This window comes from Aethalodelphis obliquidens, unplaced genomic scaffold, assembly GCF_003676395.1.
Source record: "Aethalodelphis obliquidens isolate GAN/ISIS:26980383/991018 unplaced genomic scaffold, ASM367639v1 scaffold33, whole genome shotgun sequence".
NCBI lineage: Eukaryota > Metazoa > Chordata > Mammalia > Artiodactyla > Delphinidae > Aethalodelphis > Aethalodelphis obliquidens.
The window spans coordinates 4,677,225-4,749,313 of record NW_020837977.1 but is presented as its reverse complement, the minus strand read 5'-3'; the positions used below and the strand labels follow the sequence as shown (position 1 = coordinate 4,749,313).

At 40.7% G+C, this 72,089-nt stretch overlaps 1 protein-coding gene across 5 annotated transcripts; it reads left to right on the top strand.

The window, feature by feature from the left end:
* Positions 1–32,499: 32,499 nt before the first annotated feature.
* On the top strand, positions 32,500–70,967 carry TERF1 (telomeric repeat binding factor 1). 5 transcript variants are annotated; one of them, XM_027127916.1, is made up of 10 exons: positions 32,500–32,832; positions 37,452–37,547; positions 43,723–43,844; positions 45,354–45,440; positions 49,233–49,382; positions 50,132–50,244; positions 53,315–53,374; positions 55,066–55,157; positions 64,061–64,170; positions 69,222–70,967. In XM_027127916.1, exons 1-10 carry the CDS (start codon positions 32,526–32,528, stop codon positions 69,396–69,398), a joined length of 1,314 nt encoding a protein of 437 aa, XP_026983717.1. In that variant the 5' UTR covers positions 32,500–32,525; the 3' UTR covers positions 69,399–70,967. The 5 variants fall into 5 exon arrangements, with proteins under 5 accessions (XP_026983717.1, XP_026983719.1, XP_026983718.1 ...); XM_027127918.1 differs by lacking the exon at positions 37,452–37,547; XM_027127917.1 differs by lacking the exon at positions 53,315–53,374.
* The last annotated feature ends 1,122 nt before the right edge of the window (positions 70,968–72,089 follow it).

Sequence of the window (72,089 nt, the reverse complement as noted above, 5' to 3'; positions counted from 1 at the left end):
TTTCCTATTTTTTTCAAAGCCAAAGAAACAAAAAAAGGAAAGAAAAACCTGCAACTTACAAAACACTGGATTTGTCATACAATAGCCAAGTTTCAAACTTATGCAATTTTAAAGAGGTATAATATTAAACCATTAAAAATTCAACAGTGAATGTATAAAAAAGGTTTATTAAGCAAATGTAAGGTACCATTAGCACACGAAGCATTTTTAATAACCTTTCATTTAACTGCATAATGACTACGTCTGCTCTTGGCACCTTGCTTTCAATCCGAAAGCTTTTCTGTTTCATATTGTTTCTTGTGTGCCACCTTGCTTGCTTTGTTTTGTTTGAAGAAGTGAGGGTAAGTGGGAGAATGGGCTTAAAGGGGAAAGTTACTGGACAATTCACTAATATTATGTTCTGTGCCCTGGGGTGCAGAGTGGAAACCATTTGTGGAAGTGACTTGATCTTTTCACTCCCTTCCACCTTCTTTTCAAGTTTCATCCTCCTGGTTTGGAAACAGATTCTTTTGATCAAATCTCAGATGGTATCATCCAGATTCTTCATTTCTCTCCTGTCTGCAGTACCCAGTAGCAGTCCTTCCCTAGGATCTGCTTGGATGTACAGGACTTCAGTGTCACGTCAAGGGCAGGATCAAATGAGCCATTAGCAATAGCAACTTGGAGCCCAAAGTCAAGATCAGAAACCTTAGAGAAGCCTGAGGACAAAGGAACTCTCTGCACCATGTCATAATATGATTTGATCAACAAAGCAACGACACGATGTTTTCTCCTACTGTTAACAAAAGAACAATAATTTTTAAAGTCTCTATTAATTTCTTGAACTTCAAAGGTAAATAACTAGGTTGATGAGAAAAGTGGTACCCAACTCACTAAGTTATCACAAGATATTCTAAATGCAAACTTTCACTAAAATTTTGTGTGTAACAAATTAGTGTGTGTTTTCAGGGCAGTATACAAAAAGGAAAATACCAATATTACCCTTTTCATCATTTGCAATGGTAACAAACATTTTGATCAGGGAAAACTGATATTACTGTGTTAGTTTTTATATGGTTCTTGGCCAAAACCGTAATGGTGATTTAAACAAAATTTTAGCAAAAGATTATTAGGGGTGGACCAAAGGCCATAATGAAAAATAGTACTTTACTGTGCATCCAATGAGAAATAAGTCATATTTGGATTAAGATTTTTTTAAGTTTTGTATGTAAAAATATCTTTAGATGGTCATTTGAAATTAGTATTTCTCACCTTACTATAGATGAGCTTTTTAAAGACTATTATAAATTAAATGAGGTAGTATATAGTAAAGCACCTAGCACAGTACCTGCAGACAAATAGGAGGATTTTGATTTAAATATTCCAAAAGAAAGCAACATTCAACTCACATTTCTGTGCTAATTACTTAGTCTTCTAAAATTCTTCTGTGGCTTCCTAAACCGTCAAAATCTTAAATGTGTGTCTGCGTGTAAATGTAGGTTTTTACTCACTGTTACCTTAAAATAGACAGCATTTTATTTGCTAAATTATATATATATATATATATATTATATATATATATATATATATATATATATATATATATATATATATATGCCATGTGGCTTTAAAGACAGATTGACATTATTTGGATAACGTCCAAATTATTTGGATAAATAACATGCTTTGAACACTGATGTAATGCAATTTTTGTTTTTACCTCACAGCCTTAGATTTTTAATGTTTAATAGACAAACGTCAGTTTCTTCTAGAGAAAAATCAGTTTCCTATAATTACTAAGACTTCAGAGATATTATACATTTGAAGAGCCTTTACACCATCCTTATTAGCACAAAATTAAATACTTAGTCGTTACGTCAATATTAACATACTGCTCCATTTTTTTTGCTTTAAATACATGTAGACCTAAGGATATATTTCACAAAGTAATTCATAACTGAATTTTGTTCCAGGTTTACAGTAATTGGCTGTTTGCCAGATTAAACTCTAAAATGAGAGCAAAAGCTTTCAGTATTAAAAGATTCTTCATTAAATTTTGGTTTTGGAATCTGGAGTATGGACCGTCATCATTTGTTTTATTTATTTTCTTATGTTCAAATCTTATTGACCAATAAAGGTAACAGAGGAGGAGCGTCGTTTTCTATTTCAAGTTATTTAAAATGCCAAGTCACAAAAATTTACCTAGAGCCCTTTTTTCCTACGGGTGATGACCAAGGACTATATATAATGCAGCACACCTAGTCCTTACACTGATTAAATGTAACTACTCCAACCAAATCAGGGTGGTCACTGTGTAACCAGGGGATGCAACCAACTCGAACGTTAAAGACAGACTTACTTTGGATAAATCTTCCACTGACTCTGCAAAGGAATTTCCAAGATATGCTAAAATTTCACCTTCAGAGTATCCAGTATTCATCATTGGTAAACTCAAAATAAGACTTTGGTTTTCACAAAGTTTTGTTTGCTTGGTTGGTTGGTTTTTGGTTTTCTTTTTGGTTTTTTGCCTAGTAATTTTATGAAAGCTTTAGTATAACACATTACTTAGTTTGGAGTTTCAGTCAATGTATTATGATGCTTAAAAAAAAAATTCCTGTTCTAAAGCATAATTGCATGACAGTTTAGATCTCATTACTATTTAGTTATAGCTTAATGAATACTGTATTCCTACCTGTTTTCTCAAGAAATAAAGTTCCAAGCTTATTAAATGGTATTCAGATAAAGCATTATGCTGCCCAACCAGCTCACTAAATGTATTTATTACCTGTCTCTACGTAGCTTATGTAAAAACTCAGTGTCGACTGTTCATGTCTGATGCTTTTAAAAGCTACCAGCGTGATTGTCTCATCTTATTATGTCAGCACACTGTGTTACGGTATCACGTATGTAAACCATGGTACAAAAGTAACTGTATACTGCTTGCTCAACAGCTAGCCCAAAAACAGTTCTGAGGCAGTGCAATAACGCCTTTAGTTAAAACAGCTCACTATTTGAATCGTTTCGATCTGTGCATTCTTTACCGTAAATACTGAAGTCGTGTTTTTTAACTGTCTTTCCAGGCTCATAATAAAAATCTCTACATCATATCTACATAGTCTAAATATGTCAAGTAATTTAGTTTTAAAAAGTGTTGTCTGTTAATAAACTAAAGAAAAATAGCTGCTGATTTTTCCAGATAAGTGCTTAAGTTATTTCCCATTGCCAATGTAGACCTGCCTTAAGTGGTTTCTTTCACCACAGTTTTGTGTAAATAAAAGGAGGAGAGTGTGGTGAAGGCTGACCTGTCTGACATTAGCTCTTTTCACTAGTCAAAGGATACCCGTTCCTCAGAAGTGACACATTTAGTGATGTCCGATTGTCAAGTATACATTATTTTCATTTTTGTCTTCAAAGGCTAAAGTTGGATATCTACAAAATGAACATATATAGACTTTCAAAGACTGTTTTTTGGGGGAAGTGGGTCTAAGAGGGAGGAAGAGGTGGTAAGGAGATGGATGAAGGGAGAGAGAAGGGGAAAGAAAAAAAGAAAACCTAATAGAGAAAGGCAAATCTCCAGATGAGTTAAACAGGGGAAGCTGAAGTTTATAACGCACATTGTTTTGAAAAGTTGATTGGCTTTTGGGAAGGCTATAGCGCGCGCGCGTGTGTGTGTGTGTGTGTGTGTGTGTGCGTGTGGACATGAGTGTGTTTGGAATCAGGAGGGAAGCCTAAACTATCTTCTGGTTTTGTGGTTAACTAGAGTCATATATCATTAAAAACTAATGTGTCTAACTCCCCAAACTCATTAATTCAATGTTTAATGTTAGAATTATCTTCTGGTTAAACTCAGGACAACTCTGTGAATATTCACAAAGTAATTTTATGAAAACTTATGGTGAAACTATAAAACTGTCAGTAATTAATGCACATAAAAAGCCTTGCTGGGAGGGCTTCCCTGGTGGCGCAGTGGTTAAGAGTCCACCTGCCGATGCAGGGGAGGCGGGTTCGTACCCCCGTCCGGGAAGATCCCACGTGCCGCGGAGCGGCTGGGCCCCTGAGCCATGGCTGTTGAGCCTGCGTGTCCGGAGCCCGTGCTCCACAACGGGAGAGGCCACAACAGTGAGAGGCCCGCGTACCGCAAAAAAAGCCTTGCTGGGAATAATCGTGGGTGATTTCCCTATAAAACAGGTTGATAAACAACCTGATTCTTTTTTTCTCAAGTTGTAGAGATTTTAATAGTTTCTATTAAGTCCCTAAAATCTCCCAGATTAAAAACACTCAAAACTATTTTTAAAACCTAAGGAATATTGAGTGTCAGAAATTCAAAGCTAAATAATAGTTCTTAAAATTGCTGTATACGTTAAATAATACAATTTCATATTTCTAAGTTACATATGGTATTAGATTTATAGGGACTGTCACATGAAGCATCATTCTCTTTTATTAACTTTAATGTTTTAGAGGGTTTTCATACTATCTATGAATGCTCTGAATGCCACAGGGGAAAAGAAGCACAAACAGTATTTTATTTTTGAAGATTTCTCAGTTGGGTTATCCTGTCCCGTCCACACACATAATAGCATTAGCATTTCATCTTATACTATATTGAAATATTTTTAATATAAACTCTCACTAGAAGCCAGAGCTTATGTATGCATAGGTGGTAAGTCTTGTCTAGTCTCATTCATCTGCCTCAACGTACTTTATTTCATTCTATTTGCAAACAAAATGCTTTGATTTCTGTTTTGTAAAGAGGATACGATGTAGCATACTCGTGTTTGTTCAGCGGTCCGTCGGCACCATTAATACAATGCCTTTCTCTCCCATTTAATGGTGTTTGTATCCGTGTCCCCATGTCTGCTGCATTTTAACTCCATAAAAAGAAAGTGTGATTTTGTATTAGTAGTTTTGCTGATCAATTCAATATTTCTGCATCAGTCTGCATCCTTATATGCATGTAGTAGTCTGTACAATTGTTCCACATCAAAATACTTGTTTACTTTGTGTCAAAATGTCTATAAAATTGCTGGCATTGTTCTCCATTCCAGTCTGGTAGAGTAAGCAAGATAGAAAATAAATGTGTAAATGAATCATCTGTGTCATTTCAGTTCTCTGCATGAAGCCACCCAACAATCTATGGTTTCTTGACATCTCATTACTGACTATTGAGACAAGAAAGTGTAGGATAAAACTGCTAAGGCTGGGAAAAAAAAAAGTTGGATCCATTGCCATTGCGTACTCTCCTTTTTAAATGAATCCTTTAGACAGCCTACAGATACATCACTCGGTTTCTATTTTTTTAAAAATTCAATGTGCACCACCTTACCAAAACTCTGGGGTGAGATCATCAAAGAATTTTGAGATAGTCCCCCGCTGCCATTCCTAAAACCAATTCAGGAGAGTCCTTGTCGAATAAATCAAGTCTTAACTCCTGACCCCAGGGCCAGCTTCATGGATGGCTGTGTGACCTATGCAGTTACACAGAGGTGCAGGTACTTAGAAGAATCCTGCATTTAATCTATTGCCCTGCTGTCACCATCTTGAAATCCTGAATAATTTTTGAATGAAGAATCCAGTATTTTCATTTTTCGTTAGACTCCATAAATTATATAGCCAGTCCTGCCTGACCAGGGAGGCAAACGATAAGACTGCCAGTTGAGTCAGGCTCTCCAAGGCAAGAGGTGAACAGATAATGAGGAGAGAGGCTTATTTATTTAATTATCTCTTACATAGCACTTACCAGGTGCCAAGTCCTATACATATATCTACTCATTTAATCCTCATAATACTAGTACTATTAACATCCCCATTTTACAGAAGAAGAAATTGAGGCACAGAGAAGTTAAGTAGCTTGCCGACCGTCACACAGCTAGTAAAGCCGGGATTTGAACCCAGGCAGCTCGGCTGCAGAGTTTGGATGCCTGACCATTTAGGCCAATACCAGCTCCTGTTTTGCAATGCTGCCTTTCCATCGAAGAAAATTTCCTCATTTTGTTTGTTAATAGAGTGTGGGGGACATGCATTACAGTCTTTACCTGAAAGACCTTTCCTTAATAGTCTAAAAGTTTCAAGGATGATACCTCCTGAGAAATTGCAAGTCTCCACAACAACATTTCCCTGCTCTTAATGCCAAGGACGCTTGCCTGAGTTAAATTATTAAAATGTTGCCAGCATATTTGTGACCCAACACAGCTATGGCTACAGAGTGCCTGGTCTCTGTACGCCTAAATCCTGCCCTGAAGACAGAGGGGAAAGGAATGACAAGGAGAACCGGCTGGACTTGGGCTCGATGGACTTTCCTCCATTTGCTCCCTCCCTAACGCAGATACCACCACCATCTTCCTAAAGCAAGAGGGCCCCATCCTGGTTGTCATTTCATTTAAAAGAGGAAGAAGGGCTTCCCTGGTGGCGCAGTGGTTGAGAGTCCGCCTGCCGATGCAGGGGACGCGGGTTCGTGCCCCGGTCCGGGAAGATCCCACATGCTACGGAGCGGCTGGGCCCGTGAGTCGTGGCCGCGGAGCCTGTGCGGCCGGAGCCTGTGCTCCGCAACGGAAGAGACCACAGCAGTGAGAGACCCGCGTACCGCAAAAAAAAAAAAAAAAAAAAAAAGAGGAAGAAGCACATAAAAGATGCATTTTTATGGACATAAGAGGTTGGGGCTGGTGCTATAGAGAAATTCAATGCTGGATTCTGAGAATTAGACAAGAAGCAACGTGTTCACCAATCAATCTGCAAGAGTCCTTCCCTCTGGGTTCAAGGTCCAAAGCTGTGGATAAGGAAACAGGGCTCCCCCAAAGCCTGCTGTACCCACACTCCTCCAGGCTTACCTGTGCCACCCAGGAGCGGTCCTTCCAATCAAAAGGTCCATAGGCTTCTCTGGTCATCCCAGACGGTCGGCAGCCCCCAGGGTAAGGGCCATCTAGCCAGGGAAGGAAATATAAATCTTCTCCCACATAAGCTTCTCCATCCCATCCACCACACTCCACTTCCCAAACTCTACTTTTCTGAAAGTTCAGGAGACACAAGACTAAGAGAGAAAATAATGAGGAGTAGTCAGGGGAAGAGCCACCCATTCCTAGAATTCCATCTATCTCGCAAGAACCGAAAGAGAAGCAGCCTTCATCTCCTTCCCCTTGTTGACCTCGTTGAATGCTAAATTCTCACCCCTTTGCTATGGTCCCTTCTTTCTGCTCCAGTGCACCCTGTTCAAGCTCCACCCTCAGCCTTAGAAAAATAAATCCTGCAGTGCACGATTTGGGCCACAAAAATGATGGAGGTGGGAGGGGGCGTAATAGCATGGCATCTACTCTGAGCCAACTAAAAAAGATTTTTTTCCCCCTTCTCCATCTTTTCCCGTGTTCAACCTCATGGAAACAGATGGGTTTAACAGTGTGACTCAGGCGGCTGCGGAATAGCAGAGACAGCGCTGGGGCCAAAACTGAGCACGTTCCCTACTCCAGCTCCAGGGTTTTCATTTCTCAACCCTTATGCCTCCTCTGGAAGTTTTCTAAGATTATAAAGCTCCCTGGAAAGAACTTTAGAGCTCGAATTGCAAAGTGGGCAACAACCCTAATCAGGGCCAAATTGTATGTGGAAGCCTCTGATTCCATTGGCTGAAACGCTGTGACACCTCACCTGACTCTGAATTTTGTCATGCCTCACATGCAGATGAAACCAGCGAGACGCCAGGAAGCATCGGCACAAAGTTTGAAATATCAGAACTCATCACAATGCTCAAGGTTGTAACAAGGCACAGGGTTAATTCTGATCCTATAACTCACAGATAACCTTCAGAGCAGAGACACCATGACCACTCCGGCCAAAGTAAAAAAAAAAAAAAAAGGGAGAGATGAAAGAGGGCTAAAAAATACGGGGGAAGAATCTGAAAAAGAATGGATATATGTATAACTGAATCACTTTGCTGTACACCTGAAACTAATACAATGTTGTAAATCAACTATACTCCAATAAAAAATAAAAGTTAAAAAAAAAAAGAAAGAAAGAGGCCTGACCTGAGAAACAGCACTATGTATAAGGAAAAAAAACTTTTTTTAATTATACCACCACACTGGAAGACAGGAATAACACCCACGTGATAACGTAAATATTCTGTTGAGTGATTTTTATCATAGTCAATATTTAAGTGTTCAATACATATGGTGTCTTTCTGTGCTAGGCACTGTGCTAAGTACCAGAGACCCAAGACTAATAAGAGGGGGTCCCTGCCCCCAAAGAGCTTGCAGACATCATCAGGGTGGGTGACAAACAGCTGGCACCAATGTGGCCATTCCTTCCAACCCCCTGCCCTCCCCCATGTCAACAATTAATCATGCATTCCTTTCCAGTGAGCCAGGATAGAACACCCAAGTCAACCACCACCAGGCAGAGCAGATAAGCCCCAAATTACCTCATGCTCCTTTATCACCAGACAGACAAAGACCCTGATGTCTCATTCTACAGTGATGATCATGATAACTGTTATCATGGCAGCAAACATGTTTGGAGAGCCTATTGTGTGCCATGCCCTGTTCTAGAACTTTCTATGCGCTGCCTCCTTCGATTTCATTTCCCTAAAGTGGTTGCTTAACAGAAATTTTATGTGGTCATCACTGAAGACTCATTTAAAAGAAATAGGAATAAACTCCAGTATGAGGAAATTGGATGTCCTTCAGACGAATTTTCCACAAGTGATAGATGTTTCACATTAGCGATAACGAGAGAGCTGGTGAGATCTGCTTCCCAGGATGTCTTCAGAATTAGGATAGATTCTCACACGGCTCTAACGAGAAGTGCAAACCTGTCTGAATGAAGAAAGACAAACCAGATGACCTTTCGGTGCTCTTTTCATTTCCAAGATTCTATCATTTGTGGTACTCCAGAATCAAATTTATTTTTTTGCTAAAGTCTGTGGTAAATTGTATTCATTAAATTGTCTCCACATCCACTTAGCATAGATGACAAATTGGCAAAGGGAGGGGGAGGCAAGCAATTTGCAAAAACATATTTTTAAACTTCTATTAATCACGTATCTACAAATCTTGTTTGGAGAATTACTCTCAAAAATACGTCAAGGCGGGCTTCCCTGGTGGCACAGTGGTTGGGAATCCACCTGCCAATGCAGGGGACATGGGTTCAAGCCCTGGTCCGGGAAGATCTCACATGCCACGGAGAAACTAAGCCTGTGTGCCACAACTACTGAGCCTACGCTCTAGAGCCCACGTGCCACAACTACCAAAGCCCGCGCTCCTAGAGCACGTGCTCCGCAACAAGAGAAACCACCACAACGAGAAGCCCGCGCACCGCAATGAAGAGTAGCAACTAGAGAAAGCCCACGCGCAGCAACGAAGACCCAATGCAGCCAAAAATAAATAAATAAAATAAACAAATTTATTAAAAAAAAAAAAACCTCAAGGCAAGTGCTAGACATGATGCAAAGGTAAACTCCTGGAAACTCACACAAAGGAATCACTGTAACATGTGTGAATAAATTAATTTGTGGCAAAATGCCTTATTTTAGGACAAGTGTAATTTCGTGAATATTTACTAATTGTAGAAACCAGCTAATTTCAAAATTCCAATGTTTTAAAAAAGAAAAACAATGAATAACATTAGTAAAATCAATGAATAACAGTGAATGACAAGAAGCTAGAAAAGCAGTTTACAAATTATCAAGATCATTATCAAATCAAGAAATACAGCAGGAAAAAAGATATAGAGTTTTCTGCCTTTTCACTGATAGAATTTTCAGTCTTTATTTCTTCCTTTTTCCTTTTGCACGGCATTTTGGAAAAATCACCAGGGGGACTTCCTTGGTGGCGCAGTGGTTAAGAATCTGCCTGCTGATTCAGGGGACACAGGTTCGAGCCCTGATCCGGGAAGATCCCACATGCCGCGGAGCAACTAAGCCCGTGCACTGCAACTACCGAGCCTGCGCTCTAGAGCCTGAGAGCAACAACTACTGAGCCCATGCGCCACAACTACTGAAGCCCACACACCTAGAGCCTGTGCTCCACAACAAGAGAAGCCACCGCAATGAGAAGCCCACGCACCACAATGAAGAGTAGCCCCCGCTCACCACAACTAGAGAAAGCCCACACACAGCAACAAAGACCCAACGCAGCCAAAAATAATTAAAAAACAAAAAAAAAAGGTGATTGTAATGCTATGTCTTGGTCAAGGGTACACAGTTGAGGTTTCAAGTCGTGGTATGGTATTTCCAGTTACTGGTTTAATTGTTCCTGTAGATTGTTTTCACCCAAGTCATTATAAATAAATTTAATTTAAAAAAAAAGAAAGAAACTGAGCTTTGGAAGCAAGAATACTATTTTAATAATTTAGATAAGGAATGAGGGTCTGAAATACGACCCAACAAGACTCAAAAGGAATGAAAAGAATAAATGGTACTTTAGAGAATTGCATTTCATATGCATTGTGTGCTGTTGTTTCCATTTGGACACTTTGTATCACAAAAAAGGAAAAAAGTTCACATTAGCTTAAAGAATAAAAGGAATCTATTGGTTGAGAATTTGAAAATTCCAGTGCCAGTAATAACTTCAAGTGTGGCCTGTGCCGTGACTCAGGCCATGTGACCACAGCCCAGAAGCTCTGCATCCTGCTGCTCTGCCATCAGTGGGGACACCTTCATCCCTCATCACCTCACCAAGCTCTAGCAACTCTAGGCTCTCCCCTCATCACTAAATTAGAGCTGCCTCAGTTTCAGGCTTCATGTCCTTGAATAACTTTGTGACTCTCTTTAGGAAAAGTAAGAAAAGCAGGGCTTCCCTGGTGGCGCAGTGGTTGAGAGTCCGCCTGCCAATGCAGGGGACACAGGTTCGTGCCCCGGTCCGGGAGGATCCCACATGCCGCGGAGTGACTGGGCCCGTGAGCCATGGCCGCTGAGCCTGCGTGTCTGGAGCCTGTGCTCTGCAACGGGAGAGGCCACAACAGTGAGAGGCCCGCGTACTGCAAAAAAAAAAAAAAAAGAAAGAAAAGAAAAGAAAAATTACGTGCAAAAGAGAATACTTTTTGATTGCAAAAGGAAATCACAACAAACTACAAATGTTAAAAGCAGACAAATACCAAAATATTACAAAATTAGCAGCATACTTTATTATTGGTTAACTGCCTGATACACGCCTAGTATATCTTCTTTCTACACTTTAGGCTACATAATCTTTGAACATCTCTGCATGTGATGATTTTGTAATATTTTCTTTTCTTTTTTTTTATTTTTGACTGCACCCATGGTCTATGGGATCTTAGTTCCCCAACCAGGGATTGAACCCAGGCCCTCAGCAGTGAGAGTGCAGAGCCCTAACCACTGGACTGCCAGGGAATACCTGTAATATTTTCTATGGAGAATATAGAAATTAATTTAGTCTTTCTCCTATTGGGATCAATTTTTAAAATTTGTTATTATTATTTCCAGCTTATAAAAGACTTTTTTTTCCATACCATTTCACAACTTCTTTCTGGAAATGCCCCTTTTGCAAATTCCTCCATAGTTTCTTGTGTAGGTAGCACTTCCTATCCCACAGAAAGCACAGTCCTTTGACCCTGCTAGTCACGGGCTCCATTGGCCAGTACTGAAGCAGCTTGTCCTCGGCCACCCCAGCTTTGGTTCACACACCCAAGCAGAGAGTAGAGCAACCTCTTGGTCAGCAACTTCTTCTTGGTGTCATAGTTAGGGTCTGCGTGTGCAGCAAGTTCTACCATGACCTGCGTGAATGTGGTTATTACCAGCCCCATGACTACCACCAGCGCTGCAGTAATGTTATGAAACACCCCCAAAATCGTAGCGGCTAAAATTACAAGTATTTATGTTTTTTCACTCATGCGGCCACAGAGGAATTGGGGTGGCTATGACTCAGGCAATGATTCTAAGTTTAGACTGATTCTACATCTATCTCATTCTGGGGCTGAGTGAATAATCAGGGCTCATTATTCTCATGGTGGATGGCAGAAGTGAAAGGGGGCTAGCCAAACCATGCAAGTGCACTTAGAGCCTCAGGTAAGACAAGCCATACATTAAATTTGTTATATCATCGGTGAAGGTAGTCGTATGACCAAGCCAAAAATCATCTGAGAAAGAAGATATATTCTGTCCAAGGAAAAATCATGGCAAACACAAGGAGGCAGAGAAGAATCATGAACCACAAACGCCATCTACCAGACTCTTCCCTCTTGGGCACAAATGACTCATTCTTACCCGGCAGGGAAAATCTCCTCACTCTCTACCAAGACACTCCAAACTCTGATCCAGTCATTGCATCAGGTCCATAATCTCATGATATTCATCAGGTCCAGCTGCAGCTCTACTTGATCTGGAGACTATGAACTAAAAAGCAAGTTACGTGCCCTTGCACATCCATCGTAGAGTAGCAGAATGGGGATAGGATGACTGCAATAAACACTGCCATTCAGAAAACGGAAGAATGATAGGCATAGAGCAAATGCTGGTCCAAAGACATTTTGAAATCCTTTGGGACAATTTTTGCAAGTTCTGTACTGTAGAGATAGGATATACTATTTGATTAGGTTCTGGTCTTCCGCCCTGGGAATACCTCTCTACAGCTCTCCGGTCTCCTCTTTTCCATGAACGTTATTCTACATTTCAAATAAAATCAGTTTTTTTTTAGGGAGAATTTTGGATCTCTCTTTCCTTTGGCCTTCCTCCTCCCTGGGGCAAACTCTCTGAGCCACTGCTCTGGGCACTGGTGAGCTGGTAGCCTCTGGTCTTCTTGGCTTACCTATCCTGGTGTGGAATCTCTGCCCTCCAAGTATCCTGGGGTGAGGGCTGCCTCACTTGCCGTAGAGCCTCCATCCCATGGGTAGGGGCTTGGTGAAGGAACCCCAGACTTCTCAGCCATACTCACCAAGAATTTAGCCTCTTCGACTCAAGTTGAAGATGAGAAATGCTGGTATCATGCCCCTCCTAGTGAGATATGGTTTCCCTTGACTGGGAGCTCAGGAGAGAGGGAGTCCTACATTCTTTGCTGGAGTGGAGCTTCAAGCTGAACTGGCAGGGGAGGGAGGGAGGAAACATGTAATGGTTGACACATCAGAGACTGCCCTTATTCTTAGCAAGTTTCAGTACATTTTCCTGAATAAGTGTTTCTTCATTGACTGTATGGACAATTTCCAGAAACTTTAAGTGGTTATTTTAAAATAGTTTCCACCAGCTTTCCTTGAATGGGTCTGTGGAACTGCTTATACTGTCATCCCAGAAACAGTCCCCAAGAATCATTATACATCTTGAACAATCACAGACTCCTTTAGGCTAATGATACGTATAGCAGCAGAGCTCTCTCTAAATTTTGTCGTGTGTGTGTGTGTGTTTTTATGTATTCAATTCCAGTCAACTCTAAGAATATTCTTTGAAAGATGCATCTCTCCATAATTTCAGGTACTTTGGGCATATCTAGCTTTCACAGGACCATGCCCTTGGTCTTATTTCTAGAACCATTTTTTGTCCCGCCAAAAAGACTTTTCAAAAATCTTAACAGAGGGTATGGTGGCCACACTTTAATGTGGTTATTGCACTGACATGGAGTCTTGTAAGCCTTTCTAATTCAAAGAATTTTTCCATTTTATCTTTTATTCCTTGGAGATTAAAAGAATTTCCATTTTTCAACTTTGCATATTTCAGAATTTCTGGGTTCTCTATATGTCTATCAATTCTGCTTGCAAACTAGCTAGCTCTTTTCTGAGCTCATCTCTTTCTTGTGGCACCTTCTCAAATGTGGCTGTTATAAGCAGTTCTTGACAGCAATGTTCTATCTTGACACCTTACCCAGTGCCATGAGTTCATTTGATACATTTTTCTTTCCCGTTATCAAATGCAACAGTTTTATCAAATGTTTCTCCGCTATATAATATGCGTTACCATTTTTCCAACCTCCTATCTTTGCTGTTCACAGCATGGCCTCATAGCCAGTGCCACATAGAGTGTTAAGGCAGCACCCTAATACTGATACCAACCAATGTACCACTCTTGGTTTGGTTAAGAAAATTATGCTACTGGAAAGTATCACAGGAATCAAACAATTTAATAGAGGTATTAGAGCACACACACTGTGGGAAGAGCAAGAGAAGTGAAAGGCAAGAAGATTGCAACCTGACAGCAAAGCAAACAGTTCTCACATTTCACCAGGAAACTGTGACAACCCCTGGGTTTCTCTGAGGAAGCTTCCACCAACTCTCTCAGTCTGCAGCAGTGAAATTTATATCCCTGAGAAGAGTGAGAAGCAGCAGTGCTCATCCACAAAGACCTCACAAGAAGGATGACCTCAGGGCTTCCCTGGTGGCTCAGTGGTTGAGAGTCCGCCTTCCGATGCAGGGGACGCGGGTTCGTGCCCCGGTCCGCGAAGATCCCACCTGCCGCAGAGCGGCTGGGCCCGTGAGCCATGGCCGCTGAGCCTGCGCATCCGGAGCCTGTGCTCCACAACGGGAGAGGCCACAACAGTGAGAGGCCCACGTACAACTGCTAAAAAAAAAAAAAAAAAAGGATGAGGATGACCTCTCCTCCCGCCACCTGCTAAATCTCATACAAGTTCCTCTCACTGGCAAGTTCAAACCCAGGACCACACAGGGAAGAAGATTCTGGGAAGTGCAGTTCTTGGTAGAGTAGACCTTGGAAGAGGTGGTTGAAAACAGCCCGTCCAGCACGGAAAGTGAGCCCCAGTCTGGAGCAGCAAGCCATGCCTTTTGTATGTAGCTGGGTCTGCTACTTCCTACCCAAGTCCCTGGAGGAGAACATGAGCCTTGGAAGAAGGAACTGATACCAACTGTGAGGGACCCTGAGGTTTTAGTTTCATGAACTTTGTGATAAAAGAGCCTCTGGGATTCTTGGCCCTTGCCAATAATGAGCTCATAAGCCAAACATTTTAGTGTGTACTCTTAGCATAGCTTAAGCATATCTAATGATGCCACCTACACATACACACACACACACACGCGCGCGCGCGCGCGCGAATAAAGGTTAATAAAAGCCAAAACATAATTAAATACTGAAAATGATATAGAATGATACTTGGAGAGCTAGAAGAAAACTTAGGGGTCCCCAAACAACTCTCTCATTATGTAGGAATTGAAAATAGAAGAAAATCTTGAAATGAAATAGATATAACAGTATCTAATTGATGAGGCATGGTGGGGTCATGTACAAAACAGTGATTTCACTTCTGAGGTGTAAGTGTTGAGCAGTAGATATGACTTGGCCAGGGTCCTTTTTTTTCTTTTTTTTTGGCTACGCGGGCCTCTCACTGTTGTGGTGTCTCCCGTCGCGGTGCACAGGCTCCGGACGCGCAGGCTCGGCGGCCATGGCTCATGGGCCCAGCCGCTCCGCGGCATGTGGGATCCTCCCGGACCGGGGCACGAACCCACGTTCCCCTGCATCAGCAGGCGGACTCTCAACCACTGCGCCACCAGGGAAACCCGTGGCCAGGGTCATTTTAATAGACACTGGAGGAGGGAAGGGGAAGCGGGTTTTGTGATGCAATGTGAAAATGGAAATTAGCTATTGTGTTCACTTTTTCCCCTCCAAATTATTCCACCCACTAGATTAAATGGAGAGGAAGCAGACATTCTTTAAAGTTCTTAAATGCTCTGGATACCAAAGCAGGAAAGAAGAGCAAGGTTCACGTGAATGAGAGATAATAATCTGGTTGTTGGGAATTCCCTGGCAGTCCAGTGGTTAGGACTCCCCCCGCTTCCACTGCCGAGGGCCAGGGTTCAATCCCTCGTCTGGGAAGCAAGATCCCACAAGCCGCGCAGCACGGCCAAAAATAATAATAATAATCTGGTTGTTTATAAAAGAGGGAAATAAGGGTTTGCACGTCAGCAGACATGGACCCACAGTAGGCTAATGCCCTAGGTTAATTTTGAACACATGAGAGGCTCCAAACGAAGGGAGCATTTCTGCCCAACACGTTGAGGAAAAAGAAGCAAATCACAATGTACTGAATTCAGAAATAAGCATCTTTCACTTCTGTTCTAGGTTTGGGAACCATTCAGCCCTATTTTTCTCTATGTGAACAAGGGTTTCTCAACCTGTTTACATTCTCGGCCACTGACATGTTTGCTGTGGAGATGCTTCCTGTGATTATAGAACGTTTAATAGCATCCCCAGGTTCAGCCACTAGATGCCAGTAGCGCTCCCCAGTGGTAACAATCAAAAATGTTGCCAGATGGCGCATCTGGGCAATGCCTCTTGGCTTATCTAACCGCGCCTCTAACTGTTCTAGAAAGGACCTACCAAGAGGCAATCATGATTCAGAAATCCTTTCCTTTGGCAGGGCCGCATTTCCCTGGTCAGGAGTAATTACAAATGAGCATATAATCAGAAGCCTCTCCTTAACGCTTGGAGACATTGTAGATTGTGTTGCATTAGCTGCCCAGCAAGATCCTTAAACTCTCTGGCCAAAGTTTTGTTTGTTTGATTGTTTGTTTGTCTGTTTGTTTGTCTGTTTTGGTCACTAGGCTTGTAGGATCTTAGTTCCCTGACTGGGGATTGAACCCAGGCCACAGGCAGTGAAAGCACCGAGTCCTAACCACTGGACTGCCAGGGAATTCCCCAAAGTTGTTCTTGATAACAGGATAGCCCTGGATAATCTTTTAGCCGCGCAAGGAGGTGTCTGTGCTGTAGCCACACCACCTACTGTACGTGGACTGACACTTCTGGAGAAGCTGGAACTCAGTTACATAAGATCACTGAGCAAACCATTTGGCTTAGAAAGGTGACTGCCTCAACAAGGTCTTCCTCTGACTTATCTAACTTTGGTTTGGGTCTTGTGGCCTGTGGCTCTGAAGTATACTTCAAACCTTGGGAGTTATCTTGCTTATAGTCATGATAATAATCTCCCTGATGTGTTGTATTCTCTCAAAAGCTTTAAATGCTTCTTCAAAGCCACTGACCACCAAATGATCACCCTGCAACTAGAACATCAAGAAGGGAACAAAGAGAATGACTGACTTAAAGACTGTGAACCTAGAACCATAAACTGTGACTGTCACAAGGATTAAGCAAAAATGCCAGGACCGATGGACCCCACACTGAAGACCACTAGAGCTGAGAAGACTACAGAGCCTACAGAGCAGTAGCTGAGGGTGGCACTAATGCCTCACATTTGCATCACATCTCTCAGATTGAAAGTTTGATCAACAGGGGAGAATTGTTAAAAAAGAAACACACGGACCCAAAATGGAGTCACCAGGTGGGTAAGGCCCACCTAGACTTAATGCTTAACCAAACTGCAGTTTCATCCTCTCTCAGGAGTGCAATTTTAATCCAGTCAGTCTGGAATTTCCTGATTCCAGTACAATGAAACTCCTGCCATTCTCTCTCCCCCAAAAGAAGACGAGCTGTCCTGAAACAATCCTTTCTTTTCTTTTGCTAATAGCCTTCCTGTCCATCAGAATTCCTACCTATAAATGCCTACCGTTTTGTACAATGCCTCTGAATGTCGTTCTACTTGCTAGATGGGATGCTGCCTGATTCATGAATCAATTAATAAAGCCAATTCTCCCTTCAGAAAAAAGGAAAGAAAAATGTTGCCAGATAGTTGAGAACAACTTATCTAGAGTAACAACCCATAAGATGTATGATTCAGAACTATGAGGGAGGAAAATTTTTCCTTCTACCCTTCTTTGGCTGGTCTAATAATTAAACTGACATAAGACAGATTAACAGGAGGAAAAAAAATTGATTTTGTACATATGGGAGGCCCATAAGAATATGAGACTTCAAAGACAGTCAGGCAACTGAGGCTTATATGCCATCCTGAGCTAAGGAGTGGGATGGGACCTGGGGCTTCAAGTGGGAGAAGGGCAACTGACAGGCCAATAAAAAAAACACGTTTGGTAATTAGATGTCTGCCCTGCCCTTCAGGTAAGTATTCCAGATAAGAAGTTATCTCTGGTAACAGCTCTCTTTCTGGGCCAGGACCCCTGTCTAAATTCTTTTAGGCAGTTAAGAGAGACATAAAAGTGTTTCTTGAGTTTGCTGGGTCTTGACTACCTTCAGCTTAAAGTAGTCCATGTACCAAAGTGGCATGTTTTGGGGTGGCCTTTTCTGCTCCCCTTCTGAATGATGACACTGCATCTCTGTTATACCTCGAATTGCTTTCTTTGGTAAAGTTTAAATAATGTTCCTCTTGTGAAAAGATAAAAAGACATGTTAAAAATTTTATGAGTTTATCTGAGCAAACGTCATTCGAATCTGACAGCATTCAATCTAGCAGAAAGGAGCTCCGAGGAGCTGTACAAAATGAAAGATTTTTTTTTTTTTTTTTTTGCGGTACACGGGCCTCTCACTGTTGGGGCCCCTCCCGTTGCGGAGCACAGGCTCCGGACGCGCAGGCCCAGCGGCCATGGCTCACGGGCCCAGCTGCTCCGCGGCATGTGGGATCCTCCCGGACCGGGGCACGAACCCGCGTCCCCTGCATCAGCAGGCGGACTCTCAACCACTGCGCCACCAGGGAAGCCCCAAAATGAAAGATTTTTATATGCAGAAGGGAGTGGGAACAAGGAAGGTATACTAGGTTAAAAAAAAAAAAAGTGAGTTGGTGATTACCAAGTTACTTTCCTTTGGCAGACAGCAGAGGTCTATCAGGCAGATGACCTCACTAGTGCTAATCAGGTGATTCCTGATTGACTGGTTGAAGATTCCATTTCTGGGAGAGCCGAGAGTCTCAGTCTGGTAATGGGGGTTTAGCATAAGCAGCTCCATTTTGGTCCTGTTCTCTTAATTTTAACACTCTGTATGAAGAATCTTAACCAAGATTCTTAACCAAGGAAATTAACATATTTCAGAAAGATTTTCAACAGGCAGGGATTACAACTAAATGCTTTCTTCTTGACATTCCATCAACCATCAGTTAAATCAACTACTGAAGGGCAGACAGTAAGGCCACCCCAAAATAAGCCTCTTTAGCATAAAGATCATTTTGAGCTGATTATTTTTAAGAAAGAGCAAACATAGGAGAAGCTCTGAAAATCGACTAGAAGTTACCTTCTTTAAGGGAGGTTTATATTTATAAGGAAAATCTCCATTTGTAAGGGTGTCTCCCTCTCTGTACCAGGGATACAGAAGATGAAGCTGTTAGAAACCGAAAAATAACAACCTTACCCTTGTTTGCTGTGCTTTTTTGTAGATAACCTCCCATAACTGGCCTCCCCATCCCCCAGCGTCTTTCTTTGTCTTTAGCTGAAGATGGTATTTTAAAGTGGTGACGGGCTTCCCTGGTGCGCAGTGGTTAAGAATCCGCCTGCCAATGCAGGGGATATGGGTTCGAGCCCTGGTCCGGGAATATCCCACATGCCACGGAGCAGCTAAGCCCGTGTGTCACAACTACTGAGCCTGCGCTCTAGAGTCCGCGAGCCACAACTACTGAAGCCTGCATGCCACAACTACTGAAGCCCGCATGCCACAACTACTGAAGCCCGCGCACCTAGAGCCCGTGCTCCGCAACAAGAGAAGCCACCGCAATAAGAAGCCCGCGCACCGCAACAAAGAGTAACCCCTGCTCGACCCAACTAGAGAAAGCCCGCGCGCAGCAACGAAGACCCAACGTAGCCAAAAATTAATTAATTAATTAATTTTAAAAATAAGTAAATAAAGTGGTGGCTTGGGGAAATTCCCTGGCAATCCAGTGGTTAGGACTCTGAGCCGCTGCAGGGGGCACGGGTTCGATCCCTGGCCATGGAAGGAACTAAGATCCCGCATGCCATGTGGTGCAGCCATAACTAAATAAATTAATTAATTAAAAATAAAAAACAAAATTGTGGCGTGGGCTGCTTTGGGGAATTTTGCTTAGCTTTCCTTGTATCTGCTATGAATACAGGACGTACATACGTTATTAAACTTCCATTTGTTTTTATCTTGTGAATCTGTCTTTATTATGGGGTAAGGGTGGGGAATGGAATCTCGGCTAAGAATCTAAAAGAATAAAGGGAAAATTATTTTTCTTCCCCAACACTACATCACTCATAAAGATTACGTTCCTGGTTAATTAATATTTAACTATCCCGTTATTCTTGGGTATTTCTGTTTCATTTTACTAAGCAACGTTTGTATGTAATTGTCCTCTTGCCTGAAATCTTTTCTGGAACCAGGTAGGGTTTAAATAAATCGATAAACTAAATAACTAATAAATATGGGAATCCCGGGCTTCCCTGGTGGCGCAGTGGTTGAGAGTCCGCCTGCCGATGCAGGGGAGGCGGGTTCGTGCCCCGGTCTGGGAAGATCCCACATGCCGCGGAGCAGCTGGGCCCGTGAGCCATGGCCGCTGAGCCTGCGTGTCCGGAGCCTGTGCTCCGCAACGGGAGAGGCCACAACAGTGAGAGGCCCGCGTACCGCAAAAAAAAAAAAAAAAAAAAAAAGAAAGAAAGAAATCCCAGTCAATCATGCCCTGTTTCCACCTGCCTCTTCTAACATTTATAAAGTTCTTGCCCAAAATCCCTCAAGAAGAATGCTCCACTGCTTGTGAGGCACTGTGTCCCCCAATCCATGGATTGTTTTCCCCTAGATAAAGGACATCAAACCTATTACTAAACTGTTTTAGCCTTGTCATTGGACAATGGTAAAGTTGAGATTAACAAATTCTATTTCCCATTTCTAACATCTCTGCACTTTTGCTTAAATGTCCAGGATCAGATCCAGCTGCTCGTGGGGATTTCCAACAAAGAGAGCAGCTGAGAACACTCAATTAGAAGAAAAGAGCAGAAAGATGCAGAAAAGAAGTTGCAATTAGTAAAAGAATTAGAAAGAGACCCAGGAAGAAGGAGGGACTTGCAAGAGGAGAGATGGTGAACTCTGTCAAATGCTCTATAGGGACTGAGGAGTGCTCATTGGATTTGTGGATTAACAGAGGTTCCTGACCACAAAATCTAGAATCTATAAGAAAACGGCTGATGAATCTGGCAACAAAAATGTTTAAATGGCAGAGACCATGAACGAAAACAAAGAACTGGAAAAATATATTTGCACGTAACCATGAAAGAGCTAATTAACTTCTAAAGAGCTCTTCCCAATCAGTAAGAAAAAGAACAGTGCAATAGAAGAATGGGCAAAGGACCCCAAAGAAGCAGTTAACAACAACAAAAAGAACTCCAAAGGGTTTTTGGATGCCTAAAAAGTACTCAACCTCATTCAAAAGGAATGAAAATTAAAACAAAAATTAGATATCATTTTTTTCTCCTATCAGAATAGGAGAGACCTGTTTTAAATAACAATACAAAGTATTTGGCCATTATGTAGGTGTTAAAAAATTAATAAACAGAAACCTCAAGCACAGTTGGGAGACCAGCAGAGGGAGCTCTCATGCCCTGTGGAGGTAGCAGAGGCCAACAGGAGGAACAAAGACTCCCCTCCTTTCCCGGCAAGGACTCAGCCAATGAAAAGCCAGGGACTTTTAGTTTTCCTAGCCCTCCCAAGTTCCTTGTTCTCCCTATAAAAACTTTCCCCTTCCCTTGTCCTGTGAGGACTTGCCCGTGGTTCACCATGGTTGCAGACCCCAAACTGCAATTCTCCGCTGATCCCAAATAAACCCATCTTTGCTGGAGAAATATCTGGCAGTCTTGTTTCAGGTCAACATAGGAAACTGGCATTCTTATACACTGTGGGAGTGTTAATTGGTATAAATTCTTTAGAAGAAAATTTAGCAATATCTATTAAAAGATGAACATCTTATTTGCCCTAGCAATGCATCCTTTTAGGAATTTATCTTAAAGAAATGTTCCCATATGAGCAAAAACACATGTGTACAAAGAAGTTCACTGCAGCCTAGTTTAAAAGAGCAACACTGAAGAGACCTAAATGTCCTTTGAAGGAGCTCAGGACTTGCCACCCCAAATATGCTGTTTTGGTGTATTCATTTATTTCTAGCTGAAGGCACTTAAAGAATTGCAAATGCAGGGTAAGCCTTTCTCTGAACTCCCCTTATCTGCCTAAAGACAGATTCTCCAAAAGGAACTCAACTGTCGTAAGACCCCTCCTCCCCCCACTTCCCTCTACTCTGCTCCCCCCTTCATCAATCAAGGGAGATTGACTCTTATCACAGGGGAGGAGACTAGAAATTGACACCACACCCAGACAAACTTTGTCACAAACTGTCATACCTCCCATCTATCCTTCTTAGGGCCCATTCATCCATTGTTCCTAAGAATCATTTATTCTCCCCTAAAAGACCTATATCTCTCTTCCCCTTCCCCTATTAAAATGATATATAAGCACTCAAATCCCGTGGCTTTTTTGGATATTCACTTTTTCTTTGTTCCTGTGGTGCCCAGTGCATGTAATATTAAAAATTAATAAACGTGTAGACATTTTCTCCTATGCCTGTTGTCAGTTTATTTCATACACCCAGCTATCAAATCTAGGAGGGTAGAGAGAAAGCCTTTCCTCCCCTGCACCATTAATACCCAGGTGGTTACACTAATCCCAGCACAGAGAATGAATTCCATAAAGCTGTTAAAAAAAAGAAAGAAAATTTAAGACAAGTTCCTAACTGAATAAAGAAAATGGTAACCATAGTTGCCTCTGGGAAAGAGGCTGGGTGATTGAGAGCTGGATTGGAGAGGAGATGTAGTACTTTTTGCTGTAAATTTTTTGTGCTATTTGGATTTTTTTCACGTGCTTGTAACTTTTTTTTTCAAATTAAAAAATGTTGAAAAGGTTTCAGTAAAGCGGGAAAGCCTGCAGCTGTAGTGCAAGGGAGTAAAAGAAAATCTAAACTAAGAAATGCATGGAATGGAGGTAGGAGTGCAGCATCTGGGCTCATCTTCCCTCCCTTTTCTTTAATCCTGATCACAGCCCACCGTGCTCCTTATCACTGTCTCAGGGTTGGAGAATAAGGCTCAGGGCATAAGCCTTCTTTACAAAGTAAGAAGGTGTTACCGGAGACGAGGTGTTTAGGCAAGGAAGATGACTTTATTCGGAAAGCCTGTGACCGAGAAGATGGCAGAATAACGTCTCAAAATAACCATCTTTTTTTTTGCTTTTGGCTGTACGCGGGCCTTTCACTGTTGTGGCCTCTTCCGTTGCGGAGCACAGGCTCCGGATGCGCAGGCTCAGCGACCATGGCTCACGGGCCCAGCTGCTCCGCGGCATGTGGGATCTTCCCAGATCGGGGCACGAACCCATGTCCCCCGCATCGGCAGGCGGACTCTCAACCACTGCGCCACCAGGGAAGCCCTGTGTTGCTTTTATATTTCGCAAAAATGACGGCTGAATTTTAACTCTTTGTATCCTGGTTCATCTGAAAAAAGAGTGCTTTGATCTTATTAAAGCAATCTTTTCCCTCACAAATTTAAATCAGCCTGATTTTTCTGTTGATGATTAAATGATTAATAATATTTTGAGTTTTGGAATTGCTTGGCCCATTTAAAAATATTGCAGCCTAAAAGGCAGCGTAGAAAACTTCTCAGAGTTAAAGGAATTCCCTCTACTTCCAGTCCCTTATTTCCCGGGTTGCTGCTTCCATCTTTAACGGTGGAGCGGTCCTTCTGATGGTGGCTGGTTTGTAAAACATTTACATTTATGAAGTCTCTGAAATGGGCTTCTGTTCTCACGAAGAGGAAATGGCTCTTTGGAGAATATGGCTGATTACTTGTTCAGCAAGAGCAAAGTTTTCCATTTGCACAAAGAATTTTTAGCCTGTTTTTATGAAATTGCTTTGAGTGCTTCAGTATCTAGGAAATTCCCAGGGCAATTTCAAGTAAGTTTAAGAGAAAATTCCAAGGTCCCAGAAAATGTTCACAGGAGGTGCTTTTAGAGGCACATCTGGGACAGAGCGGGAGGGAGGGTGTGTTTCCCTGAGAAAAATCAGGATATCATTCCAAAGGGAAGAGTGAATGGAAACTGGACAAAGAAAACAACAAATGACCACCCATCCCAGGTTAATTGCCTTTATTTTAGGTGATTAACCTGTCATTAGGGATAAACCTATTATTAGGGAAATTGAAGAGATTCCATAATTTTTTTCTTTTATCCATTCAATGCTTTTTTTCTTTTCTTTTTTTTTTTTGACCATGCCTCAGTGGTGTGAAGGATTTTAGTTCCCAGACCAGGGATTGAACCCGGACCTCTGCAGTGAAAGCACTGAGTCTTAATTACTGGACCGCCAGAGAATTCCCCATTCAATGCTTAACAGCTCTGAACATGAAGAAATTTCTTCTTTTGTTTAACTTTGAGTCTTTAAGAGAAATTAAAACTCATTTTCTCTGAGAGTCAAGAGTCATTTCCAAAAAGAAAACTTGTTCTTACCACATTTGACTCTGGAGTGTTTGGTTTTCTGGCTCTCAATTCCTTTGTCTGTAAAAATGAAAGGGTTGGCTTGGGTGATCTCTAAAGTATCTTCTAAACATCTGTGATTTTGAAGAACAATAGCAATGATTACACAGAAAATTTGGTTGTTACCATCAATTCTATGAACCCTGGGAAAGTCTTCCTTTAATCTGGGCTGGTTCTTCAGAGTTCATCTCTAAGCAACAGATACTGGAGTGCATTGATTTAGTGGGCAGAGACTGGATCCAGAGTGCCTAGTTCAAACCCTGTTTCTGGTCATTACAGCTGCGTGACTTTGAGCAAATTACATAACCTCTCTGTTGCCTTTTTTCATAGATTTAATAACAGACCCTGCCTCATAGAGCTGTGTGAGCATTACAGAATTTATACATGAAAATGTCTGACACTGTTATGTTAGTAAAGATGTTGCCCATTACTAAGCAAGCATCACCTCTCAGAATAAAATCACCTTACCTATAGAGGAACAAGGATAAAAATTAGAGTGGACTTCTCATCATAAATCACACGTGCAAGAAGAAAATGAAGTGAAATATTTAAAATGTTGAAAAGAAAAAGTCAATTATTGGTTACATAGACATACATTTTTATCAAAAATCCATGGACCTGTACCTTAAAATGATTGCATCTTATTTTATGTAAATGATAGTTCCTCCATACAGTTTTTTGCGGGCCTCTCACTGCCGTGGCCTCCCCCGTTGCAGAGCACAGGGTCCGGACACGCAGGCTCAGCGGCCATGGCTCACGGGCCCAGCCGCTCCGCGGCATGTGGGATCTTCCCGGACCGGGGCACGAACCCCCGTCCCCTGCATCGGAAGGCGGACTCTCGACCACTGCACCACCAGGGAAGCCCCATAAAGTTGTTTAAAGTCTACCATAAGCCGGTTAGCAAGTGAGGGCCTGAGGGATTTAAAAAAAAAAGAGAAGGAAGGTTGGTGGGAGGGCTTAAAGCATAGTCCTTATCCCTCATGACATTAAAGGCTAAAAGAGCTAGTCATGGGGTAGGGAAGAATAAGTAGTGCAGTGTTTTGAGTAGCCTCAGAAAAATATGAACCAGGGAGTTCAGAGGATATGCACTCAGCAGTTCCTGGGAAGGTCAGGGAAGGTCTCTGAAGGATGTGACGTTTGAACTTGTTGCCATTCATACCGTTGTCTCCAGCTACCATCTTTAACCCATGCAGCATGGCGGCCTGAGGAGTCACTGCTTTCCTGAATAGCAAACACACTCTCTTCCACGAGGCCTCCTGTGGACAGGCTTGTGAAATTTCCCTGCTGGATTCAGGCTGAGAAAAGACAACGAGGCTGAGTGCTGCTTTGTATTTTTTACTCTGCCTCATCTAGAGTTTGCCATTTCTTTCGCTTTAAATTTAGACAAAAAATGTCCAGAATAGAGTCAAATTTCAGTTGATACTATTTCACTGTGATTTCGGTTTCTTTTTCAAAAAGAACAACATTATATGCAGAAAATATTCATGTACCAGAAAGACCCAGAGACTTCCCTGGTAGTCCAGAAGTTAAGACTCCATGCTCCCAAAGCAGGGGCCCAGGTTCGGTCCCTGGTCAGGGAATTAGATCCCACGTGCCGCCACTAAGACCCAGCGCAGCCAAATAAATAAATATGTATAAATAAATAAATAAATAAATAGAATCCTGGTGCGTTGCTTTATTTTTTTTTTATTTATTCTTTAATATTTATTTATTTACTTGGTTGCGCTGGGTCTTAGTTGAGACAGGAGGGCTCCTTAGTTGTGGCTCATGGGCTCCTTAGTGGCAGCACGTGGGCTTCTTAGTTGCGGCATGCAGACTCTTAGTTGCGGCATGCATGTGGCATCTAGTTCCCTGACCAGGGATTGAATACAGTCCACCTGCATTGGGAGCGCGGAGTCTTAACCACTGTGCCACCAGGGAAGTCCCTGTGCTGCTTTTTAAAAAAAAAAGAGAGAGAGAGAGAGAGAGAGAGAAAGACCCAGAGGTCATTGTTCACTTTGTTCTAGTTTTGTGTCCAGGCTTGAAATGTGTCCTACGATCGTTGCCTACATTGCTGTTTTCTAAATGTCTGACGTGTGCTATGACTAAAAATTGGAAAATTAAACACAAAGTATTCATCTTTGTTTTGGAAAACAATCTTCCTGGAAGATTGGCTCCCATCTGTCCTCTCTAATCTTTCTTCCTATTCACCTCTCTTTGCTCATCGGAGCCCAATCCTCACAGCTCTTCCAGCCCTAGCAGGATCCACCACTTCTTATGAAAATGTACGGTGCTACCTTCAGAGCATCTCATTACAAGGCCCTTTCCAAGTCCTTGAAGGAGCAGTAGCCTCAGGCCCTACACCATCTGGCTCTGCCCCAAGACTATTTCATGGGACAGGAACATTCCTTAATCTGGGGATAGCTGGGGGGTCTTTTCAGCCACACCCCACAGCAGCTCCCAGGCCTATGGGGGAGGGGTAGTTAGGAATGGGCAAACCCATCCTTTTTCCTCTTCCCTCTAAGTCAACCTACTGCTGAGCACTGTACTCATTAGTTCTGAACAAACCTTAATATCTGAACACAAACTTTAAATGTTAAGCCTAATTAAACTGATAACACTGCTACTTTTCATTTTGTGTGTTAATGAAGACACATACAGGAACTACTAAAATAATGACTCTCATTAGAGGAAGAACAAAATTAGCATTTATAGGTTCTAATTAAATTTTGCCTTCCAAATATGATGCTTTTTTGCGTTTCACTAAAAATAGTGAACTTACAAACTGGAGAAGGAAATACTAAAATGCCCAAATAATTAAAAGGAAATGGATGCAAAAGGGGCACCCTTTTCTGTTTCATGGTTTCTGATGCTTACAGACTATCTAGAGTGCCATGAGCCATGGGAAACCCAGACCCACTAGGGAGATAAAACAAGATAATAAATGTGAACATCCTTTAAAAAAAGGTGAAACATCTCTCTTACATATCAGTTGCTTATTATTATCATTGCTGCTGCCACAATAACACTAGCCCTTGGGGTTGGAGAGAGAGTCTGTATGGACCACAGAACATTAAATGCATAAAACTGAAATGGTTATCACTTTCAGTTCTTCCAGGGTTCGGAATACCAGAAGTTGTTCAAAGCCTTTAAAAATCAAAACCAAAAATACTCCCTTGTGGAATTTAAAAAAAAAAAAAAAAAAAAAGAGCACTTGGAGCCGTGGAATTTCACCTGGACCTTGTATAGCACACTCCGACAAAAATAAGCCTTTATTTTCCTCCAAAACGCTCTGCAAAATGCCTACAACTGCTTAGTTACTCCCAGAGGAAAATGTGTCCTATTTTGGTGGCCCTGCAGCTTTTCTCTCCCTAATTAGACCCTCCATATTGTCTGGCCATCTGCTTCTGGGTTCTGCCCAAGTTGTGGTCATGGAAGGGGTATTTTATGATCTCATCCTTTTAGTGGGAGGATAAATTCTACATTAGTCTGTTCACGGCAAAGGCCTTTGGGGGAGACACATAGGCTCCCCATGGCGCTTTCCGTTTAGCAGCTAAACATTCCCCCTGGCTGCTAAGGTCATGGGGGTTCCTGTCTGACCATCTCACAGCCAGCTAACAGGAAAATGCCATATGCAGAGCGTTCTACGTACTCTCAGCCACCGTCCTTATGTTGTCTCTTTCTACTTGATGTGCTACTTGCCAGAAACCTTTGTATTCTCCCCACGTAGAGCTGCCCTCTCTTACTGGGGCAGGAGAAAGATGGGCTCCAGGCTACACATTTCCAGCTGGCCTCCTGGTCACACTTCCTGGGGTAAGAAGATGGGCTCCAGGCCAGACGTTCATTACCAGCCCCCTGTTTACATTTCCTGAGGCAAGAGAGAAATGGGCTCCAGACTACATATTTATGACGGGACTCCTGTCTGTATTTCGAGATCTGCACTTTGATATGAGAAACAACAACAGGAATAGGGTAGATAACCGGACATGGGACACTTTTACGACAGGGACAGAGAGGGGCTAAACCCTGTTAAAAGATCAAGAGGTCATACATTTCCCATCCTTGGGGCAAGGGAAACATTGCACATGCGCAGAAAGGCTCCTTGGGGGTCAAAAGGAGAGGGCACCACCCCATAATATGTGATGCTAAGGCCGCCCCATAGGCCTCTGGGCTGGAATCCATCTTGGAAAAAGGGTTGCGTACGCATATTGAGGAGGGTCCTAGGGCAGGTCAGGTGTAGAAGAAGAAGCCAGATAACTGTGCAAAGGTAAACAAAGACCCAGAAGAACTGCCCTGTATGAATGACTTCACCATCTCTTTATTGATCTCCACCCTCATTAGGGAGGACGCCCACACCCTTTCTCTCCGGGTGCATCTCTGCCTTGCCTCTGTCTTAACTAAATAAACTGTTTCTCTGTGTGCTCTCCCACTTGTGCTGTGTCTCTAATAATAAACTTTGTACCTGTTTTTACAGTTTTTGCCTCCTTGAGAAATGGATTTTTCACTGGAGGTGAGAGCCAGGGGTTTTGTGGTGGCTAGGATTCCTGGTTTTCATCCAGGCTACCCAGGTTCAGTTCCTGGGCGGGGAATTAAGATCTCGCTTCATGCCACCACTTACTGCTGCCTCTCTGAGATCATTACATTGAGTCATTTTGGCTATTAGATACAACCCTGTTTGGGCAACCACCAGCCTGGACTAACCCTTTGACCCCAGTGTCTCATTTATCCACGTGCAGTCAAACACTCTGGTACATAGTTCATAAGGATAGCCTTCAACTGTGAGTTCCTCTCATCCCTGTACATGCATTTTCCTCCTCCAATCAAGAGGTGAAGTCTACTTGTCTGCCACTGAATCTGGGATGGCCTTGTGGCTTGCTTTGACCGAACGAGCATGGAAGAAGTAACACTGTGCTAGTCTGGGCTTGGGCCTTCAGAGACCTAAAAGCGTTTGCTTTTGCTCTTTCATTTTTATTTATTTATTTTTTTGGTCGCACAGCTTGCGGGATCTTAGTTCCCCGACCAGGGATTGAACCCAGGTCCACAACAGTGTAAGCGCCGAGTCCTAACCACTGGACCACCAGGGAATTCCCATGATTTTGCCCTTTTAAAGCACAGCTGTCATTGAAAGCAGTCCAGTCTCTCCTACTCAAAAGAGGCCACGAAGATAGGCTCTGGAGGAGACGCCGTCCTCTGACTGAGCAGCACGGGGCTCCTCGGTTTCCTGGTTCTTATGGATTTAGTCCCAGCAAGTACCACACCAGTGCTCTGTGTAGAGCAGAGAGAAGAATCTTAGATTTGAAATCAGAAGAAATTCCTGAAGCCAAAAGAGCAAACGCACTAAGCCACATTCATGCATGTTACTTGTATTTGTACAGTAGCTTTCAAACCAGCTTACTGTATCTGTATTTCAAACCAGCTTACTGTATTTGTACAGTAGCTTTCAAATCAGCTTCTTAGATCTCTGGCCCTCATCCCGTCTTGTGCTTGGCTTTTTTGCATATTGGGCTTACAAGCGAGCTAGTGAGAAAGAATTTCATAATTTCTTTTTTTTAATTGAATGAGGGGAATTATACTATGTACTCTATTGTTTAAGCAAAGATTTCATTCCATAGTGACCTTTACTGGGAAGAGTAAATGTATCACCAGGGCTGACAAAAAAAAGTAGCCAGTTCAGTCTGTTTGGTCAAAGAATTGGTTAATTTGGAAAGGCAGTGCTGGTCAAATCTGTTATTTAGAATTAAGGCCCAATTGTACTCTGAATATTTTTATTTTTAAAAAGATTTTGTGAAATATTTCAAACTTATGAAATATAGAAAATAATATAATAAATACCTGCCACTCAATCTTGTCAAATCTTAACATTTGACCATACTTACCTGTTAAAAAGAAAATCACAGGCCTCAAATGATGGCACTTGTGCTAAAGCCCAGGATGCCAAATCCAGGCTTAATACCTGACTTGCAGTTTTGACCTTCCCCGGAAATGTAATCTTCATCAACCAGTCTACAGTTTTCTGGCCCACCCCAGTGACTAATCTGTCCTGTGGGCCCTCTCTAATCTCCCTGAGGAAGAAGAGGCATATCTGCATGATAAAACCCTTGCTTTTCTCTTCCCTCCCAAAAAGAAGGTGCTAACCTTCTCTTAAACAAGGTAATATATCATCCTTTTCCACTTGAAATAATCTCGCTGTGAGGGAGAATAACTGAATGTGCTGTGATAACCTCAGTCATTAAATGGGAGGACCCACAGCACTGCCTTCCTACAGCTGGCTATGCGCTTATTTGTAAAAGTTGATATGCATATTGGGCGTTAATTCTTTAGCAGAAGAGAGGGGAGGGGGACCTTCTGTGGATCCAGGAACCACTACAGAGAAAATGAACTCTGGCTGGTGTCTGCTCCCCTGGGGAGGCCTTCTAGGGAGAAGAGGGAATAGTATAGAGTCAGAGTGCCTGCTTTCAGGTCCTGGGTCCCTAATTTACTAACTAGCTAACTCACTTACCGGTCTTGGGTGAGTTAACAGTCCTCTCTGTGCTGCAGGTTCATCCTCTATAGGATCATAATAGTATCTACTTAATAGAATAGCCGTGAAGATTAAATGAAATAATTCATATAATGCACGCAGAAAAGTTCTTGACATCCATTAAACAAGCAATAAATTTTAAGTGTGGTTGATACGATCATGATCATTATCATAATTAGTTTCCGGCTAAAGGGACTTGGTCTGACCTACAGAGAAAGAGGGCAAAGACAGAAATGGAGGTATCTGGTTTATGTGAATCAACACAGCAAATCTTAAACCATTAAAAAAAATAAATTTATGTATTATTTTTGGCTGTGTTAGGTCTTCGTTGATGCTCACCGGCTTTCTCTAGTTGCGAGGAGCAGGGGCTACTCTTCGTTGCGGTGCGCGGGCTTCTCATGTTGCAGAGCATGGGCTGTAGGCGCGTGGGCTTCAGTAGTTGTGGCACACAGGCTCAGTATTTGTGGCGCACGGACTTAGTTGCTCCGCGGCATGTGGGATCTTCCCGGACCAGGGCTCGAACCCATATCCCCTGCGTTGGCAGGCGGCTTCTTAACCACTGCACCACCAGGGAAGTCCCAACACAGCAAATCTTTTTTTTTTTTTTTTTGTGGTACGCGGGCCCCTCACTGCTGTGGCCTCTCCCGTTGCGGAGCACAGGCTCCGGACGCGCAGGCTCAGCGGTCATGGCTCACGGGGCCAGCCGCTCCGCAGCATGTGGGATCTTCCCCGACCGGGGCACGAACACGCGTCCCCTGCATCGGCAGGCGGACTCTCAACCACTGCGCCACCAGGGAAGCCCACAGAAAGGTTTTTAAAAGAAACTTTTTATTCAGTTATAACCCATATACTGAAAAGTGTTCAATGAATTTTCATAAAGGACCACACTGATGTAACTATCACCCACATAGAGAAATAGAACATAACCAGACCCCCTTCCCCCAACGCCCTCTTGTGCTCAAAGGTAAGTTTGAAAGTTCAAAATAAGTATTCACTTATTGTTGTAAAGCTGAATGCTATAGTCAATTTCAGGCCCTGAATAAAATTCATTCCCATAATAATATACTCTTCCTAGAGCGATAATTCGGAAAATTTGGTCCCCAGACAAGCAGCCTCAGTATCACTGACCTGAGAACTTATCACTTGCAAATTCAAGGATCCCAGTCCAGATCTACAGAACAAAAACTCTGGGGGTGGAGGCCGGCAATTCGTGTTTTTAGCAAGCCTAGGGGCTTATTCTGATGCCCCTTAAGGTTGGAGAAGCACGGATCTAAGTCTGTTGAAAGAGTTTTGGTTCGTGATCGCACAGTAACTGTTAAGTGAATACCAGGATCTAAAGTGTTACGCTCGAAAAATAGTGACAAGTTTTAATCACCTATCTCATTTTTGAAGCACACTGAAGGTAAAATGTTTTTCCATTTTAACTAACCGTGTTGTTGTTCTAGTCAGTGTTGCATTTTAGCACGAGAATAAAGCAGTCCCCCGCTCCCTGACCTCCTATTCTCTCTCCGCATCCAGCCAGAACTTGTCTAGTTTACCAACAAAACTGCACCCCTGGGTGGCGGGGAATTCAACATCCAGAGGCGGGAGCAGATTTCGGCCAATCAGAAGCCAGGTTCGAGCCGCTCGCCCATCCCGGTGGTGTGTGATTGGTGGTTTCCCACGGGCGGAAGAGACCCTCCGAGGCTCCGCCCCGCGCGGCGCGAGCCAATCGTCGCTCCGCGCAGGAAAAGACAGAAGCGGTGCGAGAGATGTAATATGGCGGAGAGCACCGCCTCAGCGGCTCCGAGCCCGCGAGGGCTTGCGGATGGGGAGGATGCAGGTCCCCTGGAGGAGCGGATGGCGGAAACGGCGAGAGATGATCAGGGGCAGTTTGAGTGCCAGGAACCGCTCGAGTGCCAGATGCACTTGGGGGCCCCTGAGGAGGAGGAGGACGCGGGCCTGGTGGCTGAGGCCGAGGCGGTAGCTGCCGGCTGGATGCTCGATTTCCTCTGCCTGTCTCTTTGCCGGGCCTTCCGTGACGGCCGGTCGGACGACTTCCACCGCACCCGCGACAGCGCCGAGGGTGAGTGCGGGGCGCGCCCGGGCCGGGGGCGGGGACCGCGGCGGGCTGCCGAGGCCAGGTTTGCGGCGCTGTCCCCCAGGGGGTCGGGGATCGGGCTGCTGCGGCGCCCGAGCGGAGGGCCCCCAGCTCAGAGTTGATCGTTGGTTCCAATCCCGCATCCGCCTCCTCTCAGCTCCTCAGTTTTGCTCAGATTCATTAGAGTTGAAAGAGGGTTAAGTGGGTTAAAATGAACAAAACTGCACTGAATCCAGTGTCCAGTTCCCTTTGTCGCCTGTGGCGCTTGTGTTTCTTGCTTTTTTCGGCAGAGATACTCCTGTAAAGGCATTTATTTAACAAGTCACTGTGACCTAGGCATTAGTGTTTTCTGTTACTTCGGGAGCTATCTAAACCTGGTTTAGCCCGCTGGCTCCGTATAGGCTTCAGAATAAAAGTAACTGACAATGAAATCTACCGCCTACACAAGACAGCCTGTAAGCGATGGACAGAGACCTTGACGCCTAGAGAAGGCTAGCTGGCTTTTTGAATGATAACCGAAAGATGCTCTGGTATTTATATGAGTTGGCCGTCAACTTATTGCAGCCGAACGCAACCCCAAGATACTATTTAGTAGGAAATCAAATACCTCAGAAAACCGTATTGGTACATTTCAGCTTCACGGTTATCCCGTGAGTTAGGCAAGTAATCTCAGTTTATAGAGGAGTGTACTAGTTAAAACAACCTAAAGCATTGATAGGTTAAAGGGTTGTTCCAGACGCATGTCTTATCTTCCAATTCAAGAAACTTTCCTCCGTGTCACAGATAACACTAGAGCCATGGTTAATTAACACTAATTAGGAAGTTAAATCCTGGAATGAAGCCAGTTCATTTAATAATTCGAATTATTATAAAGGCCTCTTTGGGGAGGAGGCTAAAATTATCTATGTGTTAATGAATTTGAATTGGAAATATCAGTATGAGCTCCTGTTTATAACATATAGAAATATCAATGCATATTATACATATATAGACACAGGTTAGGATATACTCATATATTTCCTTGTTCTGTCAGATGAAAGGGTGTAGAAGCAATGTAACCCTAGCAGCAAGGGGTACACTTAGCACTCAAGTCTTGGTTTCCAATACCATTCTCCAGAGAAATGGCCTGATTCTGGGACTGGGACAGGAAATATACAAGTTGAGCCTGGAGCATCTTGTAACAGAAAGTAAGAAAGTGCTAAAAACAAAGCAAAACAAAACCCCCAAAGAAACAAAAAAAAAAAATCCCACAATTATGGGAGTAGTACAAAAGGACACGGGAGCCAACCGCAAGGGCTCCCAATGGCCAAAGCTGAAATAACTCGAGCAAGAAAATACAGTTGACCCTTAAACAACACAGGTGTGAACTGCACCTGTCCACTTACAAGCCAATTTTTTTCTCAGTAGTAAATAAGACAGTGCTACGCAATCTGTGGTTGGTTAAACTGGGAATACAGAGAGCTGACACTGGGATTTTCAACTGCTCAGAGGGTCAGCACCCCCTAACCCTGGCATTGTTCAAAGGTCAACTGTAGTGTTGGATTATAACCCAACATACAAAATAAATATCCATAAAGTTCATACTGATGTAAATAAATGGTGGAATAAATATACAAATGGAAGAAGAGACAAATCTCTGACGCAGAAGAATTCCAGGTAATTCGTGTAGCTACTCTGTCCTCAAGGAGGTGGAGCGTAACTCCCCACTCCTTAAGTGTGGGCTGCGAAGAGCACAGGATACAAAGGGGGAGAAAGTAGAGAAAGCTGACGGACACTGGCCCACCTAGGTGTAATCAAGGTCAGCATCAGCAGTGATAGCTAGTAGCATGTACGCTTGATACAGTGTGATGAAAATGGAACTTTACCTCTGTGACCCTCCTCCCCAAACCCCATAACTCTAGTCTAATCATGAGAAGAATATCAGACAAATCCCAATAGAGAGGTACATTGTACAAAATACCTCAAAATTGTCAAGGTCATCAAAACCAGGGAACGTCTGAGAAACTGTTATAGCCAAGAGATGCCCAAAGAGACATGATGACTAAATGTTATGTGGTGCCCTGGTTGGGATCTTGCAGCAGAAAAAGGACATTAAGTAAACACTAAGGAAATCTGAATAAAGCATGGACTTTAGTTACTAATGTATCACTATTGGTTAATTAATGTAACATGGAATACTAATTAATGCAAGATGCTAATAACAGGGTAAACTGGGTGGAGGGTATATGGGACCTCTTTACTATCTTTCTTCACTACATTATGTATATTTAAAACCATTGTAAAAAATAAAGTTTATTTAAAAAAAAAAGGACCTTGTAAGGTTCTAGCCCAAGACCCAAGGAATAATCTAGGTCATCTCCATTATTTGAAGGTTAAAGGCACAGAAACCCAGAAAGAGTAAACTTTTTCAGGTTGTATTGCTAAAACAGATATGCAAACTGTGAACATAATATTGTCTCGGTATTCCATTTTTGACTAAAATGACTCCCTTTTATCTCTTATAGAATTTCATTTACTACGCTTTTCAAGATTGTAAACATATACAACTCTGATGCTTCCTAGAAAATTCTTAGTTCTTTCATTCCAACTCAGAATTATTCTCCCACCTCACTTATCTCAGATAATGCCTTTTCCAGACTGATATTCCTAACCTATCTCCACCGTGGGAAGCAGTGTAGAATTGTAATTAAGAGCATGGGCTCCATAGTAAATTGTCTGAGTTTGATTCCGGGCTCTGCTGGTTTATAGCCATAAGACTTGAAGCAACGACTTGGTACCACCAGTTCCCGTGGTACTACAATTTCCTCATCTGTAAAATGGTAGTAATAACGGCATCTACCTCAAAGGGCTGTTGAGAGAAGCAGATGAACTGATATGTATAAAGCAAGGTTTCCCAGCCTCAGCCTGTTGACATTTTGCACCACATGATTCTTTATTCTGTGTATGCTTGAGGGTAGAGGGGGAATGAGGTGGAGGTTCTCCCGTGCATTGTAGGATCCTTGACCTCAGCCACTAGGTGCCAGTAGCACCCCTCCCACTCGTGACAATCAAAAATAGCTCCAGGGGCTTCTCTGGTGGCACAGTGGTTGGGAGTCCGCCTGCCGATGCAGGGGACACGGGTTCGTGCCCCGGTCCGGGAAGATCCCACATGCCGCGGAGCGGCTGGGCCCGTGAGCCATGGCTGCTGAGCCTGCGCGTCCGGAGCCTGTGCTCTGCAACGGGAGAGGCCACAACGGTGAGAGGCCTGCGTACCGCCAAAAAAAGAAAAACGTCTCCAGACATTGCCAAATGCCTCCTAGGGGACAAAATCACCCCTAGTTGAGAACCACTGCTCAGTGCTTAGAGTAGTGCCTGGTATTATAGTTAAGTGCTTAAATATAGTTGTTACTGTTGCTGGTCATTAGATCCTCCCTAATGTAGTGTTTGGTTACAGGTGTGGAAAAAGCAGATAGCCAGGTTCAACCAGGGTAGGTTTTCATTGTTTTTGTTTTGTTTTATGCCTAACAGGTACAAAGAGCAGAAGGGCAGTGGTGTGTAGGGTATCTGTAGTTATTGCGTACGTAGACTAAATATGGAGGGAAGTGAAGACAGAAAGGATATGACTTTCTTCCCTAAAATAGATTAGGTCTTCCTTCTGTTTTGCTCCTATACCATACTTACCCTTTATGACACATTAAAATTTTAATTAATCTCTTGCATAATTTTTTGTTTAATTCCTGCCTTCTCAGACTAAAACCTTCTGAGGAGCAGGGACTGGCTATCTTATTATTCAGACATCAGTCCCTACCACTGGCCAGCAGTAGATGTTCAGCCCATGTTGAATAAGTTGTGTTTAAATTTTATATAAATTTTGTGCTCTTTTTGAATCCTATTTAATTATATTATGACTATATTTGGTCCAGATAATCTCTGGTGTAGCATAAGGTTATGGCATATTAAAATTGAGGAAATAAATACAAATAAATGTATTTATTTGTTTCATCTGCTTAGCAGCTGCAGGACTGTTTTTTGGTTTGCTGGTTCATTTAATCTTTGTCTTTTATTGCTACATGGTAAATTCAGTGAAAACCAGGATTATGGTTTACTCAGTGTTGTATATACTTACTACCTAGCATAACATCTGGGTGGGTGTTCAAATATTGGGGAGATTAACATTAATAAATGTTTTTAAAATAAAGCTTCGTAAACTGAACAGACTCTTGCTTAACTGAAACCTTGACAGAAATAATATATTTCCTATAATATTAGGCATTTTAAGGTATAAAGGAAGATTCCAGGTAATGATTTGACACATTTTACAGTTTGGATCTAAATCTCCCTTTTCATTTAGTTTAGACTGCTCCTGTGAAAGTACGTAGTTTTCAAGATTTATTATTCTACCTGTGAAACATCAGTTTTATTTTGAAGGCAGAGTCTTCATTGTTATTCTTTTTTGTTCTGATTTCCTAAAAATTGTCTATAAATAAAGCATACACTCGAAATTTATGGTAATCTTTGGGTGATATTTGTAACTTATTTCTCCGCAAACCACGCAGAGGCACTGATGGGTCAAGTTTGGAGTTTTGTTTTAATGTTTTAATAAGATTCACTTTCTTCACTTTCAGCTATTATTCATGGATTGTCCAGTCTAACAGCTTATCAACTGAGAACTATATACATATGTCAATTTTTGACAAGAATTGCAGCTGGAAAAACCCTTGGTAAATATGTTTTTATCTTATATTGGACATATTTCAATCTATGTCTAAAGGGGAGACAATGAGAAGAAACAGATGGGAGTAGTCCTTTGTTTTTGAGAGTTTGCTCACGTGTATTTGGCATGTACATCTATACACAGACATATTTAAAGCTAGTAAAGGAAATATAATCCCTATCTTCTTAGAGTGATGGTTCTCAAATTTTAGCTTGCTTCCGAATTATTAGAGAACTTGTTAAGGAACAGAATGGTGAGTCCCCTTCTCCATCGTGAGTTTCTGATTCAGTAGGGTGAGTGAGGGGCCCTGGAGTTTACATTTCTATTAAGTTCCCAGGTGATTCTGATGTTGCTTTTGGGGGACCATGCTCCGTGTACTCTGTCTTTTTTTTTTTGTGGTACGCGGGCCTCTCACTGTTGTGGCCTCTCCAGTTGCGGAGCACAGGCTCCGGACGTGCAGGCTCAGCGGGCATGGCTCACGCGCCCAGCCACTCCGCGGCATGTGGGATCCTCCTGGACCGGGGCACGAACCCGTGTCCCCTGCATTGGCAGGTGGACTCTCAACCACTGCACCACCAGGGAAGCCCGTGTGTACTCTGTCTTAAAGACGTCACTAAATGGAGCTATGGTAACTTTGTGGTGACTCCTGTTACTATCATGCATACTCTTTTTCTAACTGGCAACAATGATATTTGAACCCTCTTATTTGAGCTTGATTTTAGCACTTAATAAGGGAATATGATTTTATAGCTATAATTCTCTCTCTCCCTTGTCCTCATAGTTTATTTATTTTTATTTTTTAAAGCATGGATCATTCTTTTTTTTTTTTTTTTTATTTTATTTTTTTTTTTATTTATGTCTGTGTTGGGTCTTCATTTCTGTGCGTGGGCTTTCTCTAGTTGCGGCAAGTGGGGGCCACTCTTCATCACGGTACGCGGGCCTCTCACTATCGTGGCCTCTCTTGTTGTGGAGCACAGGCTCCAGACGCACAGGCTCGGTAATTGTGGCTCACGGGCCTAGTTGCTCCGCGGCATGTGGGATCTTCCCAGACGGGGGCTCGAACCCGTGTCCCCTGCATTGGCAGGCAGATTCTCAACCACTGCGCCACCAGGGAAGCCCCTCATAGTTTATTTTAGGTTGTAATGGCCAGGCCGGTTTCAGTTTATCAGTAATGGCTAATATTTACAGCATGGTTTTTTAAGGACCTTTTTTTTTTTTTTTTTACATCTTTATTGGAGTATAATTGCTTTACAATGGTGTGTTAGTTTCTGCTTTATAACAAAGTGAATCAGTTGTACATATACCTATGTTCCCATATCTCTTCCCTCTTGCGTCTCCCTCCCTCCCACCCTCCCTATCCCACCCCTCTAGGTGGTCACAAAGCACCGAGCTGATCTCCCTGTGCTATACGGCTACTTCCCAATAGCTAGCTGTTTTACATTTGGTAGTGTATATATGTCCATGCCACTCTCTCACTCTGTCACAGCTTACCCTTCCCCCTCCACATATCCTCAAGTCCATTCTCTAGTAGGTCTGTGTCTTTATTCCTGTCTTACCCCTAGGTTCTTCATGACATTTTTTTTTCTTAAATTCCATATATATGTGTTAGCATATGGTATTTGTCTTTCTCTTTCTGACTTACTTCACTCTGTATGACAGACTCTAGGTCCATCCACCTCATTACAAATAGCTCAATTTCGTTTCTTTTTATGGCTGAGTAATATTCCACTGTATATATGTGCTACATCTTCTTTATCCATTCATCCGATGATGGACACTTAGGTTGTTTCCATCTCCTGGCTATTGTAAATAGAGCTGCAATGAACATTTTGGTACATGACTCTTTTTGAATTATGGTTTTCTCAGGGTATATGCCCAGTAGTGGGATTGCCGGCTCATATGGTAGTTCTATTTGTAGTTTTTAAGGAACCTCCATACTGTTCTCCATAGTGGCTGTATCAATTCACATTCCCACCAGCAGTGCAAGAGTGTTCCCTTTTCTCCACACCCTCTCCAGCATTTATTGTTTCTAGATTTTTTGCTGATGGCCATTCTAACTAGTGTGAGATGATATCTCATTGTAGTTTGGATTTGCATTTCTCTAATGATTAATGATGTTGAGCATTCTTTCATGTGTTTGTTGGCAGTCTGTATATCTTCTTTGGAGAAATGTCTGTTTAGGTCTTCTGCCCATTTTTGGATTGGGTTGTTTGTTTTTTTGTTATTGAGCTGCATGAGTTGCTTATAAATTTTGGAGATTAATCGTTTGTCAGTTGTTTCATTTGCAAATATTTTCTCCCATTCTTAGGGTTGTCTTTTGGTCTTGTTTATGGTTTCCTTTGCTGTGTAAAAGCTTTGAAGTTTCATTAGGTCCCATTTGTTTATTTTTGTTTTTATTTCCATTTCTCTAGGAGGTGGGTCAAAAAGGATCTTGCTGTGATTTATGTCAGAGAGTGTTCTGCCTATGTTTTCCTCTAAGAGTTTGATAGTTTCTGACCTTACATTTAGGTCTTTAATCCATTTTGAGCTTATTTTTGTGTATGGTGTTAGGGAGTGATCTAATCTCATACTTTTACATGTACCTGTCCAGTTTTCCCAGCACCACTTATTGAAGAGGCTGTCCTTTCTCCACTGTACATTCCTGCCTCCTTTATCAAAGATAAGGTGACCATATGTGTGTGGGTTTATCTCTGGTCTTTCTATCCTGTTCCATTGATCTGTCTTTCTATTTTTGTGCCAGTACAATACTGTCTTGATTACTGTAGCTTTGTAGTATAGTCTGAAGTCAGGGAGCCTGATTCCTCCAGCTCCGTTTTTCGTTCTCAAGATTGCTTTGGCTATTCGGGGTCTTTTGTGTTTCCATACAAATTGTGAAATTTTTTGTTCTAGTTCTGTGAAAAATGCCAGTGGTAGTTTGATAGGGATTGCATTGAATCTGTAGATTGCTTTGGGTAGTAGAGTCATTTTCACAATATTGATTCTTCCAATCCAAGAACATGGTATATCTCTCCATCTATTTGTATCATCTTTAATTTCTTTCATAGGTGTCTTATAATTTTCTGCATACAGGTCTTTTGTCTCCTTAGGTAGGTTTATTCCTAGATATTTTATTCTTTTTGCTGCAGTGGTAAATGGGAGTGTTTTCTTGATTTCACTTTCAGATTTTTCATCATTAGTGTATAGGAATGCCAGAGATTTCTGTGCATTAATTTTGTATCCTGCTACTTTACCAAATTCATTGATTAGCTCTAGTAGTTTTCTGGTAGCACCTTTAGGATTCTCTATGTATAGTATCATGTCATCTGCAAACAGTGACAGCTTTACTTCTTCTTTTCCAATTTGGATTCCTTTTATTTCCTTTTCTTCTCTGATTGCTGTGGCTAAAACTTCCAAAACTATGTTGAATAAGAGTGGTGAGAGTGGGCAACCTTGTCTTGTTCCTGATCTTAGTGGAAATGCTTTCAGTTTTTCACCATTGAGGACGATGTTGGCTGTGGGTTTGTCATATATGGTCTTTATTATGTTGAGGAAAGTTCCCTCTATGCCTGCTTTCTGCAGGGTTTTTATCATAAATGGTGTTGAATTTTGTCTAAAGCTTTCTCTGCATCTGTTGAGATGATCGTATGGTTTTTCTCCTTCAATTTGTTAATATGGTGTATCATGTTGATTGATTTGCGTATATTGAAGAATCCTTGCATTCCTGGAATAAACCCCACTTGATCATGGTGTGTGATGATCCTTTTAATGTGCTGTTGGATTCTGTTTGCTAGTATTTTGTTGAGGATTTTTGCATCTATGTTCATCAGTGATATTGGCCTGTAGTTTTCTTTCTTTGTGATGTCCTTGTCTGGTTTTGGTATCAGGGTGATGGTGGCCTCGTAGAATGAGTTTGGGAGTGTTCCTCCCCCTGCTATATTTTGGAAGTGTTTGAGAAGGATAGGTGTTAGCTCTTCTCTAAATGTTTGATAGAATTCGCCTGTGAAGCCATCTGGTCTTGGGCTTTTGTTTGTTGGAAGATTTTTAATCACAGTTTCAATTTCAGTGCTTGTGATTGGTCTGTTCATATTTTCTATTTCTTCCTGATTCAGTATTGGCAGGTTGTGCATTTCTAAGAATTTGTCCATTTCTTCCAGGTTGTAAAGGACCTTTTGATGCAAATAATTCCATATTTATATTGGGTTTTACAATTTACAAAATGCTTTCCTGGCAGTCTCCAGTGGTGGGCCGTAATCGCACGGAACTGTTCACTTATAAACAGACTGGGTGGCAGGAAATCCCACCCTATTAGGACCGCTCTGGGAGCCCACACTCATCCAGCTCTGGCTCATGTGGTGTGCTGTGTTGTGGGGGTGAGTTGGACCCGGACAGTCAGTGGATTAGGGCTAGAGACAAAGCAGACGTGCGGAAGACGGTAGGTAGGTAGGCTGGCTGGGCTGGTGGCAGAGGAAGAAAACGGGCCGATGTAGACCATAAGCTAACATGGTTCACAGAGCCGTCTGGTAAATTAAATGTGACAGAATGTTCTAGAAGTGCCTGGCTGGGCTTCACGTATAGCAGTTGTTCATTATATTCTTATTTTCCCTTCCAACAACTTTTTCTCTTAAAACAAGGGTACAAAAAAAATCCCTGTTTTGTGTGTGACCCCATGGTTTAATCTTGAAATTCACCAGGGTGCATCTTAGATATAATAGGCTGGGGTCAGTGATCAAGAATCACTATATTTCAAGAGAGGCAGCATTTAAAACTTAGTTTTAGTTTATGTATTGGATTTTCAACTACCCTTGACCCTGAATTTCAAATGGAGATGTTTGTGTGTAATTTGCTAAGTAGTTACCAGCCACTGTGAGTCTTTGATAAGAATAAGCTGATAAATTCTGTTTTAAGAAAGTTTAACAGTAGTACAAATATTATCTCATTAAATATTCACATAGTATTTATTTACAGCATTTTTTTGTTTGTTTTGTTTTGTTTGCGGTATGCGGGCCTCTCACTGTTGTGGCCTCTCCCGTTGCGGAGCACAGGCTCCCGACGACGCGCAGGCTCAGTGGCGATGGCTCACGGGCCCAGCCGCTCTGCGGCACGTGGGATCTTCCCGGACTGGGGCACGAACCCGTGTCCCCTGCATCAGCAGGCGGACTCTCAACCACTGCGCCACCAGGGAAGCCCATATTTACAGCATTTTATAGGTGAGAAAACTGAGGCTTAGAAAGGCAAAATAACTTTTTCAACACCACACAGGTAGTACATGATAGAGTCTGGAATAAACTCCAAAGTTTTAAAAACCACTGTACAGCATCGCAACAGATGGTATATGGTGATGAGAAAGAGGAAGGAGTAAAACGGTGACTCCTTACGTTTTTTTTTAATAAATTTATTTATTTATTTTGGCTGCGTTGGGTCTTCGTTGCCGTGCGTGGGCTTTCTCTAGTTGCGGCAAGCGGGGGCTACTCTTCGTTGTGGTGTGTAGGCTTCTCATTGCGGGGCTCGGGCTCTAGGCGCATGGGCTTCAGTAGTGTGGCACGCAGGCTCAGTAGTTGTGGCGCGTGGGCTCAGTAGTTGTGGCTTGCAGGCTCTAGAGCACAGGCTCAGTAGTTGTGGTGCACAGGCTTAGTTGCTCCACGGCATGTGGGATCTTCCCAGACCAGGGCTCGAACCCGTGTCCCCTGTGTTGGCAGGCGGATTCTTAACCACTGCGCCACCAGGGAAGTCACTCCTTAGGTTTTTAAGCTTTGGTGATTGGAATAATGTTGGTAGAGAGATAAGTTCTTGATTGATCCTGTTTCAAATATCTACAAAATATATAACAAGGATTTAAAGTAGTATATGCGAAAATCAAATTTCACAATAAACTAATTTCGTGCTCTATCTCAATGAAGTTTGTTATACTGCAGTTAGACTTACAAACCATTTAAGAATTCTGTTATTGTGACACCTTATAAAATATAATTTATTTCAGGTTTTAAAATCAGTATTTTAGTAGAGAAAATCTTCGTATATAGCCTTTTCTGTTTTTTATTTTTTTTTAAGTTGATTTTAATGAGGAAATTAACTTGAAAAATCTTCCCTAAACTGGCATAGTATACACTCAGTCAATGTTTGAAGAAATGAGTTTATAAAAAAATTAACAAAGTAAAGTTCTTCATGGCTTTCTAAGTTACTTATTTTTATTTTGGTTTTAAAAGATGCACAGTTTGAAAGTGATGAACAAATTACACCCTTGGAATCAGCCCTGATGATTTGGGCGTCAATTGAAAAGGAACATGACAAGCTTCATGAAGAAATACAGAATTTAATTAAAATTCAGGTATGAGTGTTACTTTGTGTTTATTATTTTGCTAGAAAATGAAAACAACATCTAAAGAAACTAAGAGCCACCTAATAGAAGTTGGATGGTAAACCTGTAGTAAAATGTAATATAATCATTCTCTTTAGAAATTTGACCTATGATTTATTATCTTGACATGAGGACTAAGAGTTGGGACTTAATGTTTTCTACCTAAGTGCATATTGCCCCCACGTTGGAAAATATGCCAAATCTATTTAAAGATTACTAAACAACTTTCAAAAACCAGTGGTTTATGCTCTCCCATTTAAAGATTACCTTTTATTTTTATTTTTTTTAAATATTTTTTTTGCCCACACCACATGGCATGCGGGATCTTAGTTCCCTGACCAGGGATTGAACCCACTCCCCCTGCAGTGGACACACAGAGTCTTAACCACTGGACCACTAGAGAAGTCCCTAAAGATTATCAAATAATAAGAAATGAATGGGTTTTTGCGATTAAGAGAATGTAAAATTTTAACTATGTAGAGAAAATTTTAGTAGGAGTAGCCTATTAAAGAGTGAAAAACCAAAGAAAGTCATTCAAAGATATATGGCAGGGAAAATGTTTTGTTTACAGGCAAAGTATGTACTCAGGAATTTCATAGTTAAATAAACTTTTTCTAGTTTTTAAAAAAATTTTCATGGTTGGGTAGGAGAAAATCCAGGTGGTTTCCCACCTTCTCAGGAATTAATTATTGACGGTGTGGTGACTGTCAATTAGAATTAAGACCTGAAGAGAATCGGCAGAAAAATGACTGCTGCTTTTAAGAATTTCAACCCAGGGCAAAGGGATTTGTCATGTTGTCCCAATCTTTTGGAGTTCTAGGGGAAGCAGGCCTTTGCTAAATATACCAGTAAAGTTGAACGGGTTACATAAAATACATAGCAAACGTGTAATAATATACTGTTTACTGTTTGCCAGATACTGTTCTAAGCACTTGTATATATAACTCTTTAATCCTCACAACTGCCCTGTGAAATAGGTACTATTATTTTCACCATTTTACATTGGTGTAAAGAAACGGAGGCGCCAAGAGGTTAAATAGCTTTCCCAAGTTTACAAACCTACCCAGATGGTAATGGTGGTCCTATATCTTACCACATATGGTATCAAAAAAGGCCAGTTTATAAAATGATTATTCAAAAGCATCTGGCTTCCTGAGTTTCTATTAGAGATTTTCCTGGGGTCCTAAGTAGCAACTTTTATATATCCTAATCATCACAAACACCATCCATCTACCCCTTCTCTCTCTTCCCTTTTGCTCAAAATGACTATTTCGGTGGGTCCTCAATATATAAAATGTAGCTCCTGATTTATTTATTAATTCCTGCCTTTAATATCATTTATCAAATCAAAATTATTAAGCTACATAAGAATATTTTAAATGAAGTAGTTTAGACTTACCTGAGTTATTTCAATATTAAACAACAATTAGATATTTTAAAAAGCAATCTAAGGTTTGTATTTGTCATCCTGTCTTTTAGGCTATAGCTGTTTGCATGGAAAATGGAAATTTTAAGGAAGCAGAAGAAGTCTTTGAAAGAATATTTGGTGACCCAAATTCTTACACGGTAATTATTTACATTAGAATCAGAAGTTTGGAGCCGTTTATATGGAATAAGGAAAATTGAAAGAACATTGGAGGAGAAAAGAAACGTTTTCTCTTTTAAACAGTAGAGTCCAACAGAAATATAATGCCAGTCCCGTATGTGATTTTAAATTTTCTAGTAGCCTGGCTTCCCTGGTGGCACAGTGGTTGAGAGTCCTCCTGCCGATGCAGGGGACACGGGTTCGTGCCCCGTTCCGGGAAGATCCCACATGCTGCGGAGCAGCTGGGTCCGTGAGCCATGGCTGCTGAGCCTGTGCGTCCGGAGCCTGTGCTCCACAACGGGAGAGGCCACAGCAGTGAGAGGCCCGCGTACCGCAAAAAAAAAAAAAAAAAATTTCTAGTAGCCACATTAAAAAAGTAAAAAGAAACAAATAAAACTAATTTTAGTAACACTTTATTTAACCCAGTATATCCAAAAACATTATTCTTTTTAACAATCAATGTAAAAAGTATTGGTGAGATATTTTGCACTCCCTTTTTTGTACAGTCAGCCCTCTATATCCTGGGTTCCATATCTGGGGATTCAACCAACTGCAGATTGAAAATATTTAGGGGGAAAAAATTCCAGAAAGTTTCAAAAAGCAAAACTTGAATTTGTCACACACTGGCAACTATTTACATAGCACTTACATTGTATTAGGTATTATAAGTTATCTAGATACGATTTAAAGTATATGTGAGGAAATGTGTAGGTTATATGCAAATACTACACCATTTTATATAAGGGACTTGAGCATCCTTGGATTTTGGTACCCGAGGGGAGTCCTGGAGCCAATCCCATGTGGATACCGAGGTACAACTGTAGTAAGTCTTTGAAATCTAGGGTGTATTTTATACTTAAGGCTAAATTCAGGCTTACGCCTTGCAAGGGCTGAGTAGCCTTGTGTGGCTAGTGGCTACCATACTGAGCAGTGCAGGTGTAGGGAAATGCATTATAACTTGCTTATTTTTCTGGAGGTTTCTTATGTTATCACTAGTTTTTGTGTGTATGTGTAATGTTAAGGTCAATAGAAGTTAATTTTTCAGTATTAAAAACAAAGTTATGAGAGCAAATTAAGCTTATTCAAAGAAGTGTAGTTTTATACAGTTTTTAGTGAACTCTTTATTGAACAATAGCATACCTTTAGTAGAGTACATGTATCATAAGTGTATAAGTAGGTGTATTTTCACAAAAGGAACACACTTGTGTGGTGACCTCCTAGATCAAGAAACAGAACATCACCAGCACCCTCCAGGCACTATCCCAACCACCTTCTCAAGGGTAACCGCTATCCTGACTTGTAACATCCAAGATTAGTCTTTCTTATTTCTGAACTTTAGATAACAGAATCATGTAGCAAGTTTATATTTGTAAGAGAGATACATGGTGTTGCTTGTAACAATCGTTTGTTCATTCTCATTGCTCCACTGTAGGAATATATTACAATTTATCCATTCTACTGTGGATGGACATTTGAGTTATTTCCGTATTTTGTCCATTACATTCCTTTACATGTCTTTTGTAGAAAAAATATATGTGTTTCTATTGGGTATATACTTAGGAATAGAATTGGTGAGTTGTAGGATATGCACATACTCAGTTTTAGTAGATACTGCCAGAATTTTCCAAAGTAATTATCAATTCCTGCAGTAGTGTGGGAGAGTTCCAGTTGCTTCACAGACCTTATATGTGGTTTTCATTATAGTCATTCAGGCAAATATGTAGTGCTATCGCATTGGGTTTTAATTTCTGTTTCTTTGATGATTAATGAAGTTGAGTACCTTTTCACATGGTGGTTTGGGGGAGAGGGAATCACCTTAATTCACTGAAGGACTGAGCCTTTAGTAAGGCTTATTCTATCTCTAATTTGCCCCTGTTCCTACGGTGTAACCCTCCTGAGATTTCAGCTGGAAGCCTGGTATGTTTATTGGGTTCCCTGCCCTTACTTTTTTGCCTTAGTGCTGTGAGACTACTGAAAATTCCACTCTACTTGTACGTCACAGAAGAGGAAACTTTATGGCCAGTAAGCCTAAGAGAGAAAGTGTTAACCTCAATAATATTCGTGATCAGGTTAATACCAAGTAATATACTGAAATAGCATTTCCTATACTTCTGATTGGCAATGATTAAAAATGTCTTAGCACACCAACAGTTGGCTCAAAATGTGGAGAAATGATAAAAGTGCCATACCTTCCTCTCAGAAGGGTAAATTGGTACTTAAGCTTTGGAGAGCATTTTAACAAAATCAGTAAGCATGCATTCCAGCAATTCCACTTCTAGATAAATACCCTAGAGTAACTGTTTTTACTTTCACTGCATACTTTTAAAACCATGAAGCTTTATTAAAAAAATAAACACTGAAAAAAGAAAACTAGGCTGTACTGTGACAATTGTTCTGGGATAGAGCTTGAGAAGTGGAATTTTTTTAAAGCTTTATAGCTTTATTGTGCAACCAGCATTGAAAGAACTGTTGTCTAAGAAAAACTTGTACTGTGCCCAAGAAGACATGTAGGAAAATGTTTAATAGCATTGTGATAATAGAAAATAGCCTACATGCTTTCAACAGGTTGGAGGGAAAGGTGAATAAATGGTATATATTTTTTAAAATTTACTTTTATTTATTTATTTTTGACTGCGTTGGGTCTTCATTGCTGTGCGCAGGCTCTCTCCAGTTGCGGCGATGGGGGGGGCCCCTCTTTGTCACGGTGCGCGGGCTTCTCATTGCGGTGGCTTCTCCTGTTGCGGATCACGGGCTCTAGGCGTGTGGGCTTCAGTAGTTGTGGCACACGGGCTCAGTTGTTGTGGCTCGCGGGCTCTGGAGCGCAGGCTCAGTAGTTGTGGCGCACGGGCCTAGTTACTCCACGGCACGTGGGATCTTCCCGGACCAGGGTTTGAACCCGTGTCCCCTGGACTGGCAGGCGGATTCTTAACCACTGTGCCACCAGGGAAGCCCCTAAATGTTTTTTTTTTTGTTTGTTTTTGTTTTTTTTTGCGGTACGGGGACCTCTCACCGTTGTGGCCTCTCCCGTTGCGGAACACAGGCTCCGGTGGCGCAGGCTCAGTGGCCATGGCTCACGGGCCCAGCCACTCCGCGGCATGTGGGATCTTCCCGGACCGGGGCACGAACCCGTGTCCCCTGCATCGACAGGCGAACTCTCAACCACTGCGCCACAAGGGAAGCCTGAAACTTTCTATATTTTGCTCAACTCTCTGACATCCATGTTGATTTGATATTTATAGAATTACTAGTTACTTTCACTGTTGTACAGTATTCCATTGATCAAAAATACCATTTAGGGCTTTTATCAAAAATACCATTTAGGGCTTTACACCATTGGTATAAAGTTAAAACCATGCTAAACAATGCTATATATATTGTTTATGGATGCATACATATGTAGTGCAAAGGAATGCGTGGATGTGCTAAAGTTCTAAATTCAGGATAATGGTTACCTTGAGAAGAGGAAGACCAGGGTGGGGGAGGGCGCCATCAGATTATGGTAGTAAATAAGGTTTCTATTATACAGATAATTATTTCTTAAACTTGGTATGGATATTTAGGTTCATAAGGTTTTTTAATCCTTTTGCATATGTGTAAAATATTAAATTTTTTTAAGTCAAAAAATATATTGGTGGGCATTTAAAACGGGAGCATTTTTAAAACCTCTTGAGTTTTTGTTTATAAAGTGATTTTTTTCAATTAAATAATATGACAAAATTTCTAGTATTTTATTTGTGCTTTATGTGCTAGTAAGTTTCTTCTGTTTTCTTTAGCCTTTAAAAAGGAAATTGCTTATGATAATCTCTCAGAAAGATACATTCCATTCCATTTTTCAACACTTCAGCTACAACCGCATGATGGAGAAAATTAAGAGTTATGTGAATTATGTGCTAAATGAAAAATCGTCAACCTTTCTAATGAAGGTATGCATATTTCAGAGAGATTCTAAACAGACTTAAGAGTAATTGTTACAATAAAGGAGAATACTTGAAATAGAAATTCTTCAAAACTAATCAGAATTTTATTTAGTGATTTTGTAGAAGAATGTGGTGAAATGTTATAATTAGTGGATCTAAGGGGTTTATTGGTGATCTTTGTAGTATTTTTACAACTTTTCAAAGTAAAAGTTGGGGAAATTTTTCAAAATAGAAAGTTGAGGGGAAAGTTATCAAAACGAATTAAGAAATAAGTGAAAAGAAATAGTTTAATTAAATTTAAATGAAATTTTTAGCATATTTTTGGGAAAAGTCAAATTGGACTGAAGAAGGATCATTAAAATTTTTCTTTTTACACTTTATCCTGTGTTAGCCTCAAAAAGTTTTAACTTAATATGTTATACGAGAGCATTAATTTGAGATAGTTTTATTTTAAAATAGATAGAATCTTTAAAAAAATTTTTTTAAAGTAAACTTTTATCTTAATACTGACTAGAGAGCATTGTCTGTATCAAGTACCTTTGCAAGGAAAGCCCTTCTCCATAATTCTTATAAACCAAGCAGGTTGCTGATGGTGATATCATAGTTACTGAGGAAAATAACAACGCACTGCCCTTTATTGACCTGTGACAAGACACTTGGGTTATGACTGTCAAAGAACAAGAAGGCTTAATTAAATGTTACTTGTTTTAAATGTCTTAATGCATCCCTTCGTCTCCTGCAACCCCCTTTTTAAGGCAGCAGCAAAAGTAGTGGAAAGTAAAAGAGCAAGAACAGCAGCTTCTCAAGATAAACCTAATAGTAATGATATTGAATTGGAAACGGAAGCTAATTTGGATATAGGAGAAAGGTTTGTAAATTCATTAGTATATTTTTTGTCTTATGAATGTAATATCTATGTAAAAGTGATGCTAGCGAACCATTGTTAATAAAAATGATTATCAAGTAGTAGGTATATTGCGTTACTGATGGCTAACATTTGGATGTTTGGGAGTGCTGTAGAGTTAGGGCTTACGCATGTTCTGTTACATATGCTAAGCAAAAGTAGAGAGAAAATAGCACTGTGTAGCTAGTGTGAGTGACATCATTTATCATTCTCAGGGAACATGAACTCTAGAACAGTGTTGAGGTTGAAAGCCTGAGTCATCTGTGCCCCTTAGTTCTCAAATCCTACATGCCCTCATGTGATTGTTGTACTGAGGGTTATTCTAATATGTTAAAATATTGTTCATCTTCTCTAAGGGTAGGCTTACTGCTTCATCTGGTGCACAAGTGCAGAAACAGTGATTTGCTCCAGTGCGGGAGGGAAACAAGCCTGTGTCAGTCCTACGAGTTGAGAGACAAGAGTTCAGTTTCTAAAATTATTTCTTCTTTAGGGATTTTCAAGGGTAATTTTTACAGAATTGGCTTTTACCTTTTGCTTTAGAAACTAACCCTACTGAAGAAGATAAACTCTACCATTATAATGATCTTTTCTACTGAACCTATGGTCCATTCCTCCTCTTCATCCACCCTTAAACCAAGGCCAAATAGTCAAATCCTTCTGGTCTCTGGATGGATGTATTTGGCAGTGGATGTAATATTACTCTTCTCTTGGGACCATGACGTAAGCGCTGTAAGTCCCCATCTTAACTACTTATTGAGAGGTGGGGATTGGAGTCTGAGTTGGATGGACATGGCATTGGTCACACTTCAGGACTGAGCTCAGTCTTACAGTTCTCTTTGTCCCTGCCTATCAAAGCATGATCTGTTCCTCACTGCTTCATCTCCCCAAGGGCTCTATTGCAGTCTTATTGCTCATTGGGTTTTTCCTAAGACCCATTTTGAGAAGTAGGGATTTCATTTTTATTGCTCAGTTATTTCATTTTGTTTAGGAAATCAAAGTTTAGTAGTACCAAGACCCAATGCATTCTGTGGCCCAGCCTTCCTGCCTACTGTAATACTGCCTTAAAGTAAAGTAAGATTAGAACTTACTGTGATTCTTGCATATAATGAACATGCTTCCTATGTATTCTCCTAATGTAGTACTACCCACTTATTTCAAATGCCCTCCTAGACACAAACACAGTTCAGTGTGTAAAACAGAGCTCTAGATGTTCTCATCTGTCTCTCTACCCTAACTCTCCTTTACCTCACACATCCAGTTGGTTGTCTCCCCAAGTGTTACGAATTCCATATCAGAAATGCCTCTCTAATTCATTCTTACCATTTATAGCCTAGATTATTACTTAGCTTTGTGCCACACAAATCCATTCTTGATGTGACTTCCAGGGCTACCTTCCCATAAAAATAAATCTGTTTAACTCACTTCCCAGCTTAATAACCTCTGTTGGCTTTCTGTTTCCTACTTGATGAATTAGATTTTTGTTTTTTTTTTTGTTTTTTTTTTTGCGATACGCGGGCCTCTCCCGTTGCGGAGCACAGGCTCCGGACGCGCAGTCTCAGCGGCCATGGCTCACGGGCCCAGCCGCTCCGCGGTATGTGGGATCTTCCCGGACCGGGGCACGAACCCGTGTCCCCTGCATCGGCAGGCGGACTCTCAACCACTGCACCACCAGGGAAGCCTGATGAATTAGATTTTATTACACGGCTTTCAAAGCCGTATATAGCCCCTTTCTGGGTGGTTTTTTTTTTTTTCCCTCATATACACCTTGTCCCTAAGCATTAGCCCCTCCCTGCCCACATCCGTGGCACTTTCTAGCTATACAACTTGATCTTCAAATATTACAAGTTCTTTCATGCCTTGACTCTTGCTTCAATTTTGGATTTCCTTCTTTCTCTTCAAGGTAAGCTCTTATTTGCCATTCACGTTCTAGCTCAAAGTTCACCTATAAGAAGTCTTGTTGAGCTCTGAGCAGAGTTGTCACTTGTGTGCTCCCACAGCACCAAGTCATACCTCTATAGGAGGACTTATCTTCGAGAATAACGTATCTGTTTACCTGTCTATCTCACTAGATGGAGAGTTTTTTGGAGGTTCTTAAATAGCTTTGAATCCTTGGTGCCTAGTTCATTACCAGGCATGCATTACATCTTGTAGTGCACTAGACACAGGGAGAAAAACCAAAAACTAGAGACATGGTAAAGATAAGAATCAAGCAAATATCAACACCATCCTGGGAGTCAAATTCACCAGTTTCAAGGCAAGAATGAATAAGACGTAAGTAAAGCAAGGATAGAAACAGAAGTGTGATTTCAAGGTCTGACAAATGCTGGGGAAGATGAAACCCTCGTGCTGTCAATACTAGATGAAATATTTTGTTCTGGTAAAGCTTATAAACTATTTGAGGCAATAAGAATTACAGACTTGAAACAGAAACAGTAGCAGACATTACATAATTTGTTGTTAAAGTTTAAAGATAGACTTAAATGCTGAAGGAGTTTGAGGGACAGCTTCAAGAAAGTGTGAACATGGAGCCGGACTTTGAAGGATGGTTAAGGTTTTTACAGGTGGTTGTAAGAAGAAATGTCATTTCAAGAGAGAGGAAGAGTTCCAGTGAAGGCATCGAGCTGTAGATGGTCCTGCTGTGTTTGTCGGAGCTAATTTTAACTGTAGCAGAGGGGAGGAATTTTATTAAAAAGGCTGGTTGGAGACTGCTGGGGAGGATAAGAAATTAAACTTGAATTCATAGAAATAAAGATCCATGAGAGAGTTTTTGAAAGAGTGACATTGTGAATGCTCAGTTACAGCTCAATTCTGCTGAACTTATGTTTGGGGAAGACATTGATTTAATGTCTCTGGTAAGCACATCTGGGCAAAAATTATCCATGTTGTAATAGACTGTAAAGGTCTTAATTTTACCAGAGTTTCTTTCCAGAGATACGTTTTATAAGTTGAAAAATGGCTTGATTATGTGGAAAGTACAATCCTGATGAAAAGTTTCTCTTGTTTACATTCTTACAAATGTTTTCTTCTTTTAAAGTGTTAGTGACAAACAGTCTGCGGTAACTGAATCCTCAGGGGATACAGTATCCTTATTGAGGTGAAGTAAATTGACATTTTTCTTCTCTGTGTTTAAAATCTTTGAAACAATTCATGCAAACCTAGGTAGGTTATAATAGCTGCCACGCAAATGGTATGGTTTTAAGAATTATTGCAGGGTCCTACTTAACCTCCACAGATATTTAAGACCCTGATGGGTCTTGAAAAGCCAAACTATGGAGACCTGCGTCTTGGGATCCTGGGTTGTTTCACATTATTTCTACAAGGAGTGCACGTGGAGGGAGTACCTGAACTTAAAGCAAATAATTAGTAAACTCTTATTCTGTCAGAAACAAGGGTGTGATGCTGGGACAGGAAGGGGATGGAGCTTACATTTCTGATGAATGCCCCAAATTGCGATTTTATGAAATTACTTAAAAAGCTGTCTAATCTATTAGAAATGCTGTAACAGACAATGTCACATGTTCAGAGAGCAGAACGTCTGCATGAGTGATTTCATAGTGTAGAGCAGTTGGGATGCTAAATGGAACCGTGGGGTGGGGGTGGCTGACTTGGTGTGGAGGAAGTCACTGGAGATGAGTTGTTGAGGGGCCAGTTTGTTATCTGGGTTACCCATGGAAACACGGAAATAATTCATGGTGATGGCGGCACTCGGGGATAGAGAAAGATCTGCGAATCATGGGAGGTGCTTGGAAGGATAGTGAAAGATTATGGAGCATGGTAGATAGCGATACACCTCAGTGGCATGAATCCTCAAAGGCTAAGATTTCTGTGGAAGCAGGATCCTGAAGGTGGCATCCATTAGGAAATGGAAAGTATAAAGACCCACCTCTCGGAGCCTGTGGTTTGTGGAAGATGAAGCTAATCTCTACTTAAGGAGGCCACAAAGGAGAGAAATATTGTTCCCGGGGAGAGCTAGACTTTAGACAGACGACGAAGTTGAGACTGGCATTCCAGAGAGCACAATAGAAAGTTTGGGGACGGCGGGAAAGCATTAGTAGGTTGCATAGAGCACTTACAGGGGTCAAAGTGTAGATTTTAGGTGGTGATAAAATAGCTGCCTAAGCTCAGTTGAACTTTTTTTTTTCCAGTTTAGTCTGTTCCTTTGTAAGTTTGAATAATACGAACATTGCAGGTTGTCAAAAAATTCTGTCACATCCTGTATTTCCAAACAGACTTACCTTTCCGGAAAGCCCTTTCTGGAATCTATGAAGATAAGTGATAACTACCATCATGTATAATGGAATTTTGGAATTTCTCTAACTGGAATGCCAAAAGAATCTTGATTTCTGAGTAGATGAGATGGAGAAAATAAATGGGAGAGAGGGAAATCTGAAGAAGAAAAATCTTAAGAGGCTAAAGATTAAGATGGGGCATTAGGGCTTCCCTGGTGGCGCAGTGGTTGAGTCCGTCTGCCGATGCAGGGAACGCGGGTTCGTGCCCCGGTCCGGGAGGATCCCATGTGCAGTGGAGCGGCTGGGCCATGGCCGCTGGGCCTGCGCGTCCGGAGCCTGTGCTCCGCGACGGTAGAGGCCATGGCAGTGAGAGGCCCGTGTACCGCAAAAAAAAAAAAAAAAAAAAAGATGGGGCATTAGTGCAAGGAGAGCACCAAAGGGAAACAGACCAAAGTAGAAGCAGGTCCTGGCTAGAGATTGAGACAAATCATCTACCTTTTTCTATAGCTTTTCTAGTCTTTGCAGAACAAGTTACAAGCTTTTGTGTTTCATTTAGGTCTCACAAAAATCTCTTCTTATCTAAGTTGAAACATGGAAACCGACAACAAGATGTTGATAAGAAAGAGGAAAGAGCGGAAACTCTTCAAAGTAAGTACATTTATTACAGTTTTCAGAGTGGAGAATCGATACTTGAAAGCGATCCAGCCCTTGACCACACCCCACAACACACAAACACACATCAGAAAACTAAAGCGCGAAGGGATTAAATGTCATGACTTCAAAGAGATAATTAGAGGTGGTGCTTAATTTAGAAAGTTACAGTTGGTTCTTGTTATTTACGGTAATGTTCTATAAGGTCATTGTGAACACTTAGTGAATACTGAATGATTACAGGGGAATACAGGGTTAGGTTCTTTTGAGCCTATGGTTACAACATTTTGGTCAACTATTCAATACATAACCTTGTTTTATGTGTTTCTGTTTATTTATTTAGGCCGCACCATGTGGCATGCGGGATCTTAGTTCCCCGACCAGGAATGGAACCCGTGCCCCCCACAGTGGAAGCACGGAGTCTTAACCACTGGACCGCCACGGAAGTCCCTGTTTCTGTTTAAAGAAACCTTATTTAATATACATTGTTGATTCATTAACATTGAACCCAGGCCAACAACACTGTAACTCACGCCTGAGTGAAGCTTACCTAACCACATACTTTTCTCTGTAAGGAACATCATACATAGCCTTCTTGCACTCAAGAACACTAGACAGCACTTCCACAATACACTTGGGGAAAATTTTAAACAGCAGAATTACCCCCAAAACAGCACAAAAATATGGCACTAAATAGACCGTAAAAAGAACAGTTATTTCTAGCCTGGAAGCTAAAATAAGAAAGCAGAGCTTCACCTTGTTTAACCTCAGCTGGGAACATGAACTCAAATATTTTGGCACTCTGTGCATGTCCACCGGTGTCCACAAAAGCACTGCAAGTTTTGATTTTTGTTACAACTTTCAGCAGGTAGGTGAATTTTCAAATACCAGAATCCATGAATATAATGAGGATTGACTATGTATAGACTCTGGCATTGCAGATTGCATTTAGAATTTATTCCTCATTGCATTTAGAATTTATTATCCTTATAAAAGGCATTGCTAGATTTAAAAAACAAGCAACAATAACCAAAAAAAAAAATTCTTAAAAGCAGTCTGTAATTATTTTCGATTGTAATATAATTGTAAGTTCCTCCTTGGTATATATTCATTCAAAAAATGTTTATTGAACCTGTACTATGTTCTAATGCAAGGATTTTTAAACTTTATTGATCCAAATCTAAATACTTACTGATCAGTATAAAAATAATAGATGTACCAACTTGATTCCAGGTACATAGTATGCCTGAAGTAAATATTAATTGAATAAATTTATTCTTAGCTGATGGCTGATGATAGGGCCACTGTTAGCTAGTATTTGTAAATTACAGCTCTAAAACATTTACATCTGTAGATATTATCATCGTCCTCACTTTAAAGATGGTAAAGTTAAACTCAAAGAAATATTTGCTTCATGTTGGTGGAGTTCCTAACTGCAAAATGACTAGGAATCATAATTCTAGAGTAAAATAATTTGGGGATTTTCCTGGACTTTTAATTTCATAATAAAAAGTTCAAAGAAATGGAAGCATACACTTTGTTACACTCTAGCTGATCAGTAATTGAACCAATGAAGACCATAATCACATTGTAGAGTGGCTTGACAGTGACTATGGATACTGAACCTAGAAGATCCTGTGAGTTTTAGTACATTTCTTGACTTTCTGTTAGATGTTAGTAATATATACATATACCTTCCAAAAAAGTCCAAGTTGCTTAAATGTTACCTAGGTATCCTCTTTTTCCTAATAGAGGATATTTATTTCGTTCATGCTAAACATTTAAAAAAAATTTTTTTAGACATCTTTTAAAAACAATTTTTTTTCAGTTTTGTAAAATTGCTATGTACTTTTAAAAAATCAAGTAATTCAGAAAAATTGAAAAAAAAATCACTTAAATGCTTTCTATGCAGAAAAGTCTAACCAGCATTCAGTGAAATGATTAATATTTGAGTTAAAAGCTTTTTATCTATAAACTCAATCCTCAAAACAATCTGTATCAGTACTTTTTTTTTTTTTAATCACTCCCATTTTACAGATGAGGAAGCTGAGACAAAAAGAGGTTAAGTGTAAAAAGCCCTTGGTCACACAGGTCATGAACAGAACCAGAGCCAGAATTTGAAATCAGACATTTCTGACTTCAGAGCCCATGTCCTTAAATACTGAGATAGATAGACTGCCTCAATGGAAGAATAGATAGAATCAAAGCAAATAAAAATTTATAAAAATGTGATGAGGTTACATATGTACTTTAAAATATATTTACATTTAACTTTTTGAAGGTGAAACTGAAGGATTCAATGAACTTCACATAAATGCTGTTTCATAAGAAATATATCAGTAAGCCATATGATTCCTCCAAAATGAAGAATAAATAATATGAATTGCTTTGATAGGTTGGGTCAGTTTGCCTCTATAACTAAATTTCAACTTTAGACTACTGATTGATTTCAGCTGTAATGGGTGAAATTAGCACAAAAATTTTGGCTAAATGTAGTATTCTTTGGAAATACTTTTCCTTACAACTTTGCAGATTTTGCTCCATTATTTTCTGACTTTATGAGCGCTGCTGTGGACAATCTGACATCAACCTGACTTTTTCCCCCTTTGTATATGAGTTGCTTTTTCTTCATAGTTGCCCAAGTTTTTCTAATATGTGCATTTAATGCTATAAGTTTTCCTTTAATTACTGCCTTAGTTGCATCCCACAAATTTTTATATGTTATATTTTCATTTTCATCAAAATATATTTTTTTATTTCCCTTGAGACTTTTTTCTTTGATCTTCTGGGCTATTAAGAAGTTCTTCATTTGGGCTTCCCTGGTGGCACAGTGGTTAAGAATCCACCTGCCAATGCAGGGGACACAGGTTCGAGCCCTGGTCTGGGGAGATGCCACATGCCGTGGAGTAACTAAGCCCGTGCGCCACAACTACTGAGCCTAGTGCCTCAACCACTGAAGCCCGTGCTCCTAGAGCCCGTGCTCTGCAACAAGAGAAGCCACCTAATGAGAAGCCCGTGCACTGCGACGAAGAGTAGCCCCCTCTCGCCGCAGCTAGAGAAAAGCCCACGTGCAGCAACAAAGATGCAACGCAGCCAAAAATAAAAATAAATAAATAAATTTATTTTTTAAAAAAAGAAGAAGCAGCTCTTTGTTTAATTTCCAAAAATTTTAGGATATTCTAGATACCTGTCTATTAATGATTTCCAATTAATTCGGTTCCGACCTGAGAATATGCTTTGAGGATTTCTTTCTTTTTCTTTTTTAATTTAAGATTTGCTTTATGGCCCAGAATATGGTCTGTCTTGGTGACTGTTGATGTGCATTTAAGAAGAATGTGAATTTTGCTATTGTTGAGTGGAGTGTTATAAAATGTCGATTAGGTCAAATTGATTCATAGTGCTTCTCAGGTGTTCTGTATGCATGCTTATTTTTTGTCTTCTTGTTCACTAATTACTGAGAGAGAAGTATTGAAATCTCCACCTATATATGAATTTCTCTTAATTATTAATCTCCGTTAATTTATTTTTGCCTTTTTGGTCCTCTAGCACCTGTTAGAACAGTTCCCAATATGAAAATCTCTGTTCAAAATAACTGGTGTGGTTTCCATTAACCTCACCAACACATATGATCTGTTCCTGCACTGATACCATATTGTCTCAATTACTGTAGTTTAGTAATAACTCAGTGTGTGATAGGGCAATTTCCTTCATCTTTCTGTTATTCTTTAGGAGTATCTTGAGTATTCTTGGTGTTTTGGTCTTCCATATTGTCAGGGGGAAGAAAACCACTTTATAGAAGATTGCAAGCAGTGAAGCTGCTACCACTCCATAGGTGCCAAAAGTAGACAACAAGACTTGGGTCAGAACAAGACGGTTTATTACAGCACAACAGATAGCAACAGCATATGGCATCAGCGTAGTTGTGCTGGTTCCCCTCGCCAGGTCCCAAAGACAGTGCAGTGGGCCCAGGTAGATGCTCTGCAGGCAGTAGGTTGTACTGCAAGGAGGAACCTGGGGCCAAGGGCACGTTTTGAGTAAGGAGCAAGCAAAACGTAGCAAATAATCCAGTTGCCTTCCCCAGGAGAGAGTTAGTTACATGGTGGTCAGACCGTGGTTCCCTTGACCTATTTAGGTTCCTGACTAACTGTAGAAACTGTTTAGTATCAGGGAATGAGTAAGCCTTGTTGTACATTCAGCAAGAACTGAAGGGATGCTCAGGGCCCATGATGGACTAACTCTCCTAATACGTAATTTTAGAATAACCTTGTTAAATTCTACAAAGAACCCTGTTGAAATTTTGATTTAAAATTACATTGTAATAGTAGACAGTTTTCTTTTTTTGTTTTTTTAAATTAATTAATTTTATTTTTGGCTGTGTTGGGTCTTCGTTGTCGTGCACAGGCTTTCTCTGGTTGCGGCGAGCAGGGGCTACTCTTCGTTGCGGTGCGCGGGCTTCTCCCTGCGGTGGCTTCTCTTGTTGCGGAGCGTGGGCTCTAGGTTCACAGGCTTCAGTAGTTGCAGCATGCAGGCTCAGTAGTTGTGGCTCGTGGGCTCTAGAGTGCAGGCTCAGTAGTTGTGGCGCATGGGCTTAGTTGTTCTGCAGCACCAGGGCTCAAACCCCTGTCACCTGCATTGGCAGGCGGATTCTTAACCACTGCGCCACTGGGGAAGTCCTAGTAGACAATTTTGGAGACAGCTGACACAATTATATTGTCTTCCTCTACATGAACAAAAAGCATATTTCTTTATTTAGATTGTCTTACGTATATATATTCTTATAACTTGTATATGTGCATGCACACACGCATATATATAGTAAAGCTTATAATTTACTACATACAGATCTTGACTGCATTTGCTGGATTTATCCCTAAGAATGTTAAATATTTTATTACTATTGTAAATATTATCTTTTGACTATTTTAGTTAAATATTTAAACTGTTGCTAATGTACAGAAACACTGTTGAGTTTTGTTTATTGATCTCATATGCAACCATCTTGCTAAACCCTTTTTAATTCTATGTGTATATTCTTTTAGGTTTTCTATACAGTTGACCCTTAAACAACATGGGGATCGGGGCACCGACTCCTGTGCAGTCAATGCATCCTGCTATCTCTGCCTCAAAACCAAAAGAATTGATAAGTGATTCACCTGAGGGCAGGAAGCTGAAACAGTTAGCAGAATCAGAACTCAAACCCTAGTTCTTTTGATTCCACATATTGTGATCGCTAATCGAACACAAACTCTTCCCCACACTTAAAGATCTGTAAAATGAAAATACAGGTACTATGTTTATTGAAAAAAAATCCGTGTATAAGTGGGCCCATATAATTCAAACCCATGTTATTCAAGGGTCAACTGTACACACAATTTTCTTTCAATAATTACCATTCTGTTTCTTTTGAGTTGCATATACATTTATTTCTTGTCTTACTAAACTGTGAATAAGAGGGAAAGAGGGAAGGGTTTACTTCTTACACTGTGTCAAATACTCCTTAAACATTATATTAAGAAATTACAATTGTATAAGGTAAATATTTTTCCTTTTTTAAACAGATAATGAAAAGGCAGGCACTAGGAGGTGAGATGACGTTTAAAGGCATAAAAGAATCAATAGGGCTTCCCTGGTGGTGCAGTGGTTGAGAGTCCGCCTGCCGATGCAGGGGACACGGGTTCGTGCCCCGGTCCGGGAAGATCCCACATGCTGCGGAGGGGCTGGGCCCGTGAGCCATGGCCGCTGAGCCTGCGCGTCCGGAGCCTGTGCTCCGCGGCGGGAGAGGCCACAACAGCGAGAGGCCCGCATACCGAAAAAAAAAAAAAAAAAAAAAGAAGAAGCAAAGCTAGATACAGACTATACCTCATGACCTATGTTTGAGCATCCTGTCTTACTTAGAAATTACCCAGATATCCAAAATTATACTTACCGTTTATACTAGATTTTAAAATTAACTAAGGATCTTGGGAATTATATTTAAGCTGACCTATTACAGAACCTAATTACTGCTGCTATCAAAAAGTTTGTCAGAATTATACTTCAGTTTAGTTAAACACATATTTTTTTTCTTATTAGTTATCTATTTTATACATATTAGTGTATATATGTCAATCCCTATCTCCCGATTCATCCCACCACCCCCTGCCCCACTCTCCCCCCTTGGTGTCCCTATGTTTGTTCTCTACATCTGTGTCTCAATTTCTGCCCTGCAAACTGGGGCATCTGTACCATTTTTCTAGGTTCCACATATATGCGTTAATATACGCTATTTGTTTTTCTCTTTCTGACTTACTTCACTCCGTATGACTGTCTCTAGATCCATCCACGTCTCTACAAATGACGTTTCTTTTTATGGCTGAGTAATATTTCGTTCCTTTTTATGGTTGAGTAATATTCCATTGTATATATGTACCACATCTTCTTTATCCATTTGTCTGTCGATGGGCATTTAAGTTGCTTCTATGACCTGGCTATTGTAAATAGTGCTGCAGTGAACATTGGGGTGCATGTGTTTTTTTGAATTACGGTTTTCTCTGGATATATGCCCAGTAGTGGGATTGCTGGGTCATATGGTAATTCTGTTTTTAGTTTTTTAAGGAACCTCCATACTCTTCTCCATAGTGGCTGTATCAGTTTACATTCCCACCGACAGTACAAGAGGGTTTCCTTTTCTCCATACCCTCTCAGCATTTGCTGTTTGTAGATTTTCTTCTGATGATGCCCATTCTAACTGGTGTGACGTGATACCTCATTGTAGTTTTGATTTGCATTTCTCTAATAATTAGTGATGTTGAGCATCTTTTCATGTGCTTCTTGGCCATCTGTATGTCTTTTGTGGAGAAATGTCTGTTTGGGTCTTCTGCCCTTTTTTTTCTTTTACACTTTAAACATCTTACAATTTTATTTGTCACTCATACCTCAGGAAAGGGGAAAAAGAAAGTAAATATATTAACTTGGTAGAATCTTTGGTAGAATTAAGAATATAACTGGGCAACACCTTGCAATTCTGTAGTACAGTATCACAAGTAGTGTATTGACATTGATTCAACCAAGATATGAAGTAGTTGCATCACCGCAAGGATACCTTGTGTTGCCCTATTATAGCAGCTATAACTGTTTTAAAAGTTTATTTTTTACTTCTGGTTGGTACTAATGTAAATTCTAAATAATATGTTTGTATTTGCATTTCTTTCAACAATTGCTCTTAAACTAGGAACTTTAATACTCACTTCCAGAGTTTTATTAGTTTTAAATCTACTATTGGTTGTCTTTATAACTCGAAATAATATACTGCTATATTTTATTTGATTTTAGATAATACCTCCTGACTCCCTATAATGTGAAAGGAGGAAATTGCCACTCCTTCACCTCACTTTTCTTCTACCCACGTTTTCTGCCTTCTCACTGCTGTCCTCTATACCCTACTTTTACATTGTCAAGGTTTACAATATTGTACATCTTTTTTGTTAATTAATTTAATTTTTTTAACATCTTTATTGGAGTATAATTGCTTCACAATGGTGTGTTGTGTTAGTTTCTGCTTTATAACAAAATGAATCAGCTATACATATATCCCCATATCTCCTCCCTCTTGCGTCTTCCTCCCACTCTCCCTATCCCACCCCTCTAGGTGGTGGTCACAAAGCACCGAGCTGATCTCCCTGTGCTATGCGGCTGCTTCCCAGTAGCTATCTGTTTTACATTTGGTAATATTCATAAGTCCATGCCACTCTCTCACGTCATCCCAGCTTACCCTTCCCCCTCCCCGTGTCCTCAAGTCCATTCTCTCTGCCCTTTTTTTTTTTTTTTTCCTGCGATACGCGGGCCTCTCACTGTTGGGGCCTCTCCCATTGTGGAGCACAGGCTCCAGATGCGCAGGCTCAGCGGCCATGGCTCACGGGCCCAGCCGCTCCGCGGCATGTGGGATCTTCCCGGACTGGGGCATGAACCCGTGTCCCCTGCATCGGCAGGCGGACTCTCAACCACTGCGCCACCAGGGAAGCCCTGCCCATTTTTTGATTGGGTTGTTTTTTTAATATTGTGCTGCATGAGCTGTTTATATATTTGGGGGATTAATCCTCTGTCCGTTGATTCGTTTGCAAATATTTTCTCCCATTCTGAGGGTTGTCTTTTTGTCTTGTTTGTAGTTTGCTTTGCAAAAGCTTTTAAGTTTCATTAGGTCCCATTTGTTTATTTTTGTTTTTATTTCCATTACTCTAGGAAGTGGATCAAAAAAGATCTTGCTGTGATTTATGTCAAAGAGTGTTCTTCCTGTGTTTTTCTCTAAGAGTTTTATAGTGTCTGGTCTTACATTTAGGTCTCTAATCCATTTTGAGTTTATTTTTGTGTATGGTGTTAGGGAGTGTTCTAATTTCATTCTTTTACATGTAGCTGTCCAGTTTTCCCTGCACCACTTATTGACGAGACTGTCTTTTCTCCATTGTGTATCCTTGCCTCCTTTGTCATAGATTAGTTGACCATAGGTGCGTGGGTTTATCTCTGGGCTTTCTATCCTAGAATGGCCCTTCTTCTTGACACCCTTTGCAGGAGCAGTTCTGCCAGGTCCAGGTTGGAAAGAAAACACACACACCCCTGATTTTCAAAGACTGATCTTTGCACTATATCACGCTGCTTCCAGATTCAAAGGAAAATAACTACACAGAGTTCTTCTTTTAAAAAAATAGCTAACCAGTAGATAGGAATTTCATGGTAACCTTTAAAATATTCTTCTGGGACTTCCCTGGTGGTCCAGTGGTTAAGACTCCATGCTTCCACTGCAGGGGGCATAGGTTCCATCCCTGGTCAGGGAACTAAGATCGCACATGCTGCACGGTGTGGCCAAAAAAAATTATATAATTCTTTTAATGTGAGACAATTTTTGATGACAGCATGTCTACTTTTAGGTGGAAGAAAGAAAAAAGAGAAGAGTAGGCAAGCCACTGAAAGCAAGAGAATACGTGTTTTAAATAGTCAGCGTCTAACTCCTGAAAAACATCAACCTAGAAAAAAACAGGTATGTTTATTATAATTAAATAATACTTAATGGATATTAAAGTCATAACTTGAATAATTGTGATTATTTCACATTATTTCTGTTCAACCCTAAAAAATCTTGAGGATAAAATGTTTTCTCTTTGCCATCTTTAATTTTGCCATCTTAGATTTGTTGACCAATTTGCCTATTCAAAGTTCACCCACATTTTAAAGGTTTTCTTAAGCTGGATGTTAGTGACATTTATTTAGAATTATTGTATTACTGTCATCATAAAATCAGTTCATCAGATGTAGGGTGGAACTTAAATCTACTTGATAAGTTTTTATATTTGTATCTTCCTAACATAGATTCTATTTATTTATTTACTTATTTAATTCATTTATTTTTGGCTGTGTTGGGTCTTCGTTGCTGTGCACGGGCTTTCTCTAGTTGCAGCGAGCAGGGGCTACTCTTCGTTGAGGTGCACAGGCTTCTTATTGTGGTGGCTTCTCTTGTTGAGGAGCACAGGCTCTAGGCGCATGGGTTCAGTAGTTGTGGCTCATGGGTTCTAGAGCACAGGCTCAGTAGTTGTGGTGCACGGGCTTAGTTGCTCCACAGCATGTGGGATCTTCCCGGACCAGGGCTCGAACCCATGTCCCCTGCATTGGCAGGTGGATTCTTAACCACTGCACCACCAGGGAAGCCTCCATAGATTCAATTTAAATAAGATTTTTCTGTGCTTTAAAAAACAAAAAAAGGAAAAGAAAAAATATCATTTGGTAAAGAATTTTTCTATTCAGAAAGCTAAAATGGGTTCCTTTTAGGATTCATTTTATTTGTTTGCCCTCTCAGTGATTATAGTCCTGTGCCATCCGTCCAGTTTCTGAAACCATTGTTTACTGTATTTTATCTGGTTTTCTAGTTGTTCACAGCAGGTGAGTAAATCTGGTCCTTGTTTGATCATGTTGGCAGTGGAAGATGATCCTATACTTTTCTTCTTACTCTTCTTTATTTAAGATGCTTTTTTTTTTTTTTGATAAGCTATTTGCAAATGGTTCATTGTTGAGGTGCTGGGCTAGGGTCAAGTTCTAGGTTACTAGGGATATCTCCTGTGACCCAAGTTTATTTTGACCATGCCTTCTCCTGCAGTGAACATAGCAGTCAACTCCAGTTTTTGGTTTGCTTCCTGCAACTATTGCTTGTCTGCATGATTCCTAATTTAGGTCCACCACCCCTACTTTTTGGAGGTAATGCTGGCTGAGAGAGGCTCCTGCTGTTGCAGACCGGGGATTTAAGGTGTATACCTCAGGATATGTTCCTTACTTTGGAAAAGTGTATGCCACGGGCTTTCTGTGATCTATAGGTAGAGTGGCTGTGCCCCACTTCTTCACATACCTTTTGTCAGTTTCCACCAATAATGGACCCCATTCACCTATGTTATGGTTCAGGCCAAAGGGTTCTCTTAATTTTACGAGTTTGGGATTTCATTTCTTTCCTTGTTGCTGTTGGGTGAATTCCCAAAGGAGAATGAGGAAATGTTGACCGTATGCCACTATATGCAACCAAAAGTCATATATATTTTTTGTCTTTGATTTTTTTCCCACTTTGAATATGATGTGCCAAGATGTAGATTTTTTGGTATTTATCCTTCTTTGTGTTCTCTGAGCTTCCTGCACCTGTTTTGTTTTTTTAATAAATTTATTTATTTATTTTTGGCTGCGTTGGGTCTTTGTTGCTGCGTGCGGGCTTTCTCTAGTTGTGGCGAGCGGGGGCTACTCTTCATTGCAGTGCGCGGCCTTCTCATTGCAGGTACTTCCCTTGTTGCAGAGCCGAGCTCTAGGCACGCAGGCTTCAGTAGTTGTGGCTCGCGGGCTCTAGAGCGCAGGCTCAGTAGCTGTGGCACACGGGCTTAGTTGCTCCGCGGCATGTGGGATCTTTCCGGACCAGGGCTCAAACCCGTGTCCCCTGTGTTGGCAGGTGGATTCTTGCCACCAGGGAGGTCCGAGGGCAGGCTTTGTTAATGAGAACAGAATGCTCTGGATGTATTTTGAAATGGGTATTTTCCTCTTCCGCCTGCTAGAAGCAGGAGGAGATTATTCTGTCATCTTCACCATGAGAACCTGGTGGGGCTTTTGGAGAGAAAACTCACAAGTTTGTGGGCCCCCTAAGATTGGGCCCCTGGAGTTTTTAACTCAAGCTTGTTCACAATGAGCCTCCCTCAATTTGTCCATCACAGTTAAATGTTCCTCCCAGTACTGGCCCCAGCTGTGAGCTGCTTCTCCTGGCCTTCTGCTTCCAGTAATCTATGATTCTCTGTATCCACCTTTCTGTTTGCCCTGTGACATTAATTTTCTGATGGATCTAGGAAGAGTTATTGACTTTACAGTTTGTTCACCATTTTTCTTGTTATGACGACTGGGGTGATATTTCCAAGCTCTCCAGGTTGGTCTAAAATCCAGAAGTCTCTGCCTCATACATTTTATCTTTCCCTGTTGTTCTTCTGGCAACAATTCTAAATGGGATTATAGGTGTTATTTATAGGTATATATCAAGAAAAGGTTCTGTCTTTTTTGTATTTGAAACAAAATATGGAATATCAACTACATAACATAGAATACAGGTGATATCATCTATCACTATTTACTATGTCAAAAAACAATTCTGTGTCTGGTTTTATTTTTAGCTTTCCACTGTTGGCTTTTTGGTGGGATAATTTGTTTCAGATGAGTAAATGATTTTATCTTACTTTGTGTTGAGCTTTTGGTTCTTTAAAATTTTTTATTGCAGTAGTCTTGCACAGTTTCTTCTCACTGCATTTGTATGTTAAACAGACAAAGATATTTTTGCCTGCCTTATCACAGTTTGAAAAGAGGCCTTCCTTTTGTAACTTTATTCAAGAAGAAAAGTAAGAACCTTTCTACAATAAAGACTTTTTTCCCATAGATGGTATGTAATGGGAATTACGATACAATATTTTGTTTGTTTGTTTGTTTTTTGTGGTACGCGGGCCTCTCACTGTTGTGGCCTCTCCCATTGCGGAGCACAGGCTCCGGACGTGCAGGCTCAGCGGCCATGGCTCACGGGCCCAGCCGCTCCGCGGCATGTGGGATCTTCCCGGACCGGGGCACGAACCCGTGTCCCCTGCATGGCAGGCGGACTCTCAACCACTGCGCCACCAGGGAAGCCCTACAGAGCTCTTTTTATCTTGCAAAACTAAAACTCTGTACCTATTAAACAATAACTCCTCATTCACCCCTCCCCCCAAGCCTCTGGCAACCAACTTTTCTACTTTCTGTCTCTGAATTTGACTGTTTTAGGTACCTCATATAAGTGGAATCCTACAGTATTTGTTCTTTTGTGTTTGACTTGTTTCACTTAGCGTAATGTCCTCAAGATTCATTTACATTGTAGTACGTGTCAGCATTTTCTTCCTTTTTTAAGGCTGAATAATGGCTCGTATTTTTATACCACATTTTGCTTATGCAGTTCTCCATCAGCGGACACTTAGGTTGCTTCCACCTTTTGGCTATTATGTGTAATACTGCTATCAACAGGGGTGTACAAATTTCTCTTCAAGTCTCTGCTTTCAGTTCTTTTGGATATATACCCACAAGTAGAATTGGGTTACATGGTACTTTTAATTTTTGAGGAACCACCATAGTATTTTCCCTAGCAGTCACACAGTTTTTCATTCCCATTAACAGCACGTGAGTTCCAGTTTCTCATCCTCGCCACCACCTATTATTTTCTAGTTTTTTTGGTGGTGGACATCCTAATGGGTTTGAGGTGACATTTCCTGGTGGTTTGGATTTGCACTTCCCTAATGATTAGTGATGTTGAGCATTTTTTTCAAGTGCTTATTGGCCATTTGTATATCTGTTTTGGAGAATTGTCTACTCAAGTCCTGTGCTCATTTTAAAAATTTTATTTATTTGTAGTAAAACATAGCATAAAACTTATCACCTTGATCATTTTTAAGTGTATGATTCACTGGCGTTAAATGCATTCACGTTGTTGTGCAACAACTTCTGGAACTTTTTCACCTTGCAAAACTGAAACACTCTACTCATAAGACATTTCCCCCTTCCTCCCATTCCCTGGCAGCCACCATTCTGCTTTCTGTTTCTGGGAATCTGACTACTCTAGATATCTCGTGTAAGTGAAATCTTACAGTATTTGGCTTCTTGTGACGATGATGAGTGGATTTTTAAAGCAAATGTGAGTCAGCGGGGAGATTATTCATAGTTCAGAAACAGTGAATAATCACTCAGGTGATCATATTGCTCCTCAGCATGTCAGCAGAAGGGGTGATTAGTTGGTCACCTATAGCAAATGCCAGGTGTCTGCAATCTTTTTCTGTGTATAATAATGAATTTGACTTTTAAAATTCTTCAGTCATTTTCTCCAAAAACAAAATAGTGTTTTTTTAACTAGTTTGTGTTAGTTCTCAAAAATCTGTTTTAGAGAAGATTTGAGTTTTATGTGTGTGTGTACTTTGCCCAACATAGACAGAACAGGGTTTTCACTGAGTTCATTAGGGAAGAATTAAATATTCATAAGTTCTCGGTATTTGTGAATCCTACATATCTCTAATCTATTAACAGTTGTAGAAAAGCGTCTTAAGAGACAGTGTGGGCTTAAAGTCAGATGAATTGGGTTTGTGTTTAGCTCCGTCATTTTGTAGCTGTCTGATCTTGGGCAGCTGAGCCATGGTGTGTTCATGTAAAATGAACAGTAACATAGTCAGGACCCTTGACAATATCACCACAATAAGATCTTACAGAAATCTAAGATACGTTTACAGAATTTCTTCCACCATTAAGAAATTGTAACATGATACTGATTTAAAAAGTTGTATTTATAGTAGATATGTTATTTAAGGAATTGTTTCTGTGAATAACTCTTCTACATTTTATCTACTTTTGACGGATGTTAACTAGACTTATTGTGGTGATCATTTCACAATATATATGAATACTGGATCACTATGTTGTACACCTGAAACTAATAAAATGTTATTTGTCATTTATACCTCAATTGAAAAAAACATAATTGTTTCTGTGAATAACTATCTTACTTTTCATCAAAAGGCATGGCTTTGGGAAGAAGACAACAATCTGAGATCTGGCGTGAAGAAATACGGAGAGGGAAATTGGTCTAAAATACTATCACATTATAAATTCAACAACCGAACAAGCGTCATGTTGAAAGACAGATGGAGGACTATGAAGAAGCTGAAGCTGATATACTCGGACGATGAAGACTGAGTGTGTTTGTGGAGCCCGATAAGACGGCAGTTAAACATTTTGATTCCTGCATTTTGCGTGAAACTTGGTGGTCATTAATGTAGCTTAAAATTTTGTTTAAAGCATTACAGTATTTTTCTGCGGCACAGCCATTTAATATGAGGATTTGTGCTGTACGAGCAAGATTATAGACCATCATTGTATTCTTTAAGAATCTTTTCACTCTGATAAAAAAATTAATTTTTTGAACCCTAGTGCTTTCAAAACTCCTACCTCCAAACCCTGTTCCAATAAAAAGGTGAAAGCCTGGTAAGAGAAAAAATATATTGCTGTTAACCTATTCTGTGTCTGTGGGCTGATTTCAACTCCATGACACACATAAAAGTGAAGTTTCTAAATCAGTGAATAGGCCTTTGACATAAGGGGTAATGATTTGATTTATGGCCTTAATATATTAATTACTAAGATATTTGCTTATAGAATGATAAATATACAAAGTAATCTGTGAGTTATACTTACATTTTTCTTTTGGTACTTTCATATAAAGGAAAAAACTTGAAAATAGCAATACCCATAGGACAGAGTTTATACTACTACTAAGAATAGCTTATGTCTCATTTAGGTACATTGGATTTTTGTTCTAGTGTTAAAACTTTGACAAAGATGGTTTTAAATAAATATCCATTTCTCTGATATTTTCATTTAGTTAGATAGATATCGGGCCTAAATGGTATTCCGTAAATGCTTAAATGGATTTTAACCATGATCATTTTTTTTAATTTTATTTTATTTATTTTTTTATACAGCAGGTTCTCATTAGTTATCCATTTTATACGTATTAGTGTATGCATGTCAGTCCCAGTCTCCCAGTTCATCCCACCACCACCACACCCGCCACCTTAACCATGATCATTTTGACGACTGTGATAAATACTGAATAAGCAAGGTCCTGCATACCTTATAGACAGTTTTGAGTTTTCACCAACATATTCTTTAGAGGATTTAGTCAAAAACTAGAATCATTTAGCATTTTGAGTTATGTATGCTTTATTTAACAAATGCATGAAAATGCTTAAGCATTTGCTTAAAAAGTTAAATGACTATTTTGTAATCTGTATTTCTTTATGAAAGTTTTATACATTACTTTTTCATTGTTCCTGAAGTTGTTGTCCTATACGTATAATAAATAGAAATGTGGATAATGTTTCCTGACTCGGTCTGTCCTGTTACACCACTAGTTACTGTCACCTACAATACTGTCACACTACAATACTGTCTGTATTGCAGACATTTTGATGGTTAGTGCCAAAGCCGATGGCATGAGCCAAAACAGACCAGTTGGTCAACCTCATTCCAAACATACCCTAAGTCATCAAATCTAAGTTGATATTAACTGTAAGATGCCTAGTTATTTTATGTGCCACTAAAAACATCACTATCAGTTATACTATAAATTGTTTTTTCTTAATTAGAATTTTATTTTACTTTAATTAAAAGAGCTGTTATAGATTTATGTAAGCATAGATTTTTATCGTATAACTTGTGGGTGCATAAAAAAGAAAAGCAAAATAAATTGGGTAATTAATTGTATTCCTTGTACTTCCTCATTTTAATCTGAATCTTTTGAATTTTTAAATTGAAATTTGTTGAGATAACTATAGATTCATATATAGTTGTAAGAAATAATAAGAGAGGTCCCTTGTACACTTGTTCCAGCTTACCCCAATGTCAATTTGTAAAACTATAGTATATCACCATCAGGATATTGGCATTGATATAATTCACCAATTTTATCCAGATTTCCCCAGTCATGTACCATGTGTGTGCAGTGTGTGTATTTAATTCCAAAAAGCTTATCATTTGTGTAGGGGCGTGTGTCTACCACAGGCAAGATACTCCAACACTGAGGATCCCTTCTGCTGCCACTCAACTCTCCATCATTCCTGCAACCCCTGGCAACCACTAATCTGCCCTCCATTTCTAAGATTTAATTCAAAAGGTTACATAGAGAGTGACAAATGGCAGAGTAGGGAGATCCAAAGAGCCGTCCCTCTTCTGAGGCATGTAGTAAGCTGACAAAAACTGTTAGAATCAACTTTTGGAAACAAATCTAATAAAACTTAAAACAACCGGGACACGCTTAATGAAGAAAGAGGCTCCTAAATTTTGGTAGGAGGATTTTGGTGTTTTTGCTTACCCGGCTTAAGGCCACAAGTGACTTGTGCCCTTGCTGTGGCCTGATGCTTCGGCAAGTGCCACTACAGTGCTCGGGATCGTGGGTGGTGTGTTTTGACCTGTCTGGCAGTTCCCTGAGGGTTCAGTTCAGGGATTGCCTTTGTTTTGCCCCTTCTGAACTCTTAAGGGCTTTAAAAACATTACCTATGTCTGCCTGGGGTCAGGGACAGCAGACAGGCTGAAAAGCCTGGAGAGGAAGGTACATGGCTGGTTAAGGCTTTGAAGGACTCTGGAGTAAACCAGGGAATCCAGAAGGCCAGGCGCATGCCCAGGACTAGACGCAGTCTCAGCAAAGACCTGGGGGGACCCTAGGCCTGTACGCTCAGTGACCTTTAGGCTTCATAAGTGCAGGAGGTGGAGGCTGAGGCAGAGTTGTAGGTGGCGTTGAACGAGTGCCCCAACTCAGCCAATCTGCCAATGCTGGGAGCATATCTTTCTGTTTGATTTAAGGAAATTAAATGAAATACTCTGTATTCT

What these genes read in the sequence shown, in the direction of transcription:
- TERF1 (XM_027127916.1), top strand. Translation starts at nt 32,526, where the DNA reads ATGGCGGAGAGCACCGCCTCAGCGGCTCCGAGCCCGCGAGGGCTTGCG. An exon ending in AATTTGGATATAGGAGAAAG is followed by an intron (nt 50,245 to 53,314) that starts GTTTGTAAATTC and finishes CTTCTTTTAAAG; the next exon opens with TGTTAGTGACAAACAGTCTG. An exon ending in ATCAACCTAGAAAAAAACAG is followed by an intron (nt 64,171 to 69,221) that starts GTATGTTTATTA and finishes TTTCATCAAAAG; the next exon opens with GCATGGCTTTGGGAAGAAGA.